The 72089-nt window shown below is 34.5% G+C and overlaps 4 protein-coding genes across 11 annotated transcripts; 2 read left to right on the top strand and 2 right to left on the bottom strand.

The window, feature by feature from the left end:
* The first annotated feature begins 7641 nt into the window (after window positions 1-7641).
* Window positions 7642-22158, top strand: LOC114174413 (uncharacterized). The gene is made up of 5 exons (XM_028059255.1): window positions 7642-7879; window positions 7981-8117; window positions 8204-8371; window positions 21914-21970; window positions 22132-22158. The coding sequence occupies exons 1-5, from the start codon at window positions 7642-7644 to the stop codon at window positions 22156-22158; spliced, it is 627 nt and encodes a 208-aa protein (XP_027915056.1).
* Window positions 17752-40683, top strand: LOC114173570 (cleavage and polyadenylation specificity factor subunit 3-II). 8 transcript variants are annotated; one of them, XR_003602521.2, is made up of 16 exons: window positions 17752-18160; window positions 21914-21970; window positions 22752-22867; window positions 22945-23122; window positions 23934-24006; window positions 24639-24756; window positions 25161-25234; window positions 25886-26022; window positions 26872-26935; window positions 32612-32677; window positions 33029-33098; window positions 35582-35686; window positions 36658-36799; window positions 38407-38443; window positions 38866-38962; window positions 39617-39874. XR_003602521.2 is itself a non-coding variant. In XM_028058055.2 (16 exons), exons 4-16 carry the CDS (start codon window positions 22843-22845, stop codon window positions 40064-40066), a joined length of 1599 nt encoding a protein of 532 aa, XP_027913856.1. In that variant the 5' UTR covers window positions 17756-18160; window positions 21504-21570; window positions 21914-21970; window positions 22752-22842; the 3' UTR covers window positions 40067-40683. The 8 variants fall into 8 exon arrangements, 7 of the variants coding, with proteins under 7 accessions (XP_085525899.1, XP_027913856.1, XP_027913855.1 ...); XM_028058055.2 differs by lacking the exon at window positions 38407-38443 and adding an exon at window positions 21504-21570 and having other exon boundaries at window positions 17756-18160; window positions 39617-40683; XM_028058054.2 differs by lacking the exon at window positions 38407-38443 and having other exon boundaries at window positions 17756-18160; window positions 39617-40683.
* A 3451-nt stretch (window positions 40684-44134) lies between these two features.
* Window positions 44135-46023, bottom strand: LOC114173834 (uncharacterized). Its single transcript, XM_028058474.2, has 2 exons — window positions 45296-46023; window positions 44135-44455 (listed from the first exon to the last, which is right to left on the bottom strand). Exons 1-2 carry the CDS (start codon window positions 45950-45952, stop codon window positions 44297-44299), a joined length of 816 nt encoding a protein of 271 aa, XP_027914275.1. The 5' UTR covers window positions 45953-46023; the 3' UTR covers window positions 44135-44296.
* A 15312-nt stretch (window positions 46024-61335) lies between these two features.
* Window positions 61336-62217, bottom strand: LOC114174414 (uncharacterized). The gene has a single exon (XM_028059256.1). It carries the CDS (start codon window positions 62215-62217, stop codon window positions 61336-61338), a length of 882 nt encoding a protein of 293 aa, XP_027915057.1.
* Between the last annotated feature and the right edge of the window lie 9872 nt (window positions 62218-72089).

The following is a 72089-nucleotide window of genomic DNA, read 5'->3' on the forward strand; positions in this document are numbered from 1 at the left end:
TATCCGGGAGCAGATGATGTGACAGGTGTGCCAGGAGATGCTTATACTTGGAGCGAGGGCTAGCATGGGATATTTTGTAGATACATATGTATATGTTTATTATTTTATCTTTGAGAATATTATGTAAACCTGGCAGGAGCCATTGACTTTTATTACAGTTTTATGGATTATGGATTATGGACTCCTGGTTTTATGGCTTTATGTCTGAAAGTTTTAAATTTCCCGTGTTTTTGGGAAATAGTTTATATTAAATGCGGCACTCGTTGGATTTCAACTTTTTATTTATTAAATATCAGTAATATTCCCTAGGGATGTTACATGGCGCCTGACGGTAGTCACGATGCTGCCAGGCGGTTCTTACAGTTTCTAGAAATCTCCAATTTCCTCCATGTTCTGCGACCCCTAACCTTTGCACACAACATTGTTTCCAATCGATTTTCCAGTTCCCTAGTACAAGATTCCCATTCCAATGTATCCACTCACTCTTTCCAATGCAACTAAACTCCCAATTTTTCTTCATTTGGACAACAAAACCCCAATTTCCAACCCAAAGTCACCTTTCCACTGTTCCATTCAAATTTGTCCCTCAAATATATTTAATTCATAGAAGTACAACATTATATCATCACTTAACAGCTAACATGGAATTTCTTGGCTTAAAATATAGAGTATCCCTTGATTCTCCCCTTACTTCTAATAGTTTTCCTTAGCTCTCCTCAATTCAGTCCAAGGCCTCCCTCAACCTCACCACTCTCTAGTTTTCGTGCTCTATTCTCTCACCTCAATGTCAGCCTTGCAAAACCTTTCCTCTAACCTAAATTTTACCTTTTAATGGTGCCTTAATGTGGGTTAATGGTATAAAAACGAAAATGGTTTAATGTGGGTGTTTATTGCCATTCATGGTTGCATTATGGATTGTTTTTCAGCCACCTCCAAGTTGCCATTCAACTAGGGTTTCCTTCAAATTTTCATATTCAAGCCAAAACTAAATTAAGCAAAAACAAAGTTTAATTTGGGTTCTCCAAGGTTTGTTTGAACCCATCCCCCTACCAATGCCAAATCAATGCTAAACCATCATGTCAATTCATGTTTCTTGCTAACTAATATAATTCAATTATTATATTATTCTGCAACATCATCAACATATATTAAAATAATAATACTTAAATAACACACAATTGGCATACATAAGACTTAAACCCAAGTCCTCACACACAACAAAGTACTCTCAACCATTGGAGCTAATACTTTTTCCACGTCATATGATTTAGAATTTAATGTCATAAAGGCTTCCACTACCCGCATTTATTTATTAATTATTTATTTAATTAATTAAATTCCACGGGTCTTATAGTTATTGTTTCTAGTGTTATGATTTTTTTTCTTTGAATAACAATTCTCAACGTTATATTTGTCGTCTGGTGTATTCTTACTCTCCTTCATGAGCCCTTTTTATCTTCTGATCAAAATAGGGGGACAAAAAGTTTTTAAAGGTTTGTCTCACTATTTCTTTCCCATAAGTTGTTTAAATGCAGGAATTTCAGAAACTTTAAACATATATTTAATCATCATCAAAAATGGGGAGATTGTTGACAAAAGAAGAAGATTGATTAAAAGATTTTGATGATGATAAAGATGTTGAAGAAAACACTTGAAGATATTGAAGACAATATAGTTTATGTATAAAGATTCTCATTGTAATAGACTTAACTTTTTCTAGTTAGGTGCAAAATTGTTAGAACAACAGCTAGCTCGCAACTCCTCTGAGAGAAACTTGTTTTTCGCAAAAATCATTATAGTAATTGATTACCAACTTATAATAATCGATTACCAACTCAAAAAATTTTATTTTTTAAAAACTCACTTAAGATAATCGATTACCACGAATGGTAATCGATTATCACTAGCAGTTATAACTTGGCTCTTGAAAAATGACTCAAAATAATCGATTACCATTTTTGGTAATTGATTACCACTGACAGTTATAAAAATATTTGTTCAAATTTTTACATGAGATATACCCAAAATGGTAATCGATTAACACTACAAAACTTTGTTTTCAAAAATCACTGAAATAATCGATTGTCTTAAGTTGTAATCGATTATCCTTAACAGTTTCAGTTAAACTCTTCATTTCTAACTCAGCCTGCAAAAATCTCTTTAAATAGAACTCAATTTCCAAACTTCAAACCACCTTTTTTAAGATTCAGAGTTCTTGTGTAGTGACTGCAAAGTGTTGCTCTGTGAGATTCTTAAAAATAGCTTTGAAAAAGCCTAGTGTGAGTGAGTGATAACTTTTTCTAAGTAAGTTCTTAGAAAATTGAGTGTTGTGTTCTTGCTAGGAAAGTTGGTCATCCTCTGTGTGATTTAGGGGAAGCTTTTTGTTCATCTCTTGTGGTTGTTCAAGAGAGGTGTTTTCTAATCCCTACTCTCTTATAATCTATTGTAATCTGATTATTATAGTGATTGAGTTAATCTCTTTGTTTAAGAGATTAACGACTGGACGTAGGGTCTTTTGATCTGAACCAGTATAAATATCAGTGTGCATCTTCCTCCCTTAAACTCTTTATTTATCTGCACTTGCATTTAAAGTAATTTTAAGTTAATAATTAAATTTTGAGAAAATTTTTTAAAACCTGTTAACACTTATAAAAATCTAATTCACCCCCCTCTTGGTTTTTTACCATTGTTTAAACATTCCGCTGCACGATACCAACACTCTTAGTGTATGCCATGGTGTCCAAAAGAATATGAGCAAATAACCATGGAAATCATGTCATTGTGTTCAATGTAACATCTCATTTAATAGTTTTCAAACTACTAAACAAAACATCATATCATTATTTAACAAGCAGATAGTCGGAATAAACTATACATGAGTTTAATACAGTCATCCAAATAACCATATGAACTTTCAAACATAAGTATGGTCTATACTAGAGGAGGACAAAATATAGAATCCAAAAAGGGCCTTAATCCCAAGCTACATAAAACAAAAGTTCTACAAAACGTCTTATAGTTGTGAGTCAACTCTAGTCCAGAAGAGGAGTGTCTTTTCCTTGATCCTTTTCTGCTCACACCACAACGTAGGTGATCATCGGAAAGAGAACATACACAAAGAAAACAAACCAAGACAAGAAGGGTAAGCTAACAATATAAATCAAGCAGTTTAATTATAATCATTAGCAAGAAATTTCACTTCATCATAGATATTTAAGTGGCCAACACAGAACAATACGGTACATGACCCTAGACTCGACATCCAGATTATGTAAGCAACATTGGATCTCTTGGTGGCTTGCACCTGTGAAGGTTCCCAAACTCTGCAAAGTTTGGGCTCAAGGGGTTATCACCCAACCACTCCTAAGGTAAGTCCCCTTCGTGTCCATGACTGATCGGGTCCATAGACTAGGACCTCCTGCTACTCTTCACGACATAGTCCATCATACTCTACATGAGTCTTAATGGACTATTGGAGCATCAGGATGCTAACCAAATCTGAGTCCTTAAGTGCTTACACACACTAAGTACTTCTCCTAGAATTTCCCTTGAAATTCTAGTTCCATCACACCCCTTCACAGTTCCATTCCTCAAACTTTTATCATACAATTATACACATACATTACCAATCACAGTTCTCCAGCATATTATAAGCAAACATCACATTATCTCACTAAATAAGGCTCTTAAACATCTAAAATAGAGAAAAGAACATAACTCTGCAGTGAGATTCGCTTAAGCTAGAGAATCTCGCCTAAGCTAGGGTGTAATCTCGCTTAGGCGGACTACTCTCGCCTCGGCGAGACCCCATATAGTGGGCAACCCAAAAACCTGGGCTAATTCTCGCTCAGGCTAAGCTGGTTCGCTTAGATGAGAGGATCTCTCGCTCAAGCGATCCCAGCTCGCCTAGGCGAGACCTCGTGCAGTAGTAGAGGTAATTCTCTGATACTTTCGCTCAGGCGAGAGTATCAGGATTTCACACTGTTCTTCACATGTAGAGCTACAAAAATCATGCCAAAAATCCAATTTCACCCAACAAGCAATTCCAAACAACGATTTAAACAAGGATCATACCATTCAAGCACTCAAGGATATTATACACTCGAAATTCTAGTGAAGGTTAGCTTCCCTTACCTTTTTGCTAAGAAATTGAGTTTTGTGGAGTCAAACTAGTTGCAAGGAGGCAGAAATCTCAATTTAACCTAGAGAATTTATCACCAAGAAGTAGAGAAGGAAGAATTCCACAATTAGACTCACAATTTAGAGGTTAAACGGTAAATTCTAGCTGGAATTGAACCAGAACAGAAAAAGGAACATACCTAGGAGGAAGGGAGTGGAGGGAGGAAGCTGTAGAGAGTTCTATTAGGCTGTTGCTTCCAAAATCTGATCACAGGTCAAAGAATTGGTGAGGAAATTGATTAAGAAGGTAGAGCTTTGAGAGAAAGTTTAGAGCTGAAGAGGAGAGTGAAGGTGGCTGGCCTTGGGTCTTTACCACAAAGAGCAAAGAGGAGAAATTTTAAAAGAGGGCTTTCACATTCAACAAGCAAAGGTTAAAGTCATGAAATTTGTGTAATGCTTTTGGTCTTAATAAATTCAAACACAATTATAAAGTACCTCGTAAAGTCCTCATTTCCAAACATATGTGTATCCACATTGTTGTGTAATGAAGTAAGTAGTGACACAAAACCTGTGCATTGTGCTGTTGAGAAGGGGTTATGTGTGTTAGATGTGACAATAGTAATGTCATTTGTAGCAGCTGCAGTTCGCATGTGAACGTTGAAGTAACAATAAAAAGAAATTATATTTGGAGTCAAACTTACAACATCATCCCTTGTTGATTTATTTGATGTCGCTCTAGATTTGAGTTTCTTCGAAATCTTCTCCACTATTGATTGAAATCTATTTGATCGTGGTCGCCCCTTCCTCTTAACATGTAATGGTCTTCGTACCATGTTATTCGTCACGGGCGTACCACTTTGGAACATTTTTTCCTTCTGTTAGTGTGAAAGGGTACTTCTAGTATTCATTAAAGGTAAGTCAAGAGTTACACCAATGGAGTCTAGTTGGGTTAACACTGATTTTGTCCCATTTTTTGATTGACAAACAACTTCCACAATTTCATAAAATGTCTTACACAATAAGTTATACATTTTCACATGTGGCTCGTAATTCTTATTATTGTATGTTGCTTTTAGGTAAGTATGTCATTGTCGAATGTGTTTGCTCCACCTCTTCAAAACGTACTTGGGTGATGAACTTTTGACTTATAATACAGTGTTGGCATATAATACATCTAAATTCAAACAAAAGACAAGTACATTGAATGTCTTTATTCACTTTATCAAAAAAAAAAACTTCATGAATTTTGTCTGCACTTTCCCCGTTTTGTATAAAGTCTTCTTTAACCATGTACTTTGAATGGATGTCATCACATTCGCGACTCTTGATATTGCAATTAATTTTACTCCTTAGTTCTTATTAAACTTCACCAAGCTTTGCATGAGTTTATTCATCTTGGAACTTTCTTTCAATAAATGACTGAGTGGCACAAGGTAGGATGGTATTTAACGAACCGAAGTCGACTTCAATTTCCTTTTCGGCCTTTGACCGCAAAGCATTGTCATATTGCACCACAAATTGTTTTTAGTGTTGTAGTAGTAGGTTGACATACCAGCCCAAAAGTGTGACTTCAAATAACAAGGAACTCATCTACTTCTTTCATCATAAAGTGTACAAAGTCATTCGTGATTTGTAAGTTAAAGTTGGATATGAATTCTCCCCAACCTAACTCAAAATCAACCCTTAAGGTACATTCGTAAACCAATTGCTTCAAAGCATGCTTTATGGCCTTGTACTTGATCAATCCAACTAATTTTTTTGGGACTTTCTTCATGATGTGCCAAAGGCACCATCGATCTCTGGTGTTGGGAAATACAACAACAATTGCATTTTTCATTGCTTTGCATTGGTCAATTTTAATCCCTTATGGTGCCCTGTTCCCCATGCACCTCTACCAACATCGAAATAGCCATGTAAAAGATGAAGTATCTTCTGAAGACAACAATCCACAGCCCAACAAAATCGATTAACCATGGTGGTCAACACCAACGAAAGCTGCAAACGGCATGTCGTATTTATTGGTTAGGTATGTAGTATCGAATGACTACATCACTAAAATCCACTAAGGCTGCTCTAATCCATGTATCTGCCTAAAAAACATTAATTATTATATTCTTAGAATTTGTGTCAATTTCATAATAAAACTTATTATTAAACTCTCTCATTCTTGAGAAATGGACCATTAATGTATGCCCATCACCTTCCTTCCAAAGGCGCATCTTGTTGGCCAATGTAGTTCCTTGCGTCTCGCTGAAGGAAATCTAAGTTGTCAAAACCCCCTGCATGGCATACCAAAGACCTAAAAGTCTTGTTTACTTATACACCGGCTTCGTCGTTAATTTCAAGGGTTCTCTTAACCTGGAAATTCAACCTTCCATTTCCCCTTATTAACATTGACTTAATAGGACTAATGTCATGATTATGCTCATGTACCACAGTCTTTAGGATCCATGCTTGTGGTTTTTTCACAACTGTTATACAGGCTGGACATTCCTTTCTTTGAGTAGGGTGGGTATTCAATTCAGGCGGGATTTGCAACACATATTTACCTTCCCTAGAACAAACTAATTTAAGGTAACACAACTAGTCATCATCATCCTTTTTTATGTCCGAATTCGCACTCCAAAACCACATTTCACACCATGTCTTTTGTAAAAAGTCTTAATGTTTTCTGTGATGTCAAATTGCGTTCCACTAATGGGAGAAGCAACATCGTCAAGGTCGTTACTTAGGTCAAGAGTATCATGGATATCCTCGTCATCTTAAGTAGGAATACCACAATCTTCATCTAGTAAACTAATGTCATCCAAGCATATTATGTCATCTTGTTCCCCATTTTCCATCTATAGATGAAATTAAAATGCAAATGAATGAATTGCAAGCACACATGGAACTTCACTAGGGCCACTCACTATGGTTAGTAAAATAAGTATAAAAAACTTGGACCTACATTTTATTCATGAAAAGGTAAGAATTAGTTTTTAGAAAAATAAATGAGTGTGTACCATTTACATGTAACGCAGGTGAACATTATACACATTATACACAGTCAACTACAATAAAGATAGAAAATGCACCTTGACAATGGGTGGAAGGTGGGTGTTGGTCGAAGTAAATGACGGCAATAAGTGCTTCTTCAAGGCCTTCAATGCATCCAAAATTGTTGTAGGTTATTGGTTCAACATAAATGCCAACATTTTAAAGCTTTAATGGGTTAAATTTTTTTTTTCTCTAAGCTTAAATCTCACATAGAGTGAGTTGCAGGTAATAAAGGTAATTTAATGATAGTGGCTAACGGGACATGTTTCAATGGGTGTGTATCAGAAGAGGTGAAGAAAGCAATGAAACAGGAAAACACTTTATATGTGGAAAAGGTCACGTCAATTTAATAGTAAAGGGTAAATAAGTCAAAATATTTTTTTTGTTTTATATTTAAAAAATATAAACCTGGAAATAAAACCGACATAATCACTTAACTTCCTTTGTTTTCTTTTGTGTATGTGTAGGAGGGAAAATTGAACCATGGGAGGCACACTAGAAGTAGACGAATCACACTTGCACGCTTTCATGCGACATTGTAGTGAGACGACGTCCTTCATCCCTGGTTCTGCAAGAAATTTCCAAGTAGTGCTAATGAATTATAAGGCAAGTCAAGGACATTCAACGCAACAATTTATGGAGGACATCGCTACAACAACATTTGCTCGTGATTTTGGAACAAATGTATGGAAATGGGCCACCATGTTCATGAAACACCATGGTAATATAATATTGGGAGTACCTTTAAAGTACAAAAAATATAGCTTAAATTGTTTTCCACAAGTTGAATAAAGTGAATGCCTAAAGTAACACCAACCGTAGGATTAGTGGATGAGGGTGACATAAAAAATGTTACTACAATGTTTACCACAAAACGTGTTGATAGATTGCCTTTTGTGGCTTGTGTTGTGAAGGACTATAAGCCAAATGGGTTGGGTGATCTATTTATCACTATGAAGGTGAATTTTGTAATTATGCAGCATGTATTACCTTGTGCCCAAATAACATACTTAATTAAGGTTATAATCAGAATATTTTATTTCAGGACCAAACACATACTGCCCAAGCCAACATCCACAACAAAGCAGTTTCAAATCTTGAATGTGGTCTACAAATTGGTGTTGAGTTTGTCATATTACTGAAAGAATTTGGTATACACAAGTCCACTCCAGATAAGTTATACCTAAACATTACACTAAAGAATATTGTTAAGGTGTGAACTTGATGAATTTATTCATTACTTTGTGTAAGACCCAATAAAAATTAAAAATATAATTAAATATAATTAAATATTTAATTTTAATATAAGAAATTGGAAGGAGCATTTAATAGCATTAGTTAGAAGATTATGGTGTGGAAAAGTACTAGCTTAAGTGGTTGAGAGTACTTTGGTTGTGCAAGAGGACTTGGGTTCAAGTCCTACTTATGCAAATTGTGTGAAATTTAATTATTATTTACTTTCATCTGTGTGGGATATAATTAGGTTTAATAACATTCCGTTTATGTTTTCATCACATTACACTATTTGATGCTTCATATGAAAACCATTGTATGTGTACAAATTTTAATGAAGCGTATTTCGCGCATGTTTATTAAAGTATAATGCAAATTCTAGAATAATCTAGAAAAATCTAAGATAAAGTTATTGAAATGTAATGAAACTTCTAGAGTATTGGAGAAAAGCTTAGGATAGGAAAAAAATCAAGAACATTCTACTATGTAGAAAAATCTAGAACTATTTGCTCAAGTTCTAGCTAAAAGTTTCTAGAATAATCTATGGGTCTATAAATACCCCATGTATCCTACCATTAGCAACATGAAGAACAAAATAACACAACATCCAATACAACTATTCTCAACTACAAGATACACTTCTCCAACTACTACTTTCACACTCTACTATCTACACATTTTCTCTATCCCTTCAACTATCCCTTTCACAACCTCAAAATACTAACAATGTTGTTCCCGATGGCGGTGTGACTTGTTTAGGATTGTTAACAATAATTTGGTGGCTTGTGCAATATGGAAAGGAACAAGGTGTGATATGGTGCTGGTTTGTTCGCGTCTCGCAGGCGTTGATGCGGTGGCAAATGTGTTGCGCCCGGTAGCCGAACGGACCGTTGGAGGCAGCGTGGCTACCGCCATTGAGAGATCTTTTGGTGCAGGCACGGGTGTTTCTTGTTTATGGTTCAATCACAAGTTTTGGTTGATATATGGGGGCAATGCTGGAGTGGTTTGGAGATGCAATATATGCGAGTCTGCATGTGTTGTTTTGGATTGGGGCTTGTATCCCTATTTTGTTGAGGTAAGGGGTTGGTCCTTTCTTTTCAATCTATTTCTTCAAGACTTGATTAGTTGGGTTCTTTGGAACCTATAGCATGCATTGAAGAGATCCCTCTTTTTACGGTGCAGACACAGGTCTAGTTTCGGGGCATAATTCCTTTTCGATTATTTGGTGTTTTGTTTAGTTTTTGTCAAATTGCGATGCTTGTGGAAGGACGGGTTGTGTCCCGTGGTTCTTGCCTTTCGTCAATGGTTTAGTAGTACTTTTATAACATAATGCATGTATACAGTGGTATGTTGCAGTCACGTTTTGTTCTCCTTGTTGCATAAACCTTTCTTTCTTTCAACTTGAAATCGTGATGGTGATTGATGTTAGCATTGGTGGTGGCATTTTGATCCCTTTTCTTATTCACAGCACGTGGTTGTCCTTTTAATAATCCTTACCATATTAGTAAACTTGCTAAAAGGCCATAGGACCCACACCATACTTATTTCCTCCTTGCTTAGAAATTTTAATTTATAGGTGTGCCTCACATTGTCTATGATACGCATAATGCCTTTTTGTCCATCAATTCACTCGACTAATCTGTTGCAAGGTAATTTTAATGCACCTTTGTATTAATGGAACGTGAGGCCACCTTGTTTTCTTTCCTTTCCTCCAGCCATGCATTAGGTGCTTTTGTTATGGAAGTTATAAATCAATTTTACTCTTCACATCTTTATTTACCTCTACTTTCATTAAAAACTATATTAAAATATAATATATGTTAAAAAGAATTGGTGCAGGCGTAACTTATACATGTATCATATATTAAGGTTGATACATAATATATATATATATATATATATATATATATATATATATATATATATATATATATATATATATATATATATTATAATATATATTAATATGTGTATGTAACATAGTATATGATAAATTATTATTATTCTTTTATCTTTTACTGTTTTATTATTATTATCATTGTTATTGTTTTATTTTATTTTTATTATTTTATTATTTTATTAGTTTTTTTTATTATTTATTTTATGTTATTAATCATTATTATTATTATTTTATTAATATTATTGTTTTGTTTTATTTTGTTATTTATTATTGTTGTTTTATCATTATTGTTTTATATCGATTTTATTATCATTATTGCACGTGCGACTTTTTGGGACAATAACTATGCGTACGTCTTGGATTGTATATTTGTTGGATTGTCCAAGATTGTGTGTTGGGTACAACACTGTCGTTGATGATTTTATGCTAATACATGTGAAAGTATAGGTGTATATGATTGATACGTATGATGTGTGTTGGTGCATTTTGAGTCATACTATGATAATTGGATGTTTAGTTCATTAAAACATGTGTTGGGGTGTAAAACCAGTAACCTTCACGCTATTGGTGTGGCGCTTGACAGCATAGAGTAAACTGCCAGGTGATAAGCCACCATGGGAACTATGGAGCAATTTTTCGAGAGGGGTTTTGTCAGGCGGTGTTCGTGATACTTGAATTGGACTGGTTCCAATAGGTTGGCGACTGGCGGCGCGAGGTGTAGCGTCCTTGCCGGAAATTACTTATTTAAAATAAAACAACTAAAAATGATTATACAACCTCATTTATTCAGAAGTTCTTTCCCAAAACGCGGGAAATTTAAATATTGTTTCAGTGTGTCAATTTAAAAGAAAACCATACAGCGTTCCATTATTAAAATTATAAATAAATTCTGATATTTGTTACAAAATAACTCAAAAAAATTCTAGAAGAAAACAAGTATAAACTCCCATAGTTGTTCCTCACTCTGTCGCTAAACATCCACACGTTCACCTACATCAACATCTGCTCCCATGTAATGAGTTACATGATCATCGCCAAACACACACAAATAGGGTGAGTTCATTTAAATAAACCAATAAAACATGACAATAATTAACGTATCTGAAAATTATAACCCAAGTTAGCTTTTCCCCATTCCTCAGTTCATCCACTTTCAACCATTACGTTAGTCGTCACTTGATTCTACACTCCTTGGTGAGTACACCGATCGATCTTTGCTGCACGAGTGTCTACTCGCCCCTCCGACTACAGGCCACCACCTAATTATCCACACGCGGGAATAAATTGCCACGACCACAATTCGCGACACAAGGTGGAGTTCCCTGAAATGAACTGAAGTTTTTAGTTGTCTTCAGACTACCAAACTCAAACAGATGCACTGAAGAAGGCAATCATCCGAAACCTCGTCGTATGAGCCACGATCTTGCACACTCCATTGGACGTCCTAAACCACCAGGCTTCAACCTATAGTGGCCACGTGTTACCCCAATACAAGTTACACTCGTAACTTACCCTCAACCAAAGCATCGCATCGTGTCCCTCACCCAAAGCTATGTAGAACCTTCCTTACGAGCCAACTCTACACCAAAACCCGCCTGGTGCACCTCTCGTGTCGCTAGGCGAAATTTGGCTTCAGACTGCCTAGCACCCTCTCACGCCACCAAGTGCAACACGCCTTACAGTGCCCCTATCGCCCCCCCCCCCCCCCCCCCCCCGCCTGGCAGAACCAACCCTGCCGCCAAGCGCCATGCACGTCTAGTGGTCATTGCCACTAGTTTGGGTATCTATCGCCTGGCAGCTCGCCCAACACCGCCAGGCACCATACTAGTAGCGCAATGCTACTGGTTTTTGGCACATCAAATCGGTCCTAAAGGACCCCAAACACTCCATACACAGATTACAATACATTCATACCTAAACAGGCATAACTCTAAGATAATGATACAATCCAACACATTTATAATTTCACAAGTCAAGTAATACTTATATTTAATATGAGACACCTCTTTTTATCATCATTCCTCTCCAAAGGTAATGTATCCTGACAATTTGACATGGACTTATAGTTTAAAACATGCAATTTAACACATTCAATCAATGAACCCTTTTATTCTCTCATACATTTGATTCCATTCGACTCACCATTATACACCATCATTTAACTCACTCACGAGTTTTGAATTTATACATCCTTCGTCCACTAACCCAAACCACGCAGAAAAATATTAGATACATCACAAAACAACACACAAATCACAGGATCAACTCGAGACACCCACTGTCTTGTTGTGTCGTCTAGCCGTAGCCTAGGCGCCGCCAGGCAGTGCGTGAAAAATCTAGTTTCTACCAAGATTTCTCCCGCACTAGTCGTGACCTCAAGCACCCTTAATTATATTACCAACCTTTGTACTAACACAGTTTCACATGCACACATTATACATGGTTCATACTTTATCTATTTTAACATCTTTTCACTAAAATAGTGCCCCAATCATAGACTTAGATCATGCTTATTCATTCTCAACTCCAACAGGAACCCTAATTTCCCAATTTCATGCAATATTATTACATTCAACATATGATTATTAATCGCAGTCACAAACATCCATAAAGATTCATATTCACACATATAGATCATCGCGACAACATCACGAATAACACAAAAACCCAGAGTAACCCAAAACTGGTCACACCCCAGTTCGTGTCGCCTGGTAGATCATCCTCCGTCGCCAAGCGGTTCATGAAGAAAACCCAAAAAACTGGGTCTGAAGCTTGTGTCGCCTGGCGGGTCGCGTGTGACTGCTAGGCAATTTCTAGAAAATTCCAGAAATCCGAACAGAACGTGAATAAAATGGAAAGATGGCATTCCCACATCCACAAACACATCACGAGTACATTCAACTAAAATTTAAACATCAATTAGGAACTCCCTTGACCTGGATATTCCTTGCTCACGACAATTGCTAAAATTCCTCTTAATGTTGGCAGTATGAATCCCTTAAACCAGCTCCAATCAACTACAATGAGTATCCCAGGGTAGCCACACATCCATAACTCTCCCCCTCTCAATACTTTTAGCTAGGGTTTCTGTGTCTCTTCACTTCCATGCCAAAGTAAATTTTAACAAAAAGAAAGTTATTTTGTTTAAGCCAAGGATTGAACCCACTACCACACAAACAATTGCAATTCAAGTGTACAACTAATGATAAAATTAAATAACACACAAATGACATACATAGGACTCGAACCCAAGTCCTCTCACACAAACAAGTACTTTCAACCACTTGAGCTAGTACTTTTCCACGTCATGAAAGTTAACATTAATTGACATAAAGGCTTCCACTACCCGTATTTATTAAATAATTATTTATTTAATTATTTAAATTCATCGGGTCTTACACGAGGAGTGGCGTCAGACGGCCAATGTGTGTTGTTTCGCTTGGCAGTGCTTAAGCAGCCAAGCGGTTTCTGTTGTGGCAATCTAGTTGTGTTGGCCTTTAGGCTTGAAGAACTAAGTCCATAGGGGGTCCGGGATGTGCTTGGTAGTGAGTCATGAGCGAGGGAGTTCATGACATTGTCGGACCGCATGATGGGTGAGGGTGGATGTGTCCACTGAAGGCTACTTTGGGCGATGGAGTCCATAGTATGGTGATTGCATGCATGTCATGGTCCAAGCGAGTGAAGGTTTAGATGGTCAGACTATGGACTAGGGAGTCCGTAGGGCAAGACTACGAGCAGGATAGGCTCGTAGGATGGACCACGAGCGAGGAGGTTCGTGGAAGCACAGTAAGTCCCGAGACCAATATGCATTTGCATACAACTCATAAAGGGTATGAGTTCATGGGGAGTGGGAGATTTAAAGATAAATATTATGGAATTTATTTTGGGTGAGTTTATTCATATTTAATTATCAGTTGTGCATAGCTTACCCTATCTGTTTGTGTGTGGCGATGATCGGATAACTTGTTATCCGGGAGCAAATGATGATGCAGGTGAGTCAGATGATGCTTACGGGCAGAGTGCAGGGTCTACTTGGGAGCTTTTGAAAGGATTTTCATTTAAAGGATTTTGATGTAATTTATAATTATGTTGAACTTTGGTTGGTTTTGTAATAAAGTAATTGCGAATATTTGAATTATGCTACAATTGAAGTTTTCAAATTTTCCGCGTTTTGGGAAAATACTTAATATAGGTGGAAGTTTTTATTCATTATATTCTTTAATTAATTTAATTAAGTAATACTCGACCGTGATGTTACACTTTAGGTTAGGTCATAGTTGGAATTGAAGTTAATAAGTTATCATGAAATTCATATGTCTTCAAACATGACATTACTAGTCCAACAATTGAAGAAGTAACAACTTCACTTCTTATGGGCAAACAAAAGCAACATGCCAAAGATAGTGGTGAACCCAATTTGAACCTCAATGTGTAGGTAAATTGGACACTAATGTAGAAATCAATGTGGATACCAATGTGGAAACAAATTTGGATGCACATTTGAAGCACATTGAGGACATCCATATGGAAACGGTTGAGGATAGCAGTCATGATGACATAATGACCTACAATAGTGTTGATGAGAGGATGAAGAGTCTGGTTGATCCGTTCAAGAAATTCAAACGCACTGAAACAAGGCAGTCCTCAAAGTCATAACCATAGAGCCATTACAAATGTGACCCATTATATTTTATGCTTTTGGATGTCATTTTCAAAGTCACCTTTAAGTTTATGTATGATATATGAAATATGAACTTGTGGAGGACATTTTTTGTCGTGTGTTAATGAAGTTAGTCATTATATTTGAGTATGAATTGGTAATTCATTTGTGTTAAATGTATAACATGGGTTACCATTAATTTAGGTATGCTTTTGGTATTATTAGTGGTGTCAAAACCATTTAACCTAGGTTAGCAATACTGAAGTCATAAATATGTACGTCCTATGGGATTGATGAGCAAATACCTGTAACAAATACACACAACCAATAACGTGAAAGTATCTCGTGTTTCCTTTCTCCATTAAGAACATGGATGCATTGTATATGTTCCCAACTAAGTATTCATTAACAAGCTCACCCCAATTATATTTACCAAGACCACCAAGGTCATCCATAATGGAAATCATATACCATGTTAACATCAATAATTTGGTTATTGAAAAATTTCTTACACTCACTGTGTACACTAACCTCATCTAACTGAATAGTCTCACCATGAACCCTTAAACCCAGTTCCAAATAAACATACAATAAAGATAAACAAACAACTTCATTACTTATTAACCCCCCTTTCTTTTCAACCCACAAACTAATTAATGAACTAAGAAGTGTCCTAGAAATTTTTAGACTTCCTTTCAACATGGTGAACCATCCAAATAATGTTCCTTCAAGAAGAGACCTTTGTTCAGCACTTGAATTCTTATTTAATGAAGCAATGTACTTGGTCCAACAAGAATACCTAAAACTCTACAAATAATTATCAACAAAACTTATAAATTCAGTTTGTTTACAATAATTAATCATTATAAATTATCATATCAAACCTTGCGATCATGCTTTAAGTCACCACCACAATCACTGCCTTCACTATAATCAACCATTATAATATCTCTTATGCTAACTACTAATGTCACCTGCTATGCATAATATAAACAATTATTTGTAGTATACCAATGTAGAACACATTTAGTGAAAAATAAATATGATGTCCAATAAGTATATCAAGACTAACTATTCCTCTATATAACATACTAAAAAACCAAAACAATGAAAGTAATACATGGTGAACTGATAAAGTGATAACGAACTTTGATGTGCAAATACTACACCTATACGATTCCAACTTATAAACTATTTAGGATCCATATCACCCATCCACAACTTAACCCAACACGGATATCATATGTGTGAATACAATACCATGGATTAATAGTTAAGAAGTTTGAAGTAACCAATATTTCGATTCCCAGCTTAGTGAGATAAATTTACGAAACACACCACCAACGACTACAACCAAATTGACGGTACTAACCACACCATCAACGAAATCAACCTTCCAAACCAATCACCAACTAAATCACTTGGAATCAGACAAACAAATTTATATTATCTTTACTCATTTCAAAACCTACGGCCACTATTCCCCAATGGGTTCAACAATGTGCTCAAAATAGGGGTCCAAAACGAATAGTGCTTTAAATAACAACACCTTTCACAACATCACTCATTGTCCACCAATTACAGGTTTCATTAGGGGTTTCAACATACACAAGTAGGCTTTCAACAACACAACATACATTACACAAAAAAATTACCTCTAAGAGAAGAAAGCGCCACTTGAGAAAGAAGAAGACTACTTCCAAAACACAAACTTTAGATTGGGATACAAAATTGCGCTTTTCTCCACCAAAAATTCCTCTTCTCAAAACACAACTACATGGCACAAAAAAAATTTAAACTTGAAGAAGTGATAGCCAGAAATGAAGAAAAAGATGACTTCCAGAAGAGACTTCCACCAAAACTTCCTCTTGTAAACTCTTATACAATGAAATGAAAAATAAAGAAACTGTCACCCGCCACACATGCAACAACGCTTTTAAGAAAAAAAATATATAAAAATATAGTGTCGTAAGGTTGCGAGAGAAGTTATATTTTTTTAGATGTTACACTATATTTTCCTTTGCTATTTTACCATCCATTTTCTTTTCTTTTTCAAAAAAAAAAAAAAACTCAAATCTAACTTCACTAAATCTCACCCATATATTTTCTTCTCCACCCGCCAAAACCCTCACTGCTCTCTAAATGCCACGTGGCATCTCCGTTCACCCTGACCCAACTGATTTTCGCACACAAGGGATTTTTTCACGTTTTATGGTGAACGCACCACCACTCCTCTCACACTCACTAATCACACTACCCTGGTTGAAACTAGGGATGACAAAAATATTATCCGCAGATAAAATCCGCGACAGATAGTTACTATCCGCGGGTATTTATTATTCGCGAGTAGCGGGTAACGGGTATTTTAATACCCGATTATAAACGGGTTGGATACGGATATCATACTATCCGTACCCGCGAGTATCCGTTACCCGCAAAAAATAAAAATTAATATTTAATTTATATTTTATTAAGTTAAATTTAATTAAAATTAGAAGTAACAGTATATTTTATTATGTCAAATTTAATTATAATTATAATTTAATTTATATTTATATTTTATTTTTTTAATTTTATATTAAAAAATTTATAAAATTCATATTTTTTTAAATATTTGCGGATATTGGATATTCACGGGTACCCGCGGGTTTTAAAAATATCTGTAAATATTTTTTAAACAGATATCCGACAGATAAACAGACAGATAACAGACGAATTTTTTATTAGCGAGTCGGGTACGGATATCATACTGCCCGACCCGACCCGTTGCCATCCCGGTTGAAACTCACGTTCACTACTCACACAACACTCTCGCACATCTCTAACAAAAACACACCTAAACAGACACACTACGAAACAGAGAAGGGGAAGGGGAAGGAATTGGGAGAAAAGCCTTTGGGGGTCTCATCTTCTTCCTGTGATTCTTCTTTCTTCAGAGAGGGGCGATCAAAAAACCCTAACACCACTGCCTCACGAACGCACAGCAGCGGACTCTCACTGCAGTATCAGTCACGTGAGTAACAGGTGCAGCGTCGCACTCATCTTCATCTTCTTCCTTGAGCCACCGCCGTTGGTTGTTCCTCACTGCTCCACTGCTGTTCGAATTGGCCGAGAGTTCATCGTCCTTGGAGCTCGCATCTTCTCATAGCGCCGCGGCGTGGACTCATCATCCTCATCTCCTCGCAAATCCGACGAGGCCGTTGTTGTCGGTACCAACTAGTTTCCTTTCCTTCTCTGTTTCTGCTTCTTTTCTTTTGTTTGGGGTTTCTTTCAGAAACTGGTTGGGATTTAATCGAACTGGAGTTGCTTTTGAGTGGCTTGGAGTGTGCATTTGAGTTGCTTTTGTTGAAAAATTATATAACCTTTATGCGTCCTTTATAATTTTGGATTTAATTTTTCTGTTTGGGGTTTAAACGCACTAGATTGGGGCTTTGATGTGTGATTGAACATGAATTCGGATGGATGCAGTTTCTGAGTTTTGGTATGGGCATTTTCCGAGTTCTTTGTATTTTGGGATGAGTTTATGAGTTTATGGTGTGCTGAGGCCTTGGTGTAATGTTCACGTTCTGAGTTATTTGATTAAGAGTGAGTTGAAATTTTTTAGTTCGGTAAATCTATTGATATTGTCATGGGCTGTCGAGACCTATTTTTGTTTGTGATTGAGTAGGAGTTCACTGATTGTAATTGGTTTATTTTAATGAGATTTTGGCTTGAGCTTTTGATGCAATCTCATTGGTATTGGAAGTTGGAATTCCAGATTCATTTTGCTGTGGTGAGTTTGAAAAGAAAAAAAAAACGTGTAAGAGTGTTGTTGTTTTGCATTGACTGATTGTTGTGGGAAGTATTGAACTCATGGGCTTACTTTATGAATATTAGTACTATTTTTACTGGAATGGAGAAAGTAGCAGCTAGTCCATGCCCTCTTTTGGTTGGATTATTCAGGAACATATATTTCATTTGACTTTTGTTTATACCCATGGAGTTCTGTCATATACTATTGCACAGTTATTGGTTTTCTTATTTTGCATGATGGGTTTTATGGGTTTATTTCTGGATTTGGAATTCATGGTTGGGTGTGTTTAAAGCTGGCAAGATGCTTTATTGTAAAATTGAAGCTGAAACAGGAAAAGGAAAATCTAAAGCATATGGGCTTTGATTTTATTGGAGTTTGAACCCTTTTTGTGTGAGTGAATTCTTTGATGTCTTATCTAATTTGTTTGGAACTGTTTAATAATTATTTGAAGATGAGCTTTGAAACATCCTAGTTGGATTTGATTATATATATATATATATATATATATATATATATATATATATATATATATATATATATATATATATATTATACCAGCATCATGGTTTGTAATGTATTTGCACTAAGCGTTTATGTTGGGAACCTATAAAGTACACGTATATATGTAGGTGTTGGAATAAACATTTGATATGTGAGTTTTATTTTGAATATGGTCAAGTACTGATCCCATTTTTCTTACCTTGGCTTACTCCAAGATTTGTCTCATAATGGCAAGGCATTCTATACTAAATTGATACAGGGGCGTGTGACTTTGTGATTAAAATTAGTACTCATTTTTATTGTATCACACCATACTTGATATTTGTATGGAGCAATGGATTGCACTATGGGTGAGTTCTTGTTCGTGCTTTTTCTTTCTTTGACCAATATGTGGTTTATGTTTTTTAGATTACTTTATATTTTTGTGCCACTGTTTGTAATATTACCTCTTTTATTATTTGACATTCAACTTTTCATACGTACACCAAATTATAAATTTTTGAAAGTTATTTAATTATCATGTTAAGTCTTGGACTTACTTGATAATTAAAACTTTCTTTCATTCAAAATTTAAAAATTTGATTATCATGTTAAGTATGAGACTTACTTGATAATTAAAGTTTTCACATTTTTTAAATTATTAATTATCATGTCAAGTCTTGGACTTGTTTGATAATTAAATTTTCATTCATCTAAATTTTAAATAATTTTTTTTATTATCATATTAAGTCTCAGACTTACTTGATAATTAAAACTTTCATATATTTTTTTAAATCATTGATTATCATATTAAAACTCGGACTTACTTCATAATTAACATTTTCACATAGTTTTAAAAATATTTCATTATCATGTCAAGTCTCTTGATAATTAAGTTTTTATCATGTTGAGTATCAGAGTCACTTGATAAGTAAAAGTATTAATTTTTTTTTTTACAATTAACCAAATTAAAGTTTTTTCAAATAGTTTTAAATGTTTTTAAAGAACTATATAATCCTGATTTTTCATTTTAGACAAGGATATGTAGAAGCAAGGTCAAACACGTTGGAATAAAAAAAAATTAAAAATATTTTATCTTCCACACACGTAACCGACTTTCGAACTCAGTTTGGTTTTGTAGACCATCCTTTTTTAGGTTTTCCCTAGCTTGCCTTAATGAACTATGGTGGCGACTCTTCTTAAAATACTTTTTTTTTTAAAGATTTTCTTGTTCACCATTCCGTCGCTATTTCGGTGTGGACAATTGCAAAGTATTATAGTTTGATCATTGATGCTGTTTATCTTTAAATTCCTATGTGAAAAAATGAGCTTAGTTTTGGTCCTTGCATGTAAAAAGTTCTGCACTTTGATTCATTGTATTGTTTTTCGATTTGGTTCCCATTAGAAAAATACTCTTACCTTATAAATTATGGAAACGGTGGATACCAATTTCCACACACACATACACATATTTATTTAGGGACCAAAAAAGTACAACTTTTTCATGCAGGGCCTAATACAAAAAGCAAGTCTAGGGAGCAAAATTATAATTTCAATGAAACTTTGAATACAAAAATAAGGTGAACCAAAAGGGTTGATAAGCATTGGCTTCCAAGTCATAATTCTACATCAGTAAAATGAACTTGAGTTTTATTTGATTTTAAACAGTATCCAACAATAGCTTCTGCTCCTTTGATGTTGGAAGAATGAATAAGAAAACTAGTCTTCGGTTATTTTTCCATGTTTCTCTTGATTGAACAATACGTAGCTCATTCCCTAAAAGTAGAGATGTCAAAATGAGCTCAGACCCGTAAGCCAACCCGACTTACCACGGGTTTGAGCCGGGTCGGGTTGCAAAAATAATTTTTTTGCGATTATGGATCAAAACGGGTTGGGCTCACTTAACCCACGGGCTATGCGGGTTCGAGCCAAGTTATAGTGAGCTGACCCACCAACCCAGGCTATAGTGGCCGTTCAGTCGTCTCCGACAATGCTGGTAAAATTCTCTCTAGAACTTTCAAATCGTCAAGAATTTCATCTGTTTTTGCACCCTATTGTAATGAAGTGCCCAAGTATTTTATCCTTGCTAATGTTTTGTAAAAAAATTAAATTTAACGTTTGGCGTTCTCGTGAGGGGTATCCATATTCAAGCCTCTACTGCTTTATGCTTTCAGGCTGAGTTCGTTATTGACTTCTTAATTATATGAATTAAAGTATTTGCTATTATCAGAAAGATATCTTCCTTCCATATAAATCTAGCTTATTCCTTTTTCTTCCAGAATTATGACGCCCTACGTGATGGATCACTTTTGATTGAATCCAACATTACTCAGTGATTGATCATCAGTATGATTCTAAAATCACTCAAACCTGAAACAGAGCTTTGATTGTATATGCTGTGATCTATGTTAAGTCTTTGGTAATTCATATTGATTCTCAAAGAATGTAAACGTTTTTTAGTGATTCGTAATTGCAAGCTAAAACAAATATTAAAAACTCTTCCAAAATTAAATTTTCGATGAAAATTCTGAAAAGAAAAGAGTGAAGATCTTTAAAGTGGCTAGCTGGTCTTGGTTTGAAATGGATGCCTTTGGTTCTGCAGCACGTTTAATCTCTGCAATTGGATTAATCCTATTGTTCTCTATATTGTTTACTGGTTTGTACTTTATTTTTTTTACTATTAATGCAGGAGAGAGCTGAAAAGGATCCATACTTGAACAAAGCTGGACTCAACTTTCCTCTCAAGGTCAGTTTCATTGTTGTTCAAACTTGATTTGTACAAACTTGATTGTTGTATTTAGTAAGTTTTTCACTTTTATTTTTTTCACAAATTAATATGCAGCATGGAATTATCTATGCCGGTCATTGCAGCATTGGATTCAATCTGTTATGGTGTTGCATATGCAGGCTAAGAAATTTTTGGAGGCTAAATGAACTATCAACTTTTGAACATGTTTAGTTAGTTAGTTTAAAGTGCTTGTTTGTGTGTATATGGCAGTCCAAGCTATGAATACTATGGTTCTCGGGAAATGACATCTTTGCTTTTATCAAATCTGATGTTGGAAATATTGTTATGATTACTAGAAATAAATTTCAGTTAATCTTTATCATTGGCGATAGATTTAAAGATTCAAAACTATAATCAAACTTCTACAAATTTAACTTTTTTTTTTATTAAAGATTTAGGTGTATATATATTATATTTGATTATATTTTTAATTTAGGTAACATTCTTTTGACTTTTTTCTTGTCTTTTTAATATAATTTATTTACTTTCTAAAATAATATAAAAATAATTTCGTACCAGTATTCATCTATATCAATTTACAAGAGATATGATTTATTTATTTATTTTTTGTTTTAAATTTACATAAATTTATTATTGCACTTTCAAAGGAAGAAAACAAATATGGGGGATTGAAAATAACTTGTTAAATTATTCTTTTATACTCTTTTATTTATTTATTTATTTCTTTATATTGTTTAGAAATTTAAATTTAAAAATAACATCATCCCCCGACCCACAGGCAACACTCCTGGATAGCAACAATATTTAACCGTTGTGAGGCGCAAACCAAGGTCTGCTGTTTTGAGCTGAGACTCAAGAGCAACATATTCATGGCGATTGAAACGCTAGTGTTAGGTATTCCCTCGTTCTTATTCTCCTTCTTGTGGTGCAAACACACACATCAATCTTACCCTTACATGGTTTGTTTTCAGGCGCTGGTCAAGAAGTTGGGAAGAGTTGCGTGGTGGTAACCATCAATGGCAAGCGAATCATGTTCGATTGTGGAATGCATATGGGCTTCTTGGACCATCGTCGTTACCCTGATTTCACCCTTGTTGACCCCAATCAAGATTTCAACTCTGCCATCACTTGCATCATCATCACTCACTTGTGTGTATCACTCCATTCTCAATTTTCCTGTTTTTAATTATTATGAAGTTAAACTATTCACATGATTTGTATAGTTTTCGTCGTTATAAGTTTCAGTCTCTATATGAGAAAATTGCAAGTTTTATCATTGCCACCAGAAAGTTTTGTAACATCTTTACAACCCTGGAAAGTTGTAGTCTACCTCTGATGTCAATACAAAAGAGAGACCAAAATTGTAAGTTTTATCATTGCCACCAGAAAGTTTTGTAACATCTTTACAACGCTGGAAAGTTGTAGTCTACCTCTGATGTCAATACAATAGAGAGACCAAAATTGTAAGTTTTAGTCCTTAGGTAAGATTAACATCAATATTCGAGAAAGAAGTGTGTTGTTTTAATTTTAAAATCATGATTGTCTTATAAACAACACAAAAAACCATCTACTATCATGTTGATAAGTTTTTAGATAGCCCTTGCATTTGTCTTACCTGTCGTGGTGGTTTTTCTATCATCCTATTTCTGTATGTAGAGACTCTTTGTATCTGTTATACTTTGGTCTATATATAGAACCTTCTATAATACAAATTATTTCTTTCATTCTTATTCTTATTTTTTATTGTGATTATTCTATGAACCTATCAATGACATCATTCTGTTTTATAGAATTGCTACAAAACTTTCTAAGAATGATTAGTCACTACAATAATTTATGTAAAGGCTAAAACTTGCAATTTTGTCATAGAGAGACTAAAATTTAAAATAGAGACAAGTATACGGACCCTTGTTGTTATTAGCATTTTAACGTTGCCTTGTCATTTTGAAAATTTGGGCAGTCATTTGGATCATGTTGGCGCTTTAGCTTACTTCACTGAAGTTTGTGGGTATAATGGACCAATTTACATGACAGTGAGTCCTTTTACTGCTACATTTTGGATGAAATGTTTGCCTGAACATATACTTCAGTTTTTGGAATTTTCTAATATAACAGAATTTGAATATTTGTGCTAAAATATTTGGGTTTAATTTAATTATAAACTTATACCGTGCTTCACTAACTTTCTTGTTCCTGCCCCCTGCTTAAAAGAACTATAATTTTATCCTTTTTCAAAACTCATCATAGAATCGGCCTGCTTTTTCTTTCAAAGTTGCAGAGTGTTATATTTTGATCCTTGATGCTGTTTTATGTTAAATTCCCATGTGAAAAAATGAGCTTAGTTTTGGTCTTTCCATGTAAAAAAATCTTCATTTTGATTTGTTGTATTGTTTTTCGTTTAGGTTCCCATTAGAAAAATACTCTTACCTTATAAATTATGTAAACGGTGGAGACCAATTTCCACACATATTTATTTAGGGACCTAAAAAAGTACAACTTTTTCATGCCGGACCTAATACAAAAAGCAAGTCTAGGGAAAAAAATTATAATTTCAGTGAAATTTTGAATACAAAAACATTTCACTAAATGGGTTGATAAGCATTGGCTTCCAAGTCATAATTCTACATTAGTAAATTTAACTGAAGTTTTATTTGATTTTAAATAGTACCCTACAAAAGCTTTGGCTCCTTTGATGTTGGAAGACTATCGCAAAGTGATGGTTGATCGCCGGGGTGAGGAAGAGCTATTTTCATCTGATCAAATTGCTGAGTGCATGAAGAAGGGTAATATAGGATCCACTTTTCATTTAAAGTACCCCATCTATAGGTTGGTTAGACAACTATTACTTTAAACATGCCACTAGGAATATTGGCGCCTGTTCTAGTTTTGACTTTGTTGAAGTTTGAATTGTGTGCAACTGTTGTATTAGGGATTTTAGGTGAAGGAAAAAGATTCATCTTTTAGGCTATAAATGTTAAATGTGCCATTTAAGTTTTGTTCTTTCAAATTGATAAATCTTGGTGGATTGATTTACATTTTTGTGTGCATTTTAAAGCTGATTCAGCTATACTTCTCAGTAGTTTATTATTTGTTTTTGGATTTTTGAACACAGTAGGTTTGCATCTAAAATCACCATGCTTCTGACATTAGTATCTAAAATTGTAATTTAATTTGATTCCATGTGCAGTTATTGCTGTTGATTTGAGGCAGACTGTACAAGTAGATGAAGACTTGCAGATACGTGCCTATTATGCAGGACATGTAAGGCTTGTGACTTCATCTTTGAAGTCATGTTTAGTTTTCTGAAAAAAAGTATAGCATTAGATGTCTTCACTGTTATGGTTGAATTTTTTTTTTTTTTTTTGAACAATGTTAATGTAAAAAGTGAAGAACCCATGACTCTTTTGTGGCAATAAATCAGCTATTACTATTTCTCACAATTCTGTCTCCAACATGATAGGAGCAAACATATAGAGATAGACTGACACTTCATGAAAGATAAGTTGGATAATGGCCTTATAACTCCATAGATCCCATCAAGACTTCAACTTGCACATTTGTTTACAAAGAAGTTTCTCACAAAACGGTTTCATGATCCTACATGCAAGTTGGGAATGATTGATATTCATCAGCTTAATGGGGAGTGTCGAGTTATGAGAAGATATTGTTAATTAATGTAAAAACATTGTAGGGATATGAAGAATTATTATGAATTATTGTAATTATTTCTGGGATGATAGAGTTACTGTTTGGATTAAGAAATAGAATCAGAGTTTTCTCACTTCTTCAATGTCTTCTGTCCTCTTTTAAGTCTTCCCTGATTCAATCTCTTTCTATATCATTATAGTAGATTTTTCTTCCTTCAATGCCTTACTTCAATGTTTTAGTACTTAAGCTCATCGTTTTATAAAGGTTATTGGAGCTGCAATGTTCTATGCAAAAGTTGGAGATGCAGAAATGGTTTACACTGGAGACTACAATATGACACCAGATAGACACCTTGGAGCAGCTCAAATTGATCGATTACGACTTGACCTTCTTATAACTGAGTAAGAACATCATTGGTTGTATAAATGAACCTTCTAACAAAGTTATCAATAATGTAGTGACAGTGATAAATGTTCTTTTCTTGTTTATCTTTTACTTTATTTTCTACAATTATTATAAGTTTTGTACATACTTTTCACGGACTACTTATCTGTATGCATTACCATTGCTAACTCATCCTCATATTGATATTACTGTTAGAAATGTGAATTATTCCTTTGCTAGTACCTAATAGCCTAAACTTTTGAGATGTTGGTTCTTGAATTGTATCAAACCATGTGACCAAGAGGTCATGTGATCAACTCTTCTTGTCTTATTTTTTCATTGTTACTGTTTTGAGTTAAAATCCGTTTAACTATTATAATTCCTATTACTACATTGCTTGCATGATATTCCAACAGTTACTGTAATAAACATCATTGGTCTTGTTGCTATTCAGTAAACTCTTCATCTGTGCTTGAGAGGCATCATCAGAATTGTAATAGAATGAGTTTCTGCCCGATATCAAATGTAAACCAAAGTTGTGAAATTTTTGGATCATTAAACTGAATTCTCTGGTATTTGTTAGTAGTTTTGATGAAGGATTTTGTGGCTAGCTACCTACCTCAGATATAAAATTTGACAGACAGATACAGTCCATAGTAGTTTTGCATAAACATTATACAATTGTGTCATGTTACCAAGGTACAGTATATTTATCTGTGGTATCGTTGCTTTCTTTCCTCCTTTTGATTAATGGTTTAATGGGTTTTAAATGCATGAATCCTATATTGGTTTTACTGCTTGAAGTTATAAGATGGATTTTCTTGAATAGATTTTTGTATGATGATTCTTAAAGAAAATCATTTCAGATCCACATATGCGACTACAATTCGTGATTCAAGATATGCCCGAGAGAGAGAATTCCTCAAAGCTGTATGTGTTTGCAGCACTTAATTTATGATGTGATGCTGCTTGTATAATATGGTGTCTTGTTTTTTTTCAGACATTGATTTAAGAAAAATGCATTGTTGACTCACTTTCCCAGTCCTTTCTTGTCATATTTTTGCTATTACATTTACATTGATCTGCCGTAGGTTATATTAAAAATGGGTCTTTTGGTATGTTTGAAGAATCCTTGGTTTGTATTCATGGTGTGGACCAATTTTTGTTGATTAGCAGAGATTTTGACTGAAGAAATAAAAAGAAAACTTTTGAATGAGCGCTATTTATGCTCCTATTAGATGCATTTGGTCGGAAAGAATATTAAGACTCAGCTGTTTTAGGAATATATGTTTATAATGTTATTGGATTGGACTTGTTGATCTATATTGGCTGTACAAGTGGTAGTGATTTTTTCCGTTTGGATAAAACCCTAAATGTTGATACAATATAATGCTTGGTTTTGGTAGGTCTCAAATGTTAACCCCGCGCTTACATCCCTAATGAATGGTAATGATAATCAATTCTTACAGATATAGGCATTTGCCAAAACTAATATTTAATAAGTATTGTAAAATAAGATGAAATAGGATTTTGGGATTAATCTCCCTTGTGTAAACCCTACACAAAGGATAGTTTATTTATATTGATAATGGACCAAACCCAGAAATACATAATGGGCTGAGCCCAACTACTAAACACAATATTATATCATCTAACACTCCTCCTCAAGCTGGTGCATACAAATCGTATGTACCAAGCTTGTTACAAAGATAATCAATTCTAGGTCCTCGAAGAGATTTAGTGAAAATATCTGCTAATTGATCAATTGAGTTGACAAACTCGGTCTTGATGTTCCCGGATAGGATTTTTTCTCGAATGAAGTGACAGTCAATTTCAATGTGTTTGGTCCTCTCATGAAAGACAGGATTAGAGCTAATGTGAAGAGCAACCTGATTGTCACATATGAGTGTCATTTGAGTGACATCTCCAAATTGCAATTCTTGAAGCAATTGCTTAAGCCAAACAAGTTCACACGTGGCTAAAGCCATAGCTCTATATTCCGCTTCTGCATTAGATCTTGCCACAACACTTTGTTTCTTGCTCTTCCAAGAGATCAAATTACCACCAATCGAGACACAATATCCAGAAGTAGATCTTCTGTCGGAAGGAGATCCTGCCCAGTCAGCATCTGAATAACATACAACTTTTGTATCAGAGTTGGAATCATATAGTAAACCTTTTCTAGGAGAGCTTTTGATATACTTTAATATGCGAATGACTGCCTTCCAATGTTCTTCACATGGGGAATTAAGGAATTGACTCACCACGCTAACAGTAAAGGAAATATCAGGACGAGTAACAGTAAGATAATTCAACTTTTCAACTAATCGTCTGTACTGTTCAGGATCTGAGAAAGGCTCCCCTTGTTTAGGTAGAAGTTTAATATTAGGATCCATGGGTGTTTCTACCGCTTTAGAATTCATTAACCCAGTTTCCTCCAGAATATCCAATGCATATTTCCTCTGGTATTATACCACTATTGGATTGTGCTACTTCAATACCCAAGAAATACCTGAGTTTTCCAAGATCTTTGGTCTGAAAATGACGACAAAGATATTGCTTTAAGAGGGACATGCCAAGGTTGTCGCTTCCTGTGAGAACAATGTCATCAACATATACTATTAAGTAGATACATCCAGCACTGGAGTGACGATAAAAAACTGAATGATCCACTTCACTGCGAGACATGCCAAATTGTTGAACAACACTACTGAATTTTCCAAACCAGGCCCGAGGAGACTGCTTTAGGCCATATAAAGATTTGTGAAGACGACAAACCAATCCAGAAGACTCCCCTGAGCAACAAAACTCGAAGGTTGCTCCATATAAATTTCTTCATTCAAATCGCCATTGAGGAATGCATTTTTGACATCAAGTTGGTGAAGAGGCCATTGGCGAAGAGCAGCCATGGCAATGAATAAGCAAACAAATGCCATCTTGGCCACTGGAGAAAAAGTATCACTATAATCCAAACCAAAGATCTGTGTGTAACCTTTGGCAACAAGGCGAGCTTTGAGACGGTCAACAGTACCATCAGGGCCAACTTTGATAGCATAGACCCACCTGCAACCAACAACAAATTTCCCGGATGGTAATTGGACAAGATCCCATGTTCCACTATGCCTGAGAGCACTCAATTCATCAAGCATGGCCTGACGCCAACCAGGGTGGGCTAATGCATCACCTAAAGATTTTGGAATTGACAAAGAGGAAATAGACGAAAGGCATGTATAGAAAGATGGAGAGATTCTATGATAACTCAAAGCAGCATAATGAGGGGAATGATTACGGGTAGAACGCATACCTTTACGAAAGGCAATGGGAAGATCAGACTCGGTTGTTGGAACCGGAGGAGACAAATAACTCGGCACTTGATGTGAGTCATGTGTTGGTGGTTGGCAACGGTGTCTTCTGCTATAAACCTGAAGAGGTGGTCTATCCGCAATAGGTACACTTGGAGGTGGCTGAGGAGAATCCGAGGTGGCACTGGAAGTGGGCACACTAGGAGGATCACACACAATAGGGATATCTATAGTAGTAGATGGTGGCTCACAACGAGAAGAGGGGTGTGTGAAGTAAAAAGAAGACTCGTCAAAGGTGACATCAGCGGAGATAAAATGACGGTTGAGGGAAGGAGAGAAACACTTATACCCTTTTTGTGAGCGGGGGAATCCTAAGAAGACACATTTGTGGGCTCTCGGAGACAACTTATCCAAGCAAGGACTAAAATCATGAACAAAACATGTGGACCCAAATACTTTAAGAGGTAAAGGGTGAAGAGGGTCGTGAGGAAATAAAATAGAATGAGGAACTTGGTTATGCAAGACTGAAGAAGGCATGCGATTAATAAGATAACAAGCAGTAAGAACCGCATCACCCCAAAAATGTGAAGGAACTGCACCATGAATTAAAAGAGTGTGAGTTGTTTCAATAAGGTGCCTATTCTTGAGCTCAGCCACTCCATTTTGTTGGGGTGTATAAGCGCATGATGTTTGATGAAGAATGTCCTGAGAAGCCATAAAATGTTTGAAGGATTGAGAGAGATATTCACGACCATTATCACTCCGCAAATTACGAATAGAAACCCCAAACTGTGTTTTAATTTCATGAAAGAATGATTGAAAAATAGAGAACAACTCGGAACGATTTTTCATTAAATATAACCAAGTACATCTTGAATAATCATCAATAAAAGTAACAAAATACTGAAAACCTAAAGTAGACTTAACACAACTAGGTCCCCAAATGTCTGGATGAACTAATGCAAAAGGGGACAAAGCCCGTTGTGAGACACTACAAGGAAACGAACTACGACTATGCTTTCCTAATTGACAAGACTCACACGACAAACTAGATAACTTGGACAAGTTGGGGACAAGTTGTTGCAGTTTGGCAAGGCTGGGATGACCAAATTGTGCATGAAGAAGGGATGGTGATTCCATAGCTGTGCCAACATGTGAAGGAGGACGAAGATGATACAGACCATTAGACTCACATCCGGTGCCAATCATGTGTCTCGGACTCCGGTCCTGTAAACAAACAGAATCTTTGGTAAAGGAAATAATACAATCAAGAGAACGAGTTAGCCGACTGACAGATAATAAATTGAATGGAGACCCAAGAACATAAAGAACATGATCAATGGATATAGATGGAAAAATATTAATAGTACCAACACCATGAGATGAGACTCTAGACCCATCTGCCATTGTAACTGAGGGTAAATGATCCGGACAAGACAAAGAAGAAAACAAAGATTTGTTATCAGTAATATGGTCTGTGGTGCCCGAGTCAAGAACCCAAGGACCAAGAGAATCAGAGTGAGTCAGGCCAACAAATGATGTACCTGTGCGTGCAACAGAGGCAGATGTAGTGAAACTAGAACTCTGACGTTCCTCATACCATTTGAGAAAGTCGTTGAAAATGGCAGGGTGCCCTGCGGTATCAGATGAAGCAGGATCCACAGTCGCTGATCGGGGAGGAGGATCAGAGTGAACCACTACAGCAGACCGAGGAGGACGTCCATGTAGAGCATAACATTTGTCAATCTTGTGGCCTAATTTGCCACAATGGTCACACTTGGGTCGTCCCTTTCCCGGCTTGCGAGAACAATTGCGATCATCCCGCTGAGAGACCAAGACTGAGGAATCATCAGCACAAGTAGATGTATCAATGATTTGTTTTCTTGGCACACGTAAAAGGGCAGAACTAGTAGCAGTGAAGTTGGGCACAACAGGAGACCCCAAAATCTGGTCGCGAACATGGGAATATTCATCAGAAAGACCATGTAATGCCAACAACATAAAGAACTTTGACTGTTGCTCAAGTTCTTCAGCTGGAGTGGAGACCGGAGGCAATAACTCATTAAACTCATGGAGAAGGGCATGAATTTTGCCCAAATATTCAGCCATGGGTCCAGGACTCCGCGGAGCAACAACCGTGAAAAGATCCTGACAAACATCATAAAGACGCTGAGTGTCATTGGTGTATAACAACTTGGCCTGTGCCCAAACGTCTGAACATGTTTCATATGAACGAAACATTTGTTTCAGCGAAGAGTTAATGGTGGACTTAATGACGATGCATAATTGGGCATCAATTTTCGTCCAACGGGAAACTTCATCTGCAACAACTTTAGTTACACTCTGGGTGAGATGATCTTCATATCCTTGACTCTTGAGGCAAAGTTTGATATCGGATGCCCATGTCGCGTAATTTGTGCCATCCAACTTGTCAATGGATAAATGCACATTGACGTAGTTGGTATAAACAGAGGGTTCAGATAGCGGAGTGCTTGAAGACGACACACTCGAATTGGTAGCGGAAGAAGCCATAGAGGGAGAAACCCTAAAAATTCAAGGTGCTCCGATTGAAACAACAACCACAGATCCAGAAAGAGCTCAAGAAGGCGATTCAAGCGAAGTTGATCGGCGCAGAAAACGACCGGCGACGCGCCGTCACGCGCGGCGGAGAGGGTGCGGCTGCCGGAGCTTGCGGCGCGTGGAGGCGCGTGGGAACTCCGGCGATCTCTGCGGCGTTGGAGTCGCCTGGCCAAGACGAACAAAGCCGTCTGGTCGTCGGTCGAAACTGCAGCTCCGGCGACGGTGGCGGCGGCGGTGGAGGCGACGGTGATGGTGGCAGAAGCGGCAGATGAGCGGCTGGACAGTGACTGTAGTAAACTAACCTAAGCTCTAGATACCATGTAAAATAAGATGAAATAGGGTTTTGGGATTAATCTCCCTTGTGTAAACCCTACACAAATGATAGTTTATTTATATTGATAATGGACCAAACCCAGAAATACATAATGGGCTGAGCCCAACTACTAAACACAATATTATATCATCTAACAAGTATAAAATATTTTATGCAAAAAAGTTTATCACCATTGTGTCTATGTGAAATGTATTAATAGCATTAGTTTTAATTTTAAAAAGGGATTGTTGTGTTTATTTGGAAGGAAGCAGGACAGTTGCATGCTGTGTTAGAGATGGATATCAAGTTACATTATTTTCTCTTTTTATTTTTTGCTTTTTGTTTTTCAAAATGAACTCGACCCACACCTACTCTGACGTTGGGTATTAATTTTCAAATTAAAATATTTAGGTTCATAAATGTGTATCAAGTGGAGGCAAGGTGCTTATTCCAACATTTGCTGTTGGAAGAGCTCAGGTATTCTTATTAATTCATCTCACAGATTGTAATTTATCTTTCTATTTGTTATAGCTAATGGATGAAGTCCAAGCAACTATTTCACTTATAAATTCTAAGTATGTGTTTGGTTCAACATATTTTGAAGAAACTATCAATTATTTTTGCCTGTATTTTTGAGAGATCTTTCGAAAATTAAATATATCTTAATTAATAATTTAAAAGACCTTAAAAAAGAACAATTTCACTAAGGTTATATTAATAAACCATGAGCCACTCAAATTGATGTCTTTTAGTGACCAGTTCAATTTTCAAAAGTATGATATATATGTAATGGTTGTCTTATATTTACGAAGCTGTTACAATATCTAGGAACTATGCATTTTGTTGGAGGACTACTGGGAACGTATGAATTTGAAGGTTCCTATCTATTTCTCAGCAGGTTCGTTTCAGCGTATACTTTTGTGTCAATTATCTTTCTTTGATCTATTGTTTTTGTGTAAGTAAACTATACATAATCATTTCACTGTAACCCTTCCCATTTATAGAAAACAAGATTTTATCTTATTTCCTAAGTTTCACAATTACTTTTATAAACATATTATGTACATTCAATAAATTAAATAAGGAACTGTCTTCTGCACAGCACACACTTTATTTTTTGGGAAATCTTCCATGAGGCTTAATTGGCCAGTACTGAGGTTGTAGTAACCCTAACCAGAGTTGCTCCCCGTTATCCCACTAAAACAGCCAGTCTTATTTGTTTTAACGATATAATCACTAAGGCCATGTATTATTGCATTTTTTTGTCTTGTGACATTATCTCAAATCCTGTGTTGAAATTTTTCTGTAGAGGCTTATCTAGTTTTTAAAATTGAACCATGAAAGGATTATCTGTGTGTATAGTTTTTAATTTAAAAAATAGCTATTTTATTACAGAAAAAGAGATAAACCACCACTACAAACATGTTAATAACGGGTTCCCTACTCTCAGCTAACTTGACTACCAAACTAAAAGTAGAAAGGTTTCAGAGCTTCTTGTACAAAACACCAACAGAATGTGAACTTCCTCGATTTGTTAGTCAGTTAATGATGGACAGATGAAAGAGTATGACAGGGTATACATCAGTTTTAGATTCTGACTAAAGATTGAGAGGGTGGTCACAAATTTCTGTAGGAGTAGTAAATTACGTATCCTTATCATTTCTAGATCTCTGTTTTTGTATATTTTGATCATATCCTATAAAAAAACAAGCATGAAGGAAGCAAGCTGAAATAAGAATCAACGAGGTTCTGGAAAATGTTTGATGATGAGAGCCTCATTGGGTGGAGAAGTTTCAGATGAATCAGAAAATGGAGATGACAGCGGTGGATCTTTAGCAGTAGACCTAGTGGAATTAGTGAGGATCCATGGAGAAGGTTGGAGATTCCTTGGATGAAATCTCCCTGAATGGTTTCTTAAGGAAATTTTTACATTCTGATTTAATAAAAATCCAGAATTTGTAATTGCAAATGGAGAAATATTTTTTATTGGTATATATTGTTAGAATATCAACACAATATCTTAGAGGGAGAGAATGACTATGACAGATTAAGAAACTTTTGGTAGTTTATGATTATTATGTTATTCAGCATTCTTCCCCTACTTTTTGGATATTATAAAATATATTATTGTCATTTTAATGATAACTATCAATGTATAATAAACAGAATTGAAAATATAGAGAAGTTGTCATTCTTCCCCTTCCAAATGTTTGAAAAGCTATTGTGGTCAATTTCTGTAATTATAATGATGACTTCCACTTAATTTTCAAAGAAGGCAGTTATTATCACATAATAGTAAATTTACACTTTAAAGAGATGTAGGGGAAGAAAACATAAACTATGATTCTCATTTCTTAGTTTGAAACGAGTAGAAGAGGTTACTTAATCACCCTAAAGATAATTGCATTAATGAAATAACAACTCTTTGTATCCCTACAATATCTTGATATTGATATTTACCATTTCTAATAATATCTTCTCATAACTCAACACTTTCCCTCAAGTTGGTACATGGATATCAATCATTCTCAACTTGTATGTAAGATCATGAAACTGTTGTGTGGGAAGTCCCTTTATAAATATATCTGTTAGCTGAAGTCTTGGTGGGATGTAGGAAGCAATACTTACAGTTGCTGAAGTGTCGATATATCTCTAAGTGTCACTCTATCTCTTTGTGTATGGTTCTATTGCGATGGACAAAATTGCGAGTAATACTATTAGTTGATTTATTGTCAAAAAGCAAAGTCATAGTTCCTCTAGTTCAATTTATATACTCCCAAGTTTGGTATGTATGTACATTCTATATGCTCTAGTTGGAGGGAGAGTTTCATAATTGTGTAACTTATCTGGATGGGATAACTTATTATAATAGGTTAACTTATGCATAGTATTACTTATCTGACCTATATCTGTTGGATTGATCATTACATTTTAGTATTTTTTATGCAAGGAACTCCTATAAATGAATGAATGAGCTAAAAGAGATGAATCACTCTCTTAAGCATATTTTCCTTACTTCTATCTCATGTAATATCAATAATCACTACAGCATCTAATAATATCTTATTGTAACTTAAGATTTACATTATCTAAAAGACATTATTTAAAAATATGGGAACAACTAATTGTATAAGCATAATGGTTTAGAGCTGATTATGCATTATTCTTTTACCAAAGCTTCTTGTGCTGCACTGTTCACTCTATGTAGGCTTATTGCAGAATAGTTTTCCTTGTCCTTTCCAAATGAATCAGATTAAGATAATAAAATACAGCTCAGTTCTGTAACTTATTGACTAGTCTATTTTTCGGACAATGTTTCTATTTTTCCATTAGTTGTTGGGATCTGTGCTTCATATTAATACTCCATTTCTTTGTTTCCAGGATTAACAGTCCAAGTTAATGCGTATTATAAAATGCTTATTAGTTGGACAAGCCAGAAGATTAAAGATACATACTCTAAACATAATGCTTTTGATTTTAAGAATGGTAATTTCAATATTTTTTTTGTCATATCATAAATATTCTGTCTGGCATCGTTATGCATTCATATGTTCACTAACATTTCTGTAAACTGTTCCTTTTTTCAATGTTTGTTACATATCTTTAATGCTGTGATACAGTGCCTTGACGTTGGGACCATTCCTAAGTCTGAGATTATATTTCTTTAAATTCAGTAATTGTAACAGTTTGCCAAAGGATTAACGAATTTGATATTTAAAGCATTAGCTTCCTCATGGCAAAAACGTGATGGCTTGGGGCTGATTTTGTTTTAATGGTAAGGGGTTTGATTATAGTGGGCAAAAGGAGTGAAATGGCTAACATGTGGTAGTTGACTGGCAGCTGTAACTGGTGCCCTAAAAGACTAGAAGTGTGAATAGTTGCTTTACAGGTTTTATGAGAAGGAATGTCTGCCATCGGATTCTTAGGTTTGACATCTATATAACACATACCAAAGCTAGATCTTTTTGATGATATGAAATTTTAAATATTTTCTTTTCATATCTGGTGATGACAAATTTGAATTTATTGAAAAGAAAAATAAATCAAACAAAAGGAAATTGTTCTATTCTTGTTGACAGATTTTCTTTCATTGATTTACTATATATGAAATAACTATGGTGTGTCCTCAAACTTTGATTGGCAAGATGAAGAATATTGTGTCATTGTTATGCTAGGCGATCTTTAATCTCTTATGAAATTTTTATTGAAATTTCAAGGTCAGTTGGTAAAAGTCTGGAGTAGTAAAAGTAGAAGTCCTAACGGAGTATCGTGGGGAAATATATAAAATTTTGCTAATATGACATATATTAATTTTACTTTTAAACAAACTTATTCGAATGCATCCATATTGAAACTTTTGTGAGAAAACTCAAGAAATTAAGATTAGAGCTTTTGTTGAAATTATGTGTATTATCTGATAAGTTCTACGTCTCATTCATCTGGTTTGGATGTTACAGTTCAAAAGTTTGAGAGGTCTATGATAAATGCTCCTGGTCCTTGTGTTCTTTTCGCTACTCCTGGGATGATAAGCGGTGGATTTTCGCTTGAAGTTTTTAAGCAGTGGGCAGTGTCAGAAAATAACCTTGTCACTTTGCCGGGGTACAATCCTATTTCTTATTTTTCTTTACTTTATTTCTCTTTATATTAGCCATTTGATAGCATGATGAGCAAAATGCCGATAAATGTTTACTAAAATTAGCTTGTCACATTGAAAAGCATATGGACACGAAGCTATTTTAATACTGCCCTTTAATGATAAATATCACGCTTGACTAAAACTTCTGGTACATACAAATACATTGGTGATAGCAGTCAATTTAGGAAGTGACTGCTTCACAATTTTTGGATGGAAAGAAAATTTAGAAATTGAAATGCAAATGATTGTTTTGGATGTGTACGAGTCAGATTGTTTTTTAAAAGCATAAGAATGATTTCACATGATTGTTTTAGATAAAAGTTAAAAAAATTTCGTTCACGATTTTCCATTATATTATTTATTTTACAGGTTGCAATTAAATCCATTTACTCACTAACTAAGCCCAGCCATGCATAAATCCGTCATTTCACCCAAAAATTAAAAAATTTGAAGTATAAGATCATTTATCATTGGATGGCTTATGGACCAACATATATCGTAATGTGTAGTGTAATGCTTGAAGGGGCAAGCCTAGGTTGAGATTTCAGAATTTAGGGAGAACTCCTCAAATTAATGTATCAGAGACTATTAGCAATTATATTTTATTATTTCATATTTAACAGATTATAATAAAGTCTATAATGTAAATATCCTTGAATGATAGGGATCTGATTATACACCTGAATAATAGGGATTTGATTACATTAAATGTTATTATTATATTTCCAAAATCAGTTTTCTAATCATGTATATATATTTTACGTACTCTTAGTAATAAAATTATTCAATTCTACCCTAATATTTGAGAGAGGAGAGGCTATTCAAAATTCTAACCGAAGCTCGTTTTTAAGTGAAGAAAATTAAAAGAAAATAAAACTACAGATTTTGTTCAAAAAAAGGATTTTGGTAAAATAATCAAACAAGTGAAAGGAGGAAGGAAAAATAATAAAAACAGTGACAGAAAGTTGTGGATAAGGCGAAGAAGCACAAGGTAAAGATTGGTGAGAATTTGAGGGGAAACAAGGTGTCATATTAGGGAAGGGAAATAGATAAATTGGTACTAATATTTGTCACCGATTTAGGAAAATATTTCTATATAATGGAATAAGAGAAATCCAAGAGAAATATCAAATTTTGTAAGGTTGAGTTAGGCTTAAAGTTCAATTTTTAACATGGTATTAGAGTTATAAATTAGAGCCTATACTAGCAAAGTTTGTTGTCTGTTAGATCTATTATTCCATCTCTTATCGGGTTGCTATCAGACTACCCATTAATGTATAGTCACATGGTCAACATGCATATGCCTTGGTGTGAGAGGATTGTGTTGGAAGTCCTACGTTGATTAAAGATAAAGTCAATTCATTGTATATAAGTAGGTGCAAACTTCACTTTACAAACTGGTTTTGTGAGGTTGAATTATACTTAAAATTCATTTCTTAATATGGTATCAGAGTCATGAATTAGAGTATATCCTAGCAAAATTTGTTATTTGTTAGGTCTATTGTTCAACTTGCTATTGGATCATCCATTAATGTCTAGTCTCACATTTGAGATGTATGTCTCGATGTAGGGAATGTGTTGGAACTCTCACAACGACTAGAGATAAGGTAATTTGTAGTATATAAGTAAGTGCAAACCTCACATTTCAAGTCAATTTTGTAAGGTTGAGTTAGACTTAAAGTTCACTTTTTAATCATGTCAATCGAAAAATCTGTCTTAAATATGTGGAAGTTGGTACTTCTTTTAGAAGTAACTACGAATATTTGTGTTTTCTGTCATGTATAGTTTTTTTTTATTTTATTTTATTTTATTTCATGGTTCTGTCTTTCTGCCATCTACACCATGTCACTACATGTATTCTGTGCATGGAGAGACTTTTCTTTGCCATTTGTTTTACTGTCTCTTTAGTTTCTTTTTTCTTTTTTAAGAAAAAATATGTATGAATGTATACAAGAAAAATATGTATTGATCTATTCCATTTTCATATATTCGAAAACCAGTTGTATTCCGTTACTTTGTTCTCTTGTAGGTATTGTATGGCTGGAACGATAGGTCATAAATTAATGTCAGATAAGCGGGCCAAAGTTGATCTGGACGCTAATACAAGAATAGATGTGCGATGCCAGGTAAATATTATCCCCTACCCAATTACAGGGAGATATATCTAACTATTCATTATTTTTACGAACGTCAGTTCATAGAACTTCACATGGCATGAGTAGCAACAGAGTTAGCTGCATGTACAAGTTGATAAATCGGCACAGTGGTGAAAATAACATGATTAGCAAACTTATATTAGGAAAATAAACATCTTGACTTTCACAGAGTATTACATCATTAGTCTACTTTCCTGAGCTTGGTGTTTGAGGTGATGAGTATGCTTCTGACATGCCTTTTTCATATTAATATACAACTGAAACCATATTTCTTCTTTCACTTCTTTGTTCTATAATAGCAGATTCTGTCCTCTTGAGTTGATATTGGTACACTGGGTATAAACCCGATTTTAACTAATCTGTGTGTCGCTGTCACCTATCGATGTTCCTCCAATTATCTTGAGATTTTTGTTTTGAAGACTTGTGTGCTATAGAAATAAGACCAAGACGACATTATAATACTGCTTATATTTAAATTAATGTCTTTCTAGTCTTGAATTGCTTGAATATCAAAAAACAAGAAATCCTTGTAGTCTTCTGCTATATTGTACAAATCAGCACTGAAGGTAATTGCGTCAATTGATTTGGTTTCTGGTATAACTTTGACTCGACTTAAATTGGCAGGTTCATCAATTAGCTTTTAGTCCTCACACTGATTCTAAAGGGATAATGGATCTTGTAAATTTTCTCGCCCCCAAGCATGTTATACTAGTGCATGGGGAGAAGCATAAGATGGCTTCCCTTAAAGAAAAGATTCATTCTGAATTTGGGATTCAATGTTATGATCCTGCAAACAACGAAACCATATGCATTCCTTCAACTCACTATGTAAATGCAGAAGCCTCACACTCTTTCATCAGAAGCTGCTTGAGTCCGAACTTCACATTTCAGAAATGCAGTTCGGTGGACATATGTAACTCTTCTACGATAGACAAAAGCTTAATGCCTATGCTCCAAGTCGAAGATGAAAGGGTATCAGAGGGAGTTTTTGTTGTGGAGAAGGGTAAAAAGGCAAAGATTGTACACAAGGACGAACTTTTGCTTATGTTGGAGGAACCGAAGCACGAACAATGAGAGGGACGGTCTGACATATTGGTGACTCAATGGATCTTAGTCTTGGTTCTTATATTCAGAACTTCATTGCGACTTATCTTGAAATTCTCAATTTCTTGAAGAGCATCTGCAAATAATCGTGGCAGTAATGTCCCTACAGGATTAAGGAAAACTCCCAACATCAAAGCAGTGTATTTCTGCTGCTTTTAGTCAGCAGTGAATGAGAAAATTGCAAGGAAACAAATCTCAGCAATTTGGAGCATCAATACCCACTGAAAATGTTTTATTTCAGAGCACTGAAGGAAGTATGTGAATGAAACAACAGAAGTGGTTCGTTCCATAAAAAGATAATCAGTTTAAACAGAACAGCTTGGGTTGGGGTTATTCTTCCTTCCTTTACAAGAAGTTCGTTTATGGCCGTAATAATTTGATACTCTGATCCTAACATGAAGGGATTTACTGTGATTGCTTTTGTTCCCATATTTTATTTTTTGGTTATTCTAGGAAACATGTTCCCCATGAATTACTCCTAGTAGGTCATTCAATGATCTGAATTCCAGATTGGTCTTGTATTTTGTTTATTTCAGATGTGTAACCAATTTTTACAAAAGCAACCTAATGAGCTGTCTTTTCGTACTTTTGCTGCTGTAGAAGTGAATTATAACTTATAAGCCTATATTAAGTTGAGTTGTAATAACCATTTTTTTTTCATTCATTACACACTCACTACAATATATAGGTGAAAAATGTTGGGAGGGTAATTTATTTTATAAAGAATTTTAAATTTTTATTATATTATTTCAATCAAAGTTTGAATTAAGAATTTATAATAGTATTTTGATCAAATAAATGAGAATTTTAAACATCATTAAAAGAAAAAGAATATGAAACTTTTTATTCTTTTATCAAATCTATATCTATTTTATTCGATTTGTTTCTTCTTCGGAATTAGATCTCAGTTAAAATATTGTTAACATGATTTTGGTTGGAATGTTTGTTTTGCGAAAGGTTTTTGGATGATATTTGCTTGACATAATTTTTTCAATTGATTTTTTTGAGAGTTTCCTTTAAAGTTAAAGTTGAAGTTCATTAAGATTTATTTTATCATTATTCTTAAACTCTAGAAGAGAAAATCGTTGAGTTGAAATTGGGTTGTTTTACACATTACAAGTTGTATTGAGAAAAATGAATCAATACATCAAATAGAAGAAATTTGATATCTTATAACAATAAAATCATAATACGAGAATAAATAAAGATATTCCTAATAACACATATATATAGATTAGATATTCACGATTGTATAATATTAATTCTGTATTTCTAAATTTCTAACCACATTCATAATTATATATAGGATAGTTTCTTATTTCTTTTAACTATAATACTTCGCTTCAAACTATAGCATATAAGTTGGATGTGTAGTATGTTACAAGAAATAAGAAAATACCTCAATGTCCAAGATAATTTGTCTGGAAATTTTGAAAAGGATTTTGTTTTAGTTTTACAATACCTCCCTTATCACTACTTGTGATAACAATGTCATTCACATACAATGAGATAATCCTTAGAAAGAATGACAATAGAATTAATAATGATCAACATCCTCGCTTAGCATCAGTTAGAGAAAGTTGCAATTTTAATTAGTAAAATCAATACCAAAGATATTATGTCAATAATATTATTCTAATATATCTTATATTATGCCCGTGTATTATTTTTCATATGTGCAATTATTATTATTAATTATTTCCTATATTGTCTATTGTATTCAACGATGGTTTTATAATAAAAGTTATGAAAAATGTTAAAAATTCAAACAATAAAGTATCTGTTAACATAATAAAGTATTCAAATATAATAAAATTTTAATATTTGTTAACAAACAAGTTAAGATAATCTATTTTCTTAACTTTAATCTCATTAAAAAATATTTAGAATAAATAAAAGCTTATTTTGTTTGAAAATGTGATTGAAAAAATTGTTTATGGTTTTTTAAAGTATGATTAGATTTTAGGTTTATTTGTAAAGATGATAATGTGGGATGAGCTAGCATTCAGACTCTAAGAAAATATGCGGGATGGACTAAGTATTTAAGTCTATTGGTTCGCTTAAGCCCCTCTCACATAATTTGTAGCTCATGTGCTTATAAGCAAGTTGCTCATTAAAGTTTTTCTCTAGTCAATCCAAAAACAACTTTATTCTTTACGTTTCTTCTCTTATTTTAATCTAATTCAAAGTCATTTCTATTTTCAAAAAACTTGTACTTAAAAATTTGGAATTATAAAATTATGAATGTTACTTTTTTTTAGGAAATAGACCTATAAAATTTATTACTTTTTCTAATTTAATTAAATAAAAATAAGGTTATTAAAATACTACACCTTGGTAAAAAAATACAAAATAAATAATTTCTCATGCGGGTCGCGGCCTGCAAACCTCACGGACCAAACATTATGCGGGACATGCCAACTACAGGGCGGGCCAAAATGAGATAGGCCGGTTTGTATTGTCATCCCTACTTAATTATTCTTTTGGTCTTTATTTTTGTTGAAAATGTCAAGTTGGTCTTCCAGATTTTTTTTTTTCGTTTTAATTAAAGACCAAAAGTGATTTTTTTGTTGGTCTTTACTTTTGTTGATAAATTTCTTTTTTAATCTAATTCAACTTGGTTAAGATTTTTTTAAAAGCGACTCAATTTAGTCTTCAATTTTTCACAAACGGTGATAATGTTAGTATCACGTGTGAATTTGTGATTTTTTTGAATTTTAGAAAAAATTAATTTTAATTTTCAATTTTTTTGTAATTTTATTTGTTACATGTGTCACTCAACACTTGTACCATGTGGCACAATCAATGTGGTGTGACAGTACTATGTGGGTAGAGTCTCAATTTGGTCTCACATTTATTTTTTAAATTCAATTCTCAATTTTTGTATAACTTAAGCAATATTGATATTTTAAATTGGGACAAAATTCATTCTTTTAATAAATCGTGTGTTGATACTTTTACTAAAATTAACATTTTTATTTAATAAATTAACTTTAAAATATACACAAAATTGAAATTAATAAATAATATTTAAAGGGACAACAACTATAAAAAAAAGTAAATTAAATATTTAATTTATGACAAGTAATGTGTTTGGGTGTATGTGAATTTAATACTTGAATTTTAAAAAATTATACTATTTTAATTTGTACATTTATTTTTTGGTTATATCATTTGTGTTCCCTTTCACATTATTAAATTTAATAATCACATTCAAACTCTAACTAACATGATTTCAAATAAATTTTAAAATTAGTTTAAAAATATTTTCAAAAATATTTAATAAAAATGTCAATTTTAATAAAAATAACAATATAAAATTAATACAATAAAAATGTCAAAGAAAGACAACATTGCTATATTTTTTTACAAAAGGTGAGACTAAATTGAATCTAAAAAATAATTATAAAACCAAATTGAGACTTTGTCAAAAATCAAATTAAGACTTTGTCCTTGTGACACTATTATAGTGTCACACTAACCATACCACAACTATAAATACCACAACTATAAAGTAACACGTAAGGGATCAATTATCCAATTTTCTAACATTGTTACCAAGAAATTAAGTAAAAAAATTATTGAAAGGAATATAGAAAAAAGTTTGCTATTGTGACATTATGTCCAAAAATATTTCAAACAGTCAAGTGCAACACAATACAAGAACCACATAGAAAACTATTTGAAGCCAATTAGTTAATACTTAAACTACAGTAAACTCATTTCAACAATAACAAATGAAGAAAAAATTAGTTTTACATATACACAACACAACTACTAAAATAGGTGGAAATCTAATTTTCCTAAGAAAAAAAATTACTGAATATACTAGATTTGTATTTAAATCGTTCCATTGAATTCACTTAATTAAAGACCCACATTGGTTTTCAAATTTGAAAAACAAGTGAAATCAAGATAGAAATTTTTGCACCAAAAAAGAAACATTCTAATTCGACAATTCTGTTCTTAAAGCCATTTCTATTGAGACGCTCGTTCGGGATAAAGCAAAAGCACACTTACGTAATTTAGCTGGATCAATTCAATAAAGTAGACTATTGTACTCAAAACTGCAGTCAATTAAAACATGAAAACAATGAAAATGCAGAGTAACATGATGTCCCTCAAAACCAAAAATAAAGCAAGCAAAAACATATATAAGTAATGGTTCCTAAAAGATGCATAAAATTAACAACTGGTAAATCAAGCATCCACCCTTTCCTCCTCCAAGATAAGGGTCTTCCCTGTTGGTTTTGCCAACAGATCTGTGTACTCTTGGAATGGGGATTTGGTAAAGCGAGTCTCCTTCCAGAATTCTGGTGTCAGGAATCCATATGTTTTCATCAAGCAATCAAAAGTGGCCTGTAAGAAAAATCACGGTGCATTAATCATTATGGGTAATTAGACAACATAAGAACAATTCATGCATGATAATTGCAACTCTAGCATGGGATCCCATTTTGCATTCTAGTGCCTTTAATTGCAGCAAAGACAAATTGACTATTACTTCCATACATCAAACCAAATAGTCTTAGAAAAATGATACTCAAACAGGCCCCCAAATAATAAAAAGATCTTTCATTAACACTGGCATTAATCGATGAATGTTCAATACTTTGAAAATCAGTTAAATAATTTTACTGCTCTAAGACTACAAGTGTTGACAAAGTAGGTAATTAGTTCCAATACATTCATACACAATGAAGCTACTCCACTTGCACAGTGAACAGACCACATCTAAGTTGCAAAAAAAATGGAGATTTATACATGATGATGATAGATTCACAACATTATACAAACAGAAATAGTCCAACTAGATTCACAACACACCTTAATATTTAAGTGATAATAGATGATGATGAATAGATGATAATGAACATGAGACAGTTATTTCAAAACACTCCTCATCAATAATCACAGAATGATAACAAACATCCAACCAAAAACGAAAATAATCAATGTTAGCTACCCTTTATCCAAAGGCACTGAGCGAATCCAAACAAACACATCATCAACACTTAATTACGAAAAAATAGGACAAAATAAGTCACAGTTCTCCCCAGTTTCCACAATTTCATCGCAAAACAACTCACAAGAAGCATAGATTATCAGTCATATTCAAGACACGCGATCAACTAGTACTCAAAATTTTCCAATTTAAAAAATGAAAGAGACTAGCTTGCAAGAGAAAACAACACAAACCTTAACGAAGTTGCCAAGGGTCTTGGTGGATCCTCTGGAAGAGGTGAAAACATCATCAATTCCAGCGAACTGCAGCACCTTCTTGGGAACCCTAGCCGCCACGATTCCGGAACCCCGAGGGGCGGGAACCATCCTCACGGTAACGGACCCACACTTGCCCGTAACCTTGCACGGAACAGTGTGGGGCTTACCGATCTTGTTCCCCCAGTACCCTCTCCTAACAGGGATAACGGAAAGCTTCGCCAGAATGATGGCGCCGCGAATTGCGGTGGCCACCTCCTTGCTGCACTTAACGCCAAGACCCACGTGGCCATTACCGTCGCCGACAACGACGAAGGCCTTGAACCGGGTTCGCTGACCGGCCCTGGTCTGTTTCTGGACCGGCGTGATTTTCATGACCTCGTCCTTGAGGGTGGGACCCACGAGGGTGTCAATGATTTGGTGTTCCTTGATGGGAAGGGAGTGGAGGTAGATCTGCTCCAAGCTTCGGATTCTGCCCTCTTTCACCAGACGACCGAGCTTCGTAACAGGGACCCACTTCTCCTCCTCTTCACGGCGAGGACCTCGGCGGCGTCCACGACCCCTGTCACCGCCACGCCCGCGCCCGCCGAAGCCACGCCCGAAACCGCCGCGGTCACCACCTCCACGTTCTGCCATTGTGGATTGAGAGAGAAAGAGTCTGGGAGAAAGTGTGTATGTGTGCGGCTACTTCGCAGATGAGGTTTGTGAGTGAATTTTAGGGTTTATGTAAAAAGAGAGTTATGGGCCAGATCGTAATGGGCTTACATTTAGATGATTTAAAATTTTGATCTTTTTTCAGTATGTAAAAGGATTTTGCTTCCTGGACCTTGACTATCCGGTGTATGCACGTTTTTTTTATTATTATTATTATTTTATTTTTAAATTTAGATACAAAAATTAATATAATTATTATTATATTTAAATAAATAATTTATTTATATATATAATTAATTATATATATAATATCTGAATTTGATAATATCATAAAAATTAAATAATTAATTATTAGTAATTCTTATAACAGTGTAATTAAAAATAAGGATTAAGTATATTTTTTTTATGAACTTTGATTTAAAATTAGAATTCGTCCATGTTCAAAAGTATATTTTTGTCTCTAAATTTTAAAAAGACTATATTCATTCATTATCAAACATTCGGACAGGAACAAAATCTAATTTTGGTCAAAATTTAGAAGTAAAAACATGTTTAACCCTAAAAATAAATATTTTAATTTTATTTTCTTTATGTTAAAGTAATACATTATAAAAAATATAGTTAATAATACTAATAATACTAATAATGAAGTATACTAATAATAATTAAAATAATAATATTAATAATACTAATAATAGGATTAAAAAATAATATTTAAATATGAATTTGTTTTTTATAAATTATAAAATCGACATTAATTGAGTAGTGATGTGTAATTAAACAAAATCGTTATATGATTAAAATATAAAATTAAAATTTTAAGTTATATATTATATTAAAATAAAATATGTATCATTGAATAATTGTTTAAATAAAAACGTAGGCGGTAGTGTGTAATATGATATTTACAAAATAAATAAACATGAAGGTAACAAGTGTCAAATTGATCCTCCAATTTTTTTATCTCAAATTGATCTTGGTGTTTTTTAGAAGTGATAAAATTTAATCATTGTCGTTAATTTTTCACACACGGTGTTAAATTAAACAAAAATTGTAGAACCAATTTGACATTTATTAACAAAAATAAAGACCAAAATAGTAATTTAGCCTAAAATTTTCAAATAAAAGCACATGTAGATATAAAATGTAGACATATTATAAGATGTAATCACTAACATGGAATTGGGGTTAAAAATTTGAATCACAAATACATGGAGATATTATTATCAATATAGACATTAAATTTTTAATAATTAATTATCGATGGATACATAAAGATTTATTTATTTTTGTATGAAATGATAATATTCAAATTAAAAAAATAATAATTTTGATATAAATTTGTTTGTGTTAAATAACAAAAGAGCTATAATAATTTAGAAATGTATACATATATGCATATTTATAAAACTATTTACTTATGTCCTTCTTTTTTCTCCTATTCATCAACATTTATCTTCTCATATTTTCTCCATAAATTTAACTTTACTTTTGATAAACATAATTTTATTTTTTTTATATTTTAACATTACAATATTATAAATTACTAATATAATATCATGCATATTAAAAAAATGCGTACACACAGGCGCGATAGCGCCTATGTATACGCTAATAATAATAATAATAATAATAATAGAATAATAATAATAATACTTCTAATACTACTCTTAATAATAACAATAATAACAACAATATTAATAATAATAATAATACTAATAATAATAATAATAATATGATGCACATATACGATACGTGTATCGGATACGACGTATCCGATACGTCGATACGTTTATTTTCAAAATAATAGGATATGGTACGTGATAAACATGTGGTATATGAATATTGAAAAATATACAATAACTCTTAAAAACATAATAAATATACAATTATCTTTGTGTGAATCAAAATTAAAACTATATGTAGGTGTTCGCGTGGTGGCAGTTCGAGCCGCGCTTGGGAGGAGGAAGAGTGAAGGTCGCATGTCTCTAGGCTCTCGTTGTCAAGGTCAATGATGGACACTAGTGTCGTTGACGGCGTCTTTGGCTGGTTGCGACGAGGTGGTGATCTCTTGGGGTTAGGTTTCGATGCGTGTGCGAGAACGATGTCATTGAGTATAGCAAAGGATGTCAACATATTCGACATTGATTGGCATTGCCGACAAGCCAACTTGGTAGCATTGTGAAGTAAAGATAGAGGTGGTGTTTTGGTGGACAATGATGAGAGAAAAGGTCTCGTGCGTTGGGGAAGAAGGAAGAAATAGACGTGTTGCTCCACGGGTGAAACTTCTAGTGGTGATCGGCATTGTCGTTGGCATCCTTATCCCGCCAGAATGGTGCAAGTTTTGGTTTGTTCCGCATGTGAGAGGGGGAACAAGAAACCCTTGTGGTTTCTATTTTGAAGAGGAAGGGGGTTAGGGTTGCCCTTGACCATTATTTGTGCTGCCACCCTTTGTTATTTTAGTGTTGGACTTTGTTGCTTGCAAACACCACGTTTTTTGCTGTTTACACTCACGCCACACTTGTTTAGTTTAACTTCGTACAACCCCATAATTGTTACCTCAACACATCATGTTTTGGGTTTTTCTTCCTGCACCCCCAGTTTTTCTTCCTACACCTCCAACTTTTTTATAATTCCACTGTGACCCTTTTGGTTTGTAGTTACCGGCTTTCAGAAACCAGAGTTACTGACTTTTAGAACCTGGTGTTACCGACTTTTAGAACTCGGTGTTACCGACTTTTAGAAACCGATATTACCGACTTTCAGAATCCAGTTTTATCGATTTTCAAGATACGAATAGTAGCGAAACATGAATAAAAATTTTAGGGGTGTCAAATTTAATTTTTTATATATAAATTAATTTTCTAGTTAAATAAAAAAATCTTCATTTTCTTTACTTAAACCATTTTCATAGAGTGATTCACGTATGCACTTTTCAATTTGTAATATTTCTAAATCATTGAATTCATGCAACAGAGGTATTCTAATTTCTATTCCAAATCAAAGTTATCCAACTAATTCATTATGTGTAGTAGAATTTGTAATGCAACCCAAGATATATCCATAAATTTTACCATTTCAGCAGAAAACACAACAACCTTTAAATTTCGTAATTTAAGGTTGTACTAATTTGGGTAAAAATATAAGTAAGGTTCATGCTAATGTGATAAAACATTACCTAAAACCATAATTAGGGTTCATACTAATTTGGGTAAAACTTAATTTGGAAGAAACATCATAGGATAATCATAAATTTACCGGCTTTCAGAATCTGGTGTTATCGGTTTTAGAAACCGGTGTTACCGGCTTTCAGAATCCGGTGTTACTAGCTTTCAGAATCCGGTGTTACCGGCTTTCAGAATCCAGTGTTACCGGCTTTCAGAAACCGATGTTACCGGTTTTCAGAAACTAGTGTTACCGACTTTCAGAAACCGGAGTACCGAATTTCATTATTGGGGTGCGGGCTACAGAGATATTTAGTTTATAATTTTTTTTTGAAGGATATAATGGTCTTCATAGTCAAAATTATTAAGATATTTTTTATTTTCTCTCCAATTGTCTTTCGAGTTTTTCTTCTCTCAAAAGAAACAAAACATAACTTGCTTCACATAAAATGTGCATTTTTCATGTTCTTGCACAAACTAATCGATTAGAATATTTTTATAATTGATTAAAATCCTGATTTCTCTACATTGTTATGCTTATGTTTTTGCTTTGTTACAATTGTTTATGCCAAGTTCCAAATCAAATAATCTTCTGCTAAATTGGTTATATGATGCTTTGGTAAACCATCTCTAACCAATACTCTTTACATTACAATATTTAGAAATCTATGATGAGAAAGTGACTGTAGGTGTTGGGTGCTATGTTTCTAGGTGGAATAATCATGCATCCAGCTTCTAGGATCAAGATTATTCTTCTGTGATTGGTTGCACTTTGAGATAATATGATATGCTTTGTTGTATTTGGTTTACCCATTAAGTCAATGATGTTATTTAGTTGTCTCACACCATAGTTAAATTCAATGAATGCCTTTTCGGCACTTTTATTCATACACAATAGTTGTGGGATGTGAAACATTGAGATGATGAATATCACACTCCATATTTTTGATATTGCATAATTTTTCATCCACAAACACAAGCACCATCTTTGCAAATCGCATTTGATCCCTTGCAACTCATAAAGGGACTATAGGGAATGCAATCTTGATTGGTAAAACATTGAGATGAGTCTACCACTCCACCCTTCTCTATTTCTATCCTTGAGAATGAAAGACCTACAAAAAATATTTTATATGATTTTAATATAAGAATATATGAGGAAAATATTACATGTAACATGGAAGAGATAAACATAAAATAAATACACACCATGAGTGGCTTCCATGGCAAAAATGATGGCGAACAAAAAAGCGATTTTGAACCAAACCTTTGACATATCGGATGATGAAATTTAAAACCCTATTTGTCTAAATAGAGAGAGATCGTTTGAATATTTATAACAGAGGCTGGACTTGAAATTAATGTAAGGAAACATTATTTTTTCCATACTTCAAATTCCAAGTATACAATTTCTTATTTTCTAGATTTTCAACTTTAATTGAATATGATTTTAATGCATTTAATTTAGTTTGTGGAAGTTGTAATACGTGATTCATATTTAATATATAAAGTTTTAATATGTAACTTACATTTAATGTATGTATGTATATCAAATAAAGGAAAATGATTTATTCTGTATTTAATTTTATTTTATTTTAAATTCATTCTTCAAATTATCTTCAAATTAATTAATAAAATTTACATTTTTTTTAAACTCACTGCTTTTTACTAATATGTATTTAATAATTAATCATGTTTCTTTTTTTAGTAATTTTTCAAATTAAACTCTCTGTTTTATTAATATGTATTTAATAATTAATCATGTTTCTTTTTAGTAATTGTGAAGTGTATTTACTAAACTATTATTAATATTATTATTACGAATATTATTATAATAATTATTATCAATATTATTCTTATTATTATCTTTAATATTAATACTAATAATATTATTATTATATTTATAATTATTGTTTAATAATAATACATTGTTATTATTGTGAATATTATTAATAATATTATTATAATTTTTATTATGATTGTTATATTTAATATAATTATAATAATAAATATTATTAATATTATTCTTATTGTTATTAATGTTATTAATAATATTAATATATTTATTATTATAATTAATATTATATTATTATGATTATATTTACTATCGGTCTTATTTCAAATAATATATTAATCTTATTATTATTATTATTATTATTATTATTATTATTTCATTTATATTAATATATTTACTACCCATTTTATTTCAATTAATTGCAATTTTTTTTATTTATCTTTATATTTGAGTAATAACTTGAATTCAATAAGTAGTTATAAAATAAGTAAAATAATAAAATTGAAAAATAATTTTTTTTATTATAAATAATTATTTAAAGTTAAAAGATATTAATTAAGATGATAAAATTCTAAAAACAAAAGAGAGCATATATGTGGTTATTGTATTATTATTTTTATCACGGGATATTATTATAGTAGTATTATTGTTATTATTAGTATTATTGCATATGCACGAGATATTATTATAGGTAACTGTTGTATTATTATTATTATAGTGGTATTATTATTTATCACGTATTATTATTGTGATATTATTATTATTAGTATTATTGTGTATGTCGGGAATATTATTATATGTAGTTGTTGTATTATTATTATTATTGTTATTATTATTATAGTGATATTATTATTTATCACGAGATATTATTATAGTGGTATTAATTTTTTTGTATCATTATTATTATTGGTAGTTGTATTATATTTTTATTATTTTTATCATCATACAAAATATTATATTATTATTATTATAATAGTTAAACACATATTTTACTTTTGTTTATTACAATATCATACTTCAATTACTTACACTTTTAATTTATTTTATTGTTATCTTTACATCGAAATAATTATTTAAATTAAAAAAGTAATTATTAGGAAAAATTTGTAAAAACAAAAGAAAACAAATATATGTATTTTTACATATAATTATAAATTATTATCGTTAACATTAACATTAATATTAATATTCACATTCACATTAATATTTTTGGTATAAACATTATTAATATTATCATTAGTTTATTATTATATTATTATTGTTATTATTATTATTATTTTGATGATGTTATTATTATTATAAGTGTTTTTTTAATCATAAAAATATTACTATACTAAATATTTTTGATAAATAAATTTTTAATCTCTTAATTCTATAATTTATAAATATTATTAATATTTTTAATAGTTAAATATATATTTTTTAAATTTATTTACATAAATATAATAGTAATTATATTATTATTTTATGAAAAAAAATAATAACCCAAGCACGGGTCAAAGACTAGTTTTCTTAATAATATACAGCTCAATTTTTTAATAATATATAATTTAAATAAATTTTAATTCTTTCAAAAGCATTAATTAAAGTATGTACATAATCATAAAATAAATAATAAGATATATATTTATACCATTAATGTTTAAATGTATAATTATAATCTCTATTCACCATTTTTTTCTAAATAATATAACTATATATAAATATTTATTCAAAACGTAACATTAATCAAAATATAAATTTTTTAGTATTTGTTTTATACTATCAAAATTACAATAGAAATACATTTAAGTTTTCATTTATTTTATACTTTAATTAACAATATATGCTATTATTAGTTTTATTAATATTTTGTAATATTTATTCATTGTTTTTTTTAAAGAAATATATTAACAAGAGTTTAATAAATATATTTATATATATTACATTTACTTATATTTTAGTTAATTTTTTAATAATCTAAAATTCAATTATTTACAATATTAATTAGTCTTTAATAGATAGTTATATAACAAATAATATAACATTTTAAGTATTCACGTCCTCATCATAAATAACTCCATTTTTTGCCTATATTCTTCTACAAACATGTTCATTTGTTGGTGTCTTTTGAGCTTGTTCATAAGCTCCCTATTGAAATAGGAAGGAATATGTCTTCTCCTAAATACTAACTTCAAATCATTCTAATATTCAATTGGAGGCCCATTACTTATAAGCCTATCTTGGACTATAGTCCACCAACACATTGCATACCTTTGAAAGCAAAGGGTTGCTAGAGGCACTTTCCTCTCTTCACCGACTTAAGGGCAAGCATATAGTTGTTCAACCTTCATCTCCCAATCCAAATAAGCTTCAACATCATTAAAGTTGTCAAAACGGGTAAGTTGGCCTGGCCTGACCTAGCTCGACCTACCACGGGTTTGCCACTTAGTGAGCTAACCCAATTCGGCTCACATATTAGTGAGTCAAAAAAATTTGAACCCAGTCTGACCCACCTCGGGTTGGTGGGTTAAACAGGTTGGCTCACTGGCTCACTTAATTAAAAAAAATACATATTTTTCTTCAATCTTAAAAAAACTAAATTATGATTATGATTAAAATCTAAATAAACTTCAATAGAATCCAAATGCAATACAAAAGGATGTTAAACTCCAACTACAAACCAAAATCACAAAAATACCAATGTGTTGGCTACAAAAAACAATCTAACCTGACCCAAATGCAAAGTCCAACATAATAAAAAAAATACTTGTATGAACTTTTATTTGTGGGTTGGTGAGCCAATTCGGCTCACAATGTGTAACATCCCTAAGGAATATTACTAATATTTAATAAATAAATTCCATAATAAAATAAGACCGCATTTAATATAAAACCATTTCCCAAAAACACGGGAAATTTAAAACTGTAATACAATGTAATGAATACCGGAGTCCATCATTTATAAAACTGAAATAAAATTCAAATGGCTCCCAAAAGATTACAAAATTATCTCAAAACCAAAATAATAAACATATATACAAAAATCCCCAAGCCATCCCTTGCTCCGAGTCTATGCACCTCTTGGCCCACCTGTCAAATCATCTGCTCCCAGATAACGAATCATCCGATCATCGCCACACACACACAGAAAGGGTTAGCTATGCACAATAATCAAACAAAATACATGAGATAAATATGCCACCCATCCCAAAATAACATAATTAAATGTCTCATTATCAAATTACCCAACCATGACCTCATAGTCCTTCATGAGTCATATGCATGAACTAGGTCTTGGGACTTCACTGTACTCCCACGAAACTAACTCATTCGTGGTCCGACCCTATGAGCCTATCCCGCTCATAGTCTTGCCCTACAGACTCCTCGTCTGTAGTAAAACATCCAAGTCTCCTCAACTTGGACTTTGGCACGCATGCAATCACCATACTAAGGACTCCTCGCCCAATAGTAGCCGACGGGAACATAACAATTCCTTGCCCATCGTGCGCTGGACACATGTAATCACCATACTAAGGACTCCTCGCCCATTAGTAGCCGACGAGAACTCAACCAGTTGCATGCCCATCATGTGTCCAACCACCAAGCACATCCCAAACCCCTATTGGACTTAGTCCTTTAAGCCTAAACACCACGCCACATGGATATACATCCTACACTGAGGATAAAGCAGCCAAATCACACACACAAGCACACACAAACATGGAATTTCGCATAAACTCACTTAAGCTAGAGACTCTCGCCCAAGCTAAGCCCTCAGTCTCGCTTGGGCTAACTCACCTCGCCTGAGCGAGCTTATAACAGTAGCATCAACACATCATCTTGCCTGGGCGAGTCACACCTTCGCCTAAAACAACACAGAAACCTCGCCTAGACGAGTATTCGACAAAACAAACATGAATACACTTCGATAACTCGCTTAGGCGAGCCACTCTCGCCTAGCCGAGAGTGTCCATCGCTCAGAACTCAAAACCTCTCGCCTGGGCGAGATATCGTGCTCAAAACTCCCAGGTTTCCTTGCGACCTTGCTTGGGCGATTGTCTCTCGCCTGAGCGAGAGACCAAGTCGCTCAACCCCGTCCAGAGTCGCCTAGGCGAGATACGCGTACCAGAACCAAAAATGAGACTCTGCAACTCTCGCTTAGGCGAGATGGACTCGCTTGGGCGAGACTTGCAGGGTTTCAACTCTGATCACGCACTTAATTCACCCAACCTTGCCCCATTCGCACAACAAAACATACCATTCGGTGGAGATACTATACACAATCATATAAACATAACTTGGCCACAATTTTGGTTCCCAAAAAATCCAAGTTAAGACACAAACCATCTGTATAGTATAGAAAATACCCACATTCATACCTTTAATTGAAAAATCTGTAAAGCAATGGTCACAACACCCAAACCCTTAATTTCCATCATTTATACTCAATTTTCCATAGCATAAACTCATCAAAATTTTATGCATATCACAACAGTACAATCTCCTTCTTGCTTCAGCCCTTGCACACCCAACCAAGTTTCCAATTTCACAATCTCTAAAACTACACTATAAAAAAATAAGGTTCCAATTTCATTCCCAACCAAGTTTGAACCCATGACCATTTAGTCACCCCTCAAGTGCATAACCAATTCAACCAATTCATGTTAATGATACATTCCAATCATGATAAGCTCACAATGCCAATTCCATACCCATACATATTATTAACAACACAATATTGGCATACATAGGACTCGAACCCAAGTCCTCTCACACATTCAAAATACTTTCAACCACTTAAGCTAGTACTTTTTCACGTCAATGAACCAATAATTAATGCCATAAAGGCGCTTTCTACCCGCCTTTATTAATTAATTAATTATTTAATTAATTAATTTTGACGGGTCTTACAATTCCCCCACCTTTAAAAGTTTTCGTCCTCGAAAATAGGACTTACTAGCAAAGAGGTGAGGATAAGACTTCCTCATGAGATCCTCCATCTCCCAAGTCATCTCCTGGGTTGCCTCATCCCAGAGAACCTTCATAGTCTGAATCTCCTTCCCTCTGAGTTGTTTGACTTAAGAATCTAGAATCCTCACCGGTCCAATTCCCAAAGTCAGATTCTCACGCACCTGAACATCATCCTGCTCCAGCACATGAGTAGGATCTGCCACGTACTTCCTCAACTGTGATACATGGAAAACATTGTGCAGGTTTGGCAAGTGAGGTGACAATGCAATCTCGTACGCCACTGGTCTAATTCACCTAGTAATCTGATATGGACCGATGAATCGAGGAGTCAACTTCCTCGACTTCAATGCTCTCCCAATACCTGCTGTAGGTGTAACCTTGAGGAACACGTGGTCACCAGCCTCAAACTCGAGTGGCCTCTGTAACATCCCTAAGGAATATTACTAAAATTAAATAAATAAAATTTCCAATTAAAATAAATACCACATTGATTATAACTATTTCTCAAAAAAAAAATGCGGGAAATATAAAACTTTAATTGCAGCATAACTCAAATAGTCGTAATTACGTTAATACAAAATATACCAAAAATTCAACATATTTATAAATTAGATCAAAATCCTTTAAATGAAAATCCTTTCAAAAGCCCTAGGTAGTCCCTGCTCTCCGTTTCTAAGAAGCTCCTAGCTCACCTGTTACATCATCTGCTCCCGAATAACAAGTTATCCGATCATCGCCATACACACACAAATAGGGTGAGCTATGCACAATAAAACAATATAAATAGATATATGAATTAAATATGTTTTCCCCAATCCCAATAATACATAAGTAAATCCTCATACTTTTCAAATCACCCAACCATGACCTCATAGTCCTTCATGAGTCATATGCATGAACTAAGTCTTGGGACTTCCCTGTGCTCCCACGAAACTAACTCATTCGTGGTCCAACCCTATGAGCCTATCCCGCTCATAGTCTTGCCTTACAGACTCCTCGCCTGTAGTATAAACATCCAAGTCTCATAACTTGGACCCTGGCACGCACGCAATCACCATACTATGGACTCCTCGCCCAATAGTAGCCGACGGGAACATCACAGTTCCTTGCCCATCGTGTGTCCGACACATGCAATCACTATACTAAGGACTCCTCGCCCATTAGTAGCCGACGGGAACTCAACCAGTTCCATGCCCATCATGTGTCCAACCTCCGAGCATATCCCAAACCCCTATTAGACTTAACCCATCAAGCCCAAACATCACACCACATGCATATACAATCGATCCTTATGATAAACATCCAAAACACACTCACAAGCACATAGAAACACAATAATTCTCATAAACTTGCTTAGGCTAGGGACCCCTCGCCCAAACTAAGCCCTCTGCTTCGCTTAGGCTAGTTCGCCTCGCCTGGGCGAGCTTAAAGCAATCACAATTACACGTTATCTCGCTTAGGCGAGATTCCCTCGCCTGGGCGAGTTGCACCATCGCTCAAAACAACACCCTCCCCTCGCCTAGACGAGGAACCACTTAACCATGTCATTTCACATCGCAACCTTGCTCAGGCGAATATCCCTCGCCTGAGCGAGACAGAGTCGCTCAAAACACCAATACTTCTCGCCTAGGCGAGATATCGTGCTCAAAAGCGCCCAATATCCTCGCGATCTTACTTAGGCGAACTGTCCCTCGCCTGAGCGAGACTAAGTCGCTCAACACCAAATCAAGGTCGCTTGGGCGAGCAGTGCGACCCCAACTCAGACGTGAGGTTTTGCAACTCTCGCCTAGACGAGATAGACTCGCTTGGGCGAGACTTGTAGAGTTCCCTCACTGTCACACACGGATTTTACCTAAACAGTGTCAAACCATACCCAAAAATATACCACAAAACATGAAATTGATACCAATGTAATTGTAATGGCAATTAGCACCTAGAACCATACTTTTCACACATATTGACAACCACATTCGAACATACATTCATCAATAACCTGAAATGTCAAAACCATCCTCCCACAACACATTACCCATACATAATCATGCACCCAAACTCAAATACCCCAATTCCCAATCACAACACATCAGGTACAGATTTTTCCCAATCAAACAGGAACCAATTGGAACTCAAAATCATAACACTGAACAAATTATTGACACATGCAAAGTATAACTTCCCTAACTTGAAAGTTTGATTCAAATTGGAAGAAGATGGGATTTCCTTGTTTCGTGCTCTCTCTGCAGCAGCTCACCACAATTGCCAAAACCCTTCTTTTTCCTTAAACTTTGGCTTTTATAGGTGCCTTTCAAGTAGGTTTTAAAAATAAAACGGGATTGGCTTTAGGGTGGCCTTAATGACTATTCAAGTCCTTTAATGAGTGATTTTTCAGCACCTCCTAGTTACCCTTGCTAGGTTTTCTTTACCCCTTCACATTCATGCCACAACTAATAATTAGCCAAACAAATAAAACTTATGCTTTACTCACCAAGGTTTGAACCCATGACCTTCCACTCCTAAGGCCAAAGCACAACCACTACGCCAAATCACATTTGATGATATCCTCCCACCCAAACAGTTTACATCGTCAATCCCATACTCATATGTATTATAAAAAGGCAGTAATAAAATAACAACACATAATTGGCATACATAGGACTCGAACCCAAGTCCTCTCACACAACCAAAGTACTCTCAACCATTTGAGCTAGCACTTTTCCACACCATATTAAACAACAATAATTATCAAAAAGACGCCTTTTACCCGCATTTATTAATTAATTAATTATTTAATTAATTAATTTTCCCGGGTCTTACAGCCTCCTCCTCTTATCTGTGTAGGATTTCTACCGACTCTGAGTTGCACGCATCTGATTCTGTATTACCCTTACCTTCTTAGTAGTCTATTGTAAGAACTCTGGACCAAGTACCACAGACTCTCCATCCTGCTCCCAACATAAAGTTGTCTAAGATCTCCTGCCATACAAGGCCTCGTAAGGTGCCATCCCAATGCTGGAATGGTAGCTATTATTATAAGTGAACTCCACCAACAGTAGCACATCACTCCACGTCCTGAGGTGATCCAGAACATATGTTCTCAATAAGTCCTCCAGAGACTATATGGTTCTCTCAGACTGGCCATCAGTTTGAGGATGATATGCCGAGCTCATTCTTAACTGAGTGCCCAAGGTGTTCTGCAACGACTGCCAGAACCTCGATGTAAATCTCGGATCTCTATCTGATATGATACTCGCAGGCACACCATGCAATCTGACTATCTCCCTGACATTCAGCTCTGCCAGTTTATCTAGAGACATCTTCTGATTAATGGGAAGAAAGTGTGCGCACTTCGTCAATCTATCCACTATTACCCATATGGAATCATGCCCCCTCACTAACCTTGGTAAATGTGTAACAAAATCCATGGAAATGTTGTCCCATTTCCACTAAGGAATCTCAAGAGGCTCCAACGTACCACCCGGCCTTTGATGCTCTATCTTCGCTTTCTGGCACACTAAACAGGATGCTACATAATCTGCCACATCAGTTTTCATGCCAGTCCACCAGAAGGTCGCCTTCAAGTCTTTATACATCTTAGTCATACCTGGATGTATGCTAAGACGGCTCTTATGCCCTTCATCCAAGAGTATCTTCCTCAATACCCGACTCATGGGCACACACACCCTCTCTCTAAAACGTAGGATGCCGTCTTTACCCATCCTGAAATCTTTTCTCTTATCTGTACCCAGCTCACCTATTATCTGTTGCAGCTCTTAATCCTTTCCCTGTTCCACCCGAACCTCATCTAAAAACTCATTGGTAATTCTCAACATGTTGCACCGTATATGACTTTCCCCCATATCCAATCCCAGATTCATGTCTCGTAACCTCTCTATCAACTTCAACTCCTTAATCATCATGGCTGACACATAGATCCTCTTCCTACTTAGGGCATCTGCTACGACATTAGCTTTACCAGGATGGTATAGCAACTCAAAGTCGAAATCCTTTAAGTACTCCATCCATCGCCTCTGCCTCATATTCAGCTCTTTCTGGTCGAACAAGTACTTCAGACTCTTGTGATCGCTGAATACTTGGAACTGTGCTCCATACAAATAATGCCTCCAAGTCTTGAGGGCAAAGACTACTGCTGCTAGTTCCAAATCATGCGTAGGATAGTTCTTCTCATGCACCTTCAATTGACGAGATGCATATGCGACTGACCGTTTCTCTTGCATTAACACGCAACCCAGCCCCTGATATGAGGCATCACAATATACCTCAAACGTCTTAGTTGGATCTGGAATAACTAACATCGGTGTAGTCGTCAACCTTCTCTTCATGTCCTCAAAACAAGTTTCACATTCATCAGTCCAAGCGAAAGGATGATCCTTTCTAGTGAGCTAAGTTAATGGATTCACCCTCTTGGAGAAACCCTCCACAAATCTCTTGTAGTAGCCTGCCAAACCTAAGAACCTCCTCACCTCGGTAACGGTCTACGATCTCTCCCATTACATGACCCAAGAACTGTACCTCCTCGAGCCAAAATTCACACTTTGATAGTTTCCCATACAGCTGATACTCCCTAAGGATTTCCAGCACCACTCTCAAATGCTCTGCGTGTTCCTCCCGGCTCTCAGAATATATGAGTATGTCGTCAATAAACACAACGACAAACTGATCCAAGTACGGCCGAAAAATTTTGTTCATGTAATCCATGAAGATTGTAGGAGCATTCATCACCCCAAACGGCATCACCACATATTCATAATGCCCGTAGCGTGACCTGAAAGCCGTCTTCTGCACATCCTTTGGCTTGACCAAGATCTGATGATACCTAGACGTCAAATCAATCTTTGAGAACACCGCAGCTCCCTTCAGTTGGTCTAATAAATCATCAATCCTCGGCAATGGGTACTTATTCTTTATGGTTAGCTTATTCAATTACCGATAGTCAACACACAATCTGGAACTGCCATCCTTTTTCTTCACTAGCAATACCAGTGCTCCCCACAGTGACACACTTGGTCTGATGAACTTCTTTTCAAGCAGGTCTTCAATCTGCTTCTTCAGTTCAGCTAACTCGGCTGGTGCCATTCTGTATAGTGCCATAGAAATTGGTCTCGCTCCAGGGATGAGATCAATAGAGAAATCCACATGCCTACTCGGTGGCAATTCTGGAATCTCGTCTGGAAAGACATCAGCATACTCATCCACTACTGGTATGCTTCTGATCTGCTCAACTGTGTTCTTCTTCTCTCCTTGAGCCACTATCATGAAACAAGTAGCTCCAGCTTCAACCTCTCCAATCGCCTTTTGAGCTGATATCAACTCTAGCCCCAAGGTCTCTGGAAAAATCACACTGCGTCGTCCGCAATCAATAACAACGTGATTGCCTAACAACCAATCCATTCCCAGAATTACATCCAAGCCCTCCATTGGCAAGCAGATGAGATTCACTTGAACCCACGGCCCACCACTTCCATTAAATAACCTACACAGACCGAACTGGTAGCCACCTGACCCGAAGATGGAGTTGAAACCAACAACTCACAATCCAAGTCACGTTTCTCCAAGCTCAGTTTTGTCACACATGCATCAGAAATAAAGGAATGTGTTGCTCCATAATCAAACAATACCAATACTACTTTACCAAACAATACACAAGGTTCAAGAATAAGATTACCCAACTGTGTAGCCTCGGTGGTGGTCAGGGCAAAGACTCTGCCAGCTGCTCTAGCTCGTTCTGCTAGTGATGCTGCTGGTTTCTTCGCGCCAAGACTCTTTTTTTCTAGGCAATTGTTGGCGAAGTGTCCCGGTTTGTCGCCTATAAAGCACTTGCAACGGTCGCCTGACCCTCCTACTCCACCTACCAGCTGAGGACAATTCCTTTTCTGATGGGGTCCACCACACTGGTAGCAAGAGGGACCCTGGGATGTCTGTGGTTTGCTATAAGGATTTTTCATCTGCCTAGCCTCAACGACATTTTTCTGATGTTTGCTTACAACGGGACCAGGGCTCTCCTCAAGGTGCTCCGCACTCTTGGCCTGTTCCACCAAAACAGGAAATCTTCTCTCTCTCAAAGGTGTTACCACCCTCTTTAGCTCATGTCTGAGTCCTCGCTCAAACTTTAAACATTTCCACTCCTCGATGATGTTCTGTGAGGAATACCTCGCCAAGTGCTCAAATTTGTTAACATACTCCTCCACTGTCATGTCTCCTTGCTGCAATGCCAGGAATTCAGCCTCCCTGTCCTGTCTTGCTGTATCTGGAAAGTACTTCTCCAGGAAACGAATCCTGAAATTGGCCCAAGACACTGGCTCTTCCCTAGTCCCCATCTATTGTTGCATGCCTGCCCACCAATATTCAGCATCCTCATTTAGCAGGTATGTAGCAAACAACAGCTTCTACTCATCTTCGCAGTTCATCACTTTGAAGATCTTCTCACATTTGCGGAGCCATGCATCCGCTTCATCAGGGGAGGCCTTACTAGTGAACTTCGCTGGCTTGTGGCGCAAGAAATCCTCCACAGTTGGCACCTTTACTGGTACAATGGTTGTTCTGGGCTGTGTTGCTACAGGTACCTACATCGCATCCACCATCCGCTGAATGGCCTCAGCAATGTCATCAGCACCACTACTCCTCCTCCTCCTATTAGCAGCCATAGCCTATATACGCCACATTACAACTGTTAAAAATCAGTCTCTTAGTCAAACAAAACCACACATATCTTTTCAACATTCATCACAAACATGCAATAAACAATCACATCGATAATCTCACTCCCCACTAGCCCCAAAATATTTAAAAATATTTTCAAAACTTTTCTCTAGTACCAATTGTAAGATCCCTAATGAATATTACTAATATTTAATAAATAAATTCCATAATAAAATAAGACCGCATTTAATATAAAACCATTTCCCAAAAATACGGGAAATTTAAAACTGTAATACAATGTAATGAATACCGGAGTCCATCATTTATAAAACTGAAATAAAATTCAAATGGCTCCCAAAAGATTACAAAATTATCTCAAAACCAAAATAATAAACATATATACAAAAATCCCCAAGCTATCCCTCGCTCCGAGTCTATGCATCTCCTGGCCCACCTGTCAAATCATCTACTCCCGAATAACGAATCATCTGATCATCGCCACACACACACAAAAAGGGTGAGCTATGCACAATAATCAAACAAAATACATGAGATAAATATGCCAAAATAACATAATTAAATGTCTCATTATCAAATTACCCAACCATGACCTTATAGTCCTTCATGAGTCATATGTATGAACTAGGTCTTGGGACTTCACTGTGCTCCCACCAAACTAACTCATTCGTGGTCCGACCCTATGAGCCTATCCCGCTCACAGTCCTGCCCTAAAGACTCCTCGTCTGTAGTAAAACATCCAAGTTTCCTCAACTTGGACCCTGGCACGCACACAATCACCATACTAAGGACTCCTCGCACAATAGTAGCCGACGAGAATATAACAGTTCCTTGCCCATCGTGCGCCCGACACATGTAATCACCATACTAAGGACTCCTCGCTCATTAGTAGCCGACGGGAACTCAACTAGTTCCTTGCCCATCATGTGTCCAACCACCAAGCACATCCCAGACCCCTATTGGACTTAGTCCTTCAAGCCCAAACACCACACCACATGCATATACATCCTATACTGAGGATAAAGCGGCCAAATCACACACACAAGCACACACAAACATGGAATTTTGCATAAACTCACTTAAGCTAGGGACTCTCGCCCAAGCTAAGCCCTCAATCTCGCTTGGGCTAACTCACCTCGCCTGAGCGAGCTTATAATAGTAACATCAACACATCATCTCGCCTGGGCGAGTCACACCTTCGCCGAAAACAACACACAAACCTCGCCTAGACGAGTATTTGACAAAACAAACATGAATACACTTCGATAATTCGCTTAGGCGAGCCACTCTCACTTAGGCGAGCCACTCTCACTTAGGCGAGAGTGTCCATCGCTCAGAACTCAAAACCTCTCGCCTGGGCGAGATATCGCGCTCAAAACTCTCAGGTTTCCTTGCGCCCTCGCTTGGGCGAGTGTCTCTCGCCTGAGCGAGAAAGCAAGTCGCTCAACCCCGTCCAGAGTCCCCTAGGTGAGATACGCGTACCAGAACAAAAAATGAGACTCTGCAATTCTCGCTTAGGCGAGATGGACTCGCTTGGGCGAGACTTGCAGGGTTTCAACTCTGATCACACACTCAATTCACCCAACCTTGCCCCATTCGCACAACAAAACATACCATTCATTGGAGATACTATACACAATCAAATAAACATAACTTGGCCACAATTTTGGTTCCCAAAAAATCCAAGTTGAGACACATACCATCTGTACAATATAGAAAATACCCACATTCATACCTTTAATTGAAAAATCTGTAAAGCAATGGTCACAACACCCAAACCCTTAATTTCCATCATTCATACTCAATTTTACATAGCATAAACTCATCAGAATTTTATGCATATCACAATAGTACGAAAACACACAATTAACAACAAAACACCAACATATCACGGGTCTTACACCATGGGTTCAACCCGGGTGAGTTGGGTTCTAGGTGGGTCGGTCAAAAATTAACTCGTATTAAAATTTGTAAGAAAATTTCAATCCAACCCGGCCCAAACTCGTGGTGGCTTGGGTTGGCTTGCAGATTCCAATTCATTTTGACAACTATAAACATCATCCTTGCGTTGAAAGTAAGGCAAGCCAACTCTAACTTCTCTAGGGGTAAGGCATCTTCTTTGTCTCCTAATATGAGAATGTTATTGATAATAGTCCCCTAATCTTAGCCCTTCATCTTCCTGATACATTGAAGCACCACTCCTAAACCTCTTACTAGAATTACTCCTACTTTTGAGCTTTGTGAACACCCAATTTCTGTTGACAAAAAGAAGAAGATGGACATCTTTCTTCAATAAGGAGTTTTGATGATTATGATGATGATGACTTATGGAGAAATGTTGAAGACTTAAAGAATGCATGAAGCTTGAATTTTAGAGATTAAGTGAAGACTTAAGAGTTTAGTCGTTTAGGTCTTGTAATATATGTATGTTATTTAAAATGGTTAAATTAGTATGTGAAGAGTTAAAAGGCAAAATCCAAGCAATAGAGCACCAAGAAAATTTTAATTATTTGCAAAACTCATTGGAATAATTGATTATTCTTAGTAATAATCGATTATCTCAATTAAATCTGATTTTTGAGAAAAACCTCTATGATAATTGATTATCACCGGCTGATAATAGATTTTACTGCCTGATAATAGAATATCACAACGAGAAAAATATTTTCAGAAAAGTTTATGTGATAATCGATTATCAGTGATAATTGATTATCTATGGCAGTTGTAACTTTACTTTTCATATTCTTAACCTAATTTCTAAATAGGCTTCTATAAATAAAGTGGTAGGCTTTCATTTCAAAATACAGAAGTTAGAGAAATCTGAGTACTTGAGAACTCTCTATGGGAAGACTTTGAAAACCTTGTGTGGGTAGAACGATAACTTTCATCAAGTGAGATCTTGAGTGATTGAGTGTTGCTGCTATTGTTAGGAGAAGCCAGTCATCCTTTGTGTGATTCAAAAGAGCTGTTCATTCCTTATGTGATTTAAGGAAGGTAGTTCTTCATCTGTGTGATTCAATAGAGGTGTTCATCCTTTGTAGATTTCAAGGAAGGTGTTTTTTAAACCCTAAAATTTCTTATATGTGATTGTATTTGTGATTTATTTTAGTGATCGAGTTAATCTCATTTTTGAGAGATTAACAACTGGGCGGAGGTCTTTTGATCCAAACCAATATAAATACCTTGTGCAATTTTGTCTTCCCTATTCTCTTTATTTTATTAATAACAAAATTCATCGCCCCTTTTGGCTTTTGTCCAAACACTAATCATTTCACTGCTTAATTTCAACAATTTCGTTCAGATAAGAAATAAAAAATTTAATTAAAAAATAATTAGAAAAAAAAACAAAAAAGTGAATATTAAATTGAGTATAAATATATATTTCTATTTTTACTTTTTATCTTATTTCAACTTTAATTTATCTTGTTTTTGTTTTTATTTCATTTTACTTTTATTTTATGGCTTTTATTATTATTATTATTATTATTATTAGTATCATTATCTTATTCTATTTTATATTAATTTTAACTTATCTTATTTTTTAATTTGAATTTTCGTCTTATTTTATTTCTTTTTTTCCTTATTTCGTTTTGTTTTTATTCTTTTATTATATATATATATATATATATATATATATATATATATATATATATATATATATATATATATTTTGAAAAATGAAAAAAGTGGAAATCAAGTCAATGTAATTAGAGTTCTGTAAGCCCTTCATCTTTCATGCAAGGAAAATTTGTCAGCCTTCTTTTGTGCTCCCTTTACGAGTCATGGCATGAAAAGGAAACACTGAAACTATATCACAGTTGTACCATGACAACAATTGTGGTGGACTGGCAAAAGGAAACCTCTATCTTGCTTTTGTTCATTTTCAAAAGTTTTGACATAATACGCATGAGATGAGATGGAAAGATGGCATGGTAATAAGAGGAGCAATCTAAAAAGAAAAAAAAAAGGGTGGGGGGGTGGGAGAAACAACTTCTAAGCATCATAAGAGTACAAGTTTTGAGTACACTCTCGGGGAGAAAAATTTGAAGATTGCAAATGTACATCTAGAAAGAGAGGAACATAAGGGGGGAAGGAAGTAACAAAGTGATAAGAAGAAATACAAAGGAACCACAAACTTGGAGCCAAAGACGAGGAAAACAAGAACCAAAATCACAAAGCACTAGCACAAGGGAAGGAAGCTCCAAGGTAAGCACTACACCTTCAATATCTTTGATCCTTGAATGATTCTAGAATACCATGAACGAACATGATAGCATTGTGTTTGCTGTATTTAACTTGTTAAAAAAATTATTCAAATGTATCACACGTTATTGTTATGTATGCTTGCATTGTCGTTATCTCTCCATCTTTTGGCTTAATCGAAACGAATCCCATCACGTTCAACTCATTTCACTCTTTTCCACCATCTCATACCTTAATCTATAAAGAACCAGCACTTTGAACTTTAATAATCGCCTTACCTCCATTAAGGACCATCACCCAGTCACGCATCATTCCACCACCTCACCCTCAATCTTTGTTGCCATCATCAACATCATCCCCTCACCACTTTATTCTCCTCCACCTGTACACACATCACACCCAAACTAGTTTCATCCACCACCAATGGCGGAGGTTAGAAGGGGCAGGTGGGCCCCCGCTCCTCAAATTGTTTTAAATTTTTTTACATTATTTTATATTTAATTTTTTTGAATTATATAAATTTTTATTTTTTTAAATTGTATCTATCTTTTTAAATTAAATAAAATTATATAAAAAATTAATAAAAATTAAATTAATATTTTTTATTTATTTTATAAAGTACAATAATAAATAATAAAAAATAGAATCAAATATATAAAGAAACAAAATTATTAAGATTTTTTTTTCTCTCCAATTGTCTTTTGAGTTTTTCATATCTTGTATTCTTCTCTCATAAGTATTTAGTTATTATTTTTGTTACTAAAAAAAAGTTAGACAGAAACTCATCATTTCTATCCTTATTTTTTCATATCTTCTCTTCCATCATTAAGTAAATAAATAAAAAATTAACTTTCTCGTGTCTCACTTGATAGTGAACTATTTGTTTAACAATCAGAATTATTTTTTATCTCATGACTTTTTGTATATTTTTTTTATTAATATAGAAGAAGAAACAATGTATTATGTGATTTTTCATAATCGATTTTTAATTGTAACTTGATTATCATAGTTTTTTTTAATAATTATGTCTTCAACTTTTGATTATATTATCATAAATTATTTTTTAGTCTCAAACTTATTTTTTAAATTTGTATATTGATGAAAAATAAAAGAATAAACTTATTTTTTAAATAGGTATATGCACATTCATTCTTCATCATCAATAAAAACCATCCATTGATTCTATTACAATCCCATACTTGCAATTGAAGTTAACATCAAACTAGAACCCCATTCCAGCACCACACATTTAAATCTCATCTTTCCCAATCACCCACATCTAATCGGAGCTTTGAACAAAGGACCCACACTAATGGTAGTGGCCCTAGTTGTTCGCGTGGAGGCAGTTCGAGCCGCGCTTGGGAGAGGAATAAGAAACCCTTGTGGTTTCTATTTTGAAGAGGAAGGGGGTTAGGGTTGCCCTTGACCATTATTTGTGCTGCCACCCTTTTTATTTGATTTGGGTTGTTTCCATTTTTTTATGCACCCTCTACTGCTATTCTCACTCCCCTTGCTTTGTTATTTTAGTGTTGGACTTTGTTGCTTGCAAACACCATGTTTTTTGCTATTTACACCCATGCCACACTTGTTTAGTTTAACTTCGTACAACCCCATAATTGTTACCTCAACACATCATGTTTTGTGTTTTTCTTCCTGCACCCCCAATTTTTCTTCCTACACCTCCAATTTTTTTATAATTTCATTGTGGCCGTTTTGGTTTGTAGTTACTGGCTTTCAGAAACTGGACTTACCGGCTTTTAGAACCCGGTGTTACCGACTTTTAGAACTCGGTGTTACCAACTTTCAGAAACCGATATTACTGGCTTTCAGAATCCGGTTTTATCGATTTTCAAGATACGAACAATGGCGAAACATGAATAAAAATTTTAGGGGTGCCAAATTTAATTTTTTTATGTATAAATTAATTTTCTAGTTAAATAAAAAATTCTTTATTTTCTTTACTTAAACCATTTTCATAGAGTGATTCATGTATGCACTTTTCAATTTGTAATATTTCTAAATCATTGAATTCATGCAACAGAGGTATTCTAATTTCTATTCTAAATCAAAGTTATCCAACTAATTAATTATGTGTAGTAGAATTTGTAATGCAACCCAAGATATATCCATAAATTTAACCATTTCAACAGAAAACACAACAACCTTTAAATTTCATAATTTAAGGTTGTACTAATTTGGGTAAAAATATAAGTAAGGTTCATGCTAATGTGATAAAACATTACCTAAAACCATAATTAGGGTTCATACTAATTTGGGTAAAACTTAATTTGGAAGAAACATCATAGGAGAATCATAAATTTAAGATACATAAATCATAAATTTACCGGCTTTTAGAATCTAGTGTTACCGGTTTTTAAAAACCGGTGTTATGAGCTTTCAGAATCCGGTGTTACCGGCTTTCAGAATCTGGTGTTACCGGCTTTAAGAAACTAGTGTTACTGGTTTTCAAAATTTGGTGTTACCGACTTTCAGAAACCGGAGTACCGAATTTCATTCTTCGGAGTGTGAGCTACGAAGATATTTAGTTTATAATTTATTTTTATTTTCTTGAAGTATATAATGGTCTTCAGAGTCAAACTTGAGGTGCAGGAAGACAAAATGGGGGTGCAGGAAGAAAAACCCTCAGTTTTCTGTTGGCCTTGTTTTATTTTGGGTTTGTTTGTGTTTACTCATTACACCCCTACTTTTTATGTCCTGCACCCTTTTGCCATTGCTCCTCATTCTCTGATTGCCGCTTGCTTTTCACAATTCTCATTTTATTTTCAGTCTTTTTCTTTTCACTCCACTGATTTATGCTTGCACCCCATGCATTTTATTCCATATTTGCCACCTGTTTTAATTAAACTACATCCTTTCATATGAGTGTTTTTTTCTAAAAAACCACAAAAAACATTTAAAAATTATAAAAAATAGAGAAAAACAAAAAAAATACAAAAAGTATTTTCAAAAAATATATTTGTGTTTGTACAATCATCCGCACCGTGTGACACTCATCTTAAAAAATATTGAAAATAGTTTTCTCTTTCAATTTTTGGTGTTTGTCCAATCATTCGCATCATATGACCCATATTTTCAAGTAATTCAAAAATACAAAAAAAATATAAAATTTCAAAGAGCTACGTGATCCTTAATTCTCCAGTGTGAGATACGTAGGAGCAAGGTCAGTCCTTGTCAGGTTCATCTCCCAAAAATCCAAAATCATTTTAAAAATAGTTTTCCAAATATCTTTTAAAGAACTATGTAACCTTGATTTCTCGTTTTGAATGAGAATACGTAAGACCAAGGTCAATCTTTTTCGGGCCCAAAAACCAAAAATACATTTTTGTTTCTTTTGTATATTATTGTCTTGCTATTTTTAGGAAAAATTAACATGTTGAAAACCACATCAACTTTGAATGTTTAATTAAAGGTATCGCCATCGGGCGAGCATTGTAGGATGCTAACACCTTCCCTACGCGTAATCAAATCTCGAATCCAAAAATCCGGTTTTTCGCAAACTTGCTTTATCTTCATGATTTTCCAGAATAAACTATGGTGGGAACTCCACAATCTCTTTCTCAAACTCGTTTCTTTTTTGTTTCGCCGTCCCGTCACGATTTTGATTGCGACAAGCTTATTTTGGATTTTTTCATCCCTTTTCTTTAAGGCTTTAATTTGTTCCTCCAAGAGAGCAATTTGACCATCTCTTTCAAGTTGTTCTTTCAACATTTAAACTGTACTATATTCAAACCTAGACCCACCCCCCACCCCTCACACACCTTTACTAACCCATACACACACAGATTTTGATTGCAATAAGCTTATTTTGGACTTTTTCATCCCTTTTCTTTAAGGCTTTAATTTGTCCTCCAAGAGAGCAATTTGAATATCTCTTTCAAGTTGTTCTTTCAACATTTAAACCGTACTATATTCAAAACTAGACCCACCCACCACTCCCCCTTCCCCCATACACTATACAAATAGAGAAATAGATAGATATAAAAATATAATATTATTTCATCCTGTTGGCATGCTTTACATTTCTAGTCACACACATCTATCATTCATAATATACTATCTTTCTTTTATACCAAGATCAAACCAAAATCACAAATGCATAACAAGTCACCAACACATCAAGTAGAAATGCTCTTCACAAAAGATAAACCTAAAATAGAACAATCTTAAGCGTCTGAAATTTCAAACTACAAACCTCAAATCAAAGACTTCAATAGTTAAAGTGAAGATTCCTGTGTCAAGTACCAATTGTTAAAATTTTAACTCAATATAGTGGTTAAGGAAGCAGAAATCCTAATTTTTCCAAAATGCCTAAGAGCAAGAAAACCTAACTTGTCCAGCGAAGGGATTGCTCGCCCAACGAGAAAGTATCCGTTGCCTCTTTGCCATAATCAATTTTGGCACTTGCTCAACGAGCGATTGGGTTGCCCAACGAGTCTGCATAACACATACACATAAATCTACAAAATTAGTAGTATCTTTAGCTCAATTAGGAGTTTTCCTTCCATGAACAAGTCATAAACAACACAAATTTGGTAAAAATGCCCCATTTGAACTAAGGATACCGTGCTATAGATAAACCCTAAATTTACAACATCATATATCATTTCATCAATCAACACAACTTCACACAATGATACATTTCCTCACCTAATTCAACCAAGATCGACCCAAACTAATATACTAATTCAACCCATCAATACACAGAGAACCAAAACACCAAATCAAACAAAGGAATTCAAATTTGAAAAGGTTAAGATTAGCTTCTCTTACCTTGGTTAAATTGTCTTTGCTTTCAAGGGCGCTCTCTAGAGCTTTATTCACACAAGACTTAAACAAACTATCAAAACCCCAATAAGAGTTATTTTATTTTTTAATTTGAAATTTTGTCTTATTTTATTTCTTTTTTTTTCCTTATTTCGTTTTGTTTTTATTCTTTTAATATATATATATATATATATATATATATGTATGTATATACATACATATATATGTATATACATACATATATATATATATGTATGTATGTATGTATATACATATATGTATATACATATATATGTATGTATATATGTATATACATACATATATATATATATATATGTATGTATATATAATGAAAAATGTGGAAATCAAGTCAACGTAAATGCAGTTCTGTAACCCTTCCTCTCTCATGCAAGGAAAATTTGTCAGCCTTCTTTTGTGCTCCCATTATGAGTCATGGCATGAAAAAGCAAACACTGAAACTATATCACAGTTGTACCATGACAGCAATTGTGGTGGACTAGCAAAAGGAAACCTGCATCTTGCT

The sequence above is a fragment of the Vigna unguiculata genome, chromosome 2 (genome assembly GCF_037176805.1).
Source record: "Vigna unguiculata cultivar grain cowpea cultivar isolate G323 ecotype 2 chromosome 2, ASM3717680v1, whole genome shotgun sequence".
NCBI classification, from domain to species: domain Eukaryota; kingdom Viridiplantae; phylum Streptophyta; class Magnoliopsida; order Fabales; family Fabaceae; genus Vigna; species Vigna unguiculata.

What these genes read in the sequence shown, in the direction of transcription:
- LOC114174413 (XM_028059255.1), top strand. Translation starts at nt 7,642, where the DNA reads ATGGGAGGCACACTAGAAGTAGACGAATCACACTTGCACGCTTTCATG. An exon ending in CATGTTCATGAAACACCATG is followed by an intron (nt 7,880 to 7,980) that starts GTAATATAATAT and finishes CACCAACCGTAG; the next exon opens with GATTAGTGGATGAGGGTGAC. An exon ending in GACTCAACTTTCCTCTCAAG is followed by an intron (nt 21,971 to 22,131) that starts GTCAGTTTCATT and finishes TTGCATATGCAG; the next exon opens with GCTAAGAAATTTTTGGAGGC.
- LOC114173570 (XM_028058055.2), top strand. Translation starts at nt 22,843, where the DNA reads ATGGCGATTGAAACGCTAGTGTTAG. An exon ending in TGCTGAGTGCATGAAGAAGG is followed by an intron (nt 24,757 to 25,160) that starts GTAATATAGGAT and finishes TTCCATGTGCAG; the next exon opens with TTATTGCTGTTGATTTGAGG. An exon ending in TTGCTGTTGGAAGAGCTCAG is followed by an intron (nt 32,678 to 33,028) that starts GTATTCTTATTA and finishes TACAATATCTAG; the next exon opens with GAACTATGCATTTTGTTGGA.
- LOC114173834 (XM_028058474.2), bottom strand. Translation starts at nt 45,952, where the DNA reads ATGGCAGAACGTGGAGGTGGTGACCGCGGCGGTTTCGGGCGTGGCTTC. An exon ending in CCCTTGGCAACTTCGTTAAG is followed by an intron (nt 44,456 to 45,295) that starts GTTTGTGTTGTT and finishes TTTTTCTTACAG; the next exon opens with GCCACTTTTGATTGCTTGAT.
- LOC114174414 (XM_028059256.1), bottom strand. Translation starts at nt 62,217, where the DNA reads ATGGGGACTAGGGAAGAGCCAGTGTCTTGGGCCAATTTCAGGATTCGT.